General features: G+C 40.8%; 2 protein-coding genes and 1 long non-coding RNA gene across 3 annotated transcripts; all 3 read left to right on the forward strand.

Moving 5' to 3' along the window:
* Window positions 1-29,713: 29,713 nt before the first annotated feature.
* Window positions 29,714-33,924, forward strand: LOC129526088 (uncharacterized). The gene is made up of 2 exons (XR_008670697.2): window positions 29,714-30,975; window positions 31,281-33,924. It is a non-coding gene; the product is annotated as an uncharacterized lncRNA (long non-coding RNA).
* A 6,865-nt stretch (window positions 33,925-40,789) lies between these two features.
* LOC101142994 (protein fem-1 homolog A) lies at window positions 40,790-46,089 on the forward strand. Its single transcript, XM_031007316.3, is given in 4 exon segments — window positions 40,790-40,850; window positions 41,763-42,131; window positions 42,134-42,664; window positions 42,667-46,089. Coding segments are annotated over 4 exon segments (2,157 nt in total). The 3' UTR covers window positions 43,863-46,089.
* Window positions 46,090-51,788: 5,699 nt separating this feature from the next.
* LOC129526087 (telomeric repeat-binding factor 1-like) lies at window positions 51,789-56,540 on the forward strand. Its single transcript, XM_055359455.2, has one exon. It carries the CDS (start codon window positions 55,556-55,558, stop codon window positions 56,483-56,485), a length of 930 nt encoding a protein of 309 aa, XP_055215430.2. The 5' UTR covers window positions 51,789-55,555; the 3' UTR covers window positions 56,486-56,540.
* Window positions 56,541-72,089: the final 15,549 nt, after the last annotated feature.

Raw genomic sequence — 72,089 nt, forward strand, 5'->3', positions numbered from 1 at the left:
CAGAAGAGGCAGATAGTAGCCAGCTAGTCCCTGTCAAAGGCCCACTGCCCTTTTCTGGGTCAGCCTGGTCCACCCAGCCTGAGGTGCTCTCTGAGACAGCCTAGCCACCACGCCACATGCCCTTCAGCCTAATCAGAGCATCAGGATGCTGTGCACGGCCATTAGCTGGGGTGACTCAGAATTATCTGCTGTAGAACAGGGCTCCGAGTGAAGGATGTGGTCACTCAGACCACGTAGATGTTTCAAGCTCTTACTCCTCTGTCAGCTCAGTGCCTTCACAGTGGAAAGGAAGTGCATCTATTGATTTCTTGGCCAAAAGAACAAGTTAATACATTTTTAAAAATTTTGACATTTTGTCTTAAAGCAACTGTGGGCCTTGTTTAACTAAAATCTCATTTCTCCAGCCTAATTTTGCTGGAAAGGCCCCAAACCAAGGCAAGCCGCTGGAGGAGAGAGAGCAGCTAGGATGCTGGCACCAGATGGCTTTGTTCCCCAGCCTTCAATATACTCAGTTACAAAATAACCACATCAGAGGTTTGATAAGATTATCCCCCAGGCCATTTTTCAGGTCTAAATGTTACCGTATTTTATACGAGAATACAGTATTTGAATCAATTCTCAGGGGACCCAGCCTTCAGGAGACACTGAAGGAATATAGACATTTTTTCTAGCCTCAAAAGCATGGTTTGCAAACTGGCTTGTTCTTTGCCGGAGAAAACCACACATGTGGCCATTGACGCCCTTGGTTGGCAGAGTTGATGGGATTTTCTCTGGCTCCCACCTTGAGGGCATCATCAGCATCCTGAAGTCACTTGCAGGCCTCTGTGCAGATGTCCTTTCGAGGGGCTTCAGGCTGTGGAAGTGACCAGTGAACACAGGACCTGCCTGGACTCCCAGCCTCACAGCACAGCACCACAGCCTGGACTGCCATCTGCCTGATATTTGGTTTGGAATTTTACTCCATCAAAGCCTCCAAATAAAAATATGTAGACTCCCCACCCTATCCCATCTGCTATAGGGTTCTAATTCCCCCACAGACATCCCATCACAGTGCTTTCCCCCATGACGGGGGACCCCTGCGCTGGACTCCATCCCTCCCCTACCGGAAAAGCACAGGTGCTGTGGCATGAGTTCAACTGACTGAAATTCCCTGATCTTCACAGTAATAATTCTAAAATAGGGCAACAATACCCCTGTCAGTGTTCTTGGAAGAACCTCTCATTACTTGAGGCCCCAGAAATGCAAACACCCTCCTGTTTTCCAGTGTGCTGTCAACCCTGGCTTCAGAGCTGTTCCTGCCATGGACACTGGTAATTGACTTACTGGAGAAAGTCAAGCTTTTAAGTCCCAGGAATGAAGGGTTCCTATTTCTTTAAGCTGTGTTTATTTTTACACTATCGCTGGTAGAGTCAATGTGTACCGAGTGAAGACGAGGGAAAAGTGTCAAAGAGTGATTTCCAATAAGGTGAAAAGTGATCTGCAGTTTCTACTTCCTTAACCAGCAGGAAACATCTCTCCTGTAGCATCGGACAGTGGAGGCAGTGGCGCTCAGTGTGGGGCCTCCTGGCTGAAGGAGGGGACAACACAGTGTCCCATCTCCCGAGATGCTGTATGCACCTCACCTGGCTGGTGATTTACTTGACAGAAACCCATGTGTGGAGTAGGGAGTGCTGCCTTTGGCATCTACCCATGTCCTGCTCTGGACTCTGCCTCTTAGCAAGGGTGACTTGTGGGCCCAACTCACCTGGTGGCTGTGAGCCACTGCACTCCAGCCTGGGCAACAGAGTGAGGCCTTGTGTGAAAATAAAATAAAATAAAATATAAAAATAAAAATGAGCCAGGAATGGTGGCTCACAGCTGTAATCCCAGCACTTTGGGAAGCTGAGACGGGCGGATCACATGTGGTTGGGAGTTGGAGACTAGCCTGACCAACATGGAGAAACGCTGTCTCTACTAAAAATACAAAAAATTAACTGGGTGTTGTGGCTCATGCCTGTAATCCCAGCTACTCAGGAGGCTGAGGCAGGAGAGTCGCTTGAACCCAGGAGGTGGAGGTTGTGGTGAGCCAAGTTCCCGCCATTACACTCCAGCCTGGGCAACAAAAGCCAAACTCTGTCTCAAAAATAAAATAAAATAAAAGACTTTAAGTCATTCATCAATTTTATGTATGTACTATTTCTTCTCCCATTCCATAAAGCCTACAGTCATATAACAGAAAGGGAAAATCAGGACAGCCACATATAAATAAAGGTGCAAAGTTGAGGCAGGAGTGGACCTTAAGGGCCAAGCAGAGGTCATTGCTGAGCCCTGGTCATTTAGCCCTGGGCTTTCTGGAAGCCAGAGTGAAAAGAGAGACACAATCAGCTGCATAAGAGTTATCAAAAAGCAGGAAGAGCTCTGGTTTTCCTGGTAGTAAAGCAAGGGCTTTCCAAGAATTTACCTCTAAAGTAATTTCTTTTGTTCTTTCTTTTTTCTCGCTCTGACACCCAGTTGGAGTGCAGTGGCACAATCAGGGCTCACTACAACGTCTGCCTCCCAGGCTCAAGCCATCCTCCCACCTCAGCCTCTCAAATAGCTGGGACTACAGGCATGCACCACCATGCCTGGCCAGTTTTTTTGGTATTTTTTGTAGAGGTGGGATTTCGCCATGTTGCATAGGCTGGTCTGGAACTCCTGAGCTCAAGCAGTCCACCTGCCTTGGCCTCCTAAAGTGCTGGGATTTCAGGCATGAGACACTGTGCCCGGCCTAAAGTAATTTCTTACTTGAGATTTTATTTCAGGCTACTGTGTCATGCACTGGGCAGTACAGCCTGGTGGGTGAAAGCACAGTGGGTTTTTGTTTTGTTTTGTTTTGTTTTGTTTGTCTGCTGGGTTTGGGTTTGAATTTTAATACGTGCAATTTATTCTGTGCTTCACTTTCTTCATCTGTAACATGGAGATAAGGGTGTCTACCTATTAAAGTTGTGAAGATTCAATTAGATGAGTTGTATGAATAAGTGTTAGCTGTTATTTTATTTTATTTATTTTTTTGAGACAGAGTCTCGCTCTGTCGCCCAGGCTGGAGTGCAATGACGCACTCTTGGCTCATGGCAACCTCCGCCTTCCAGGTTCAAGCTATTCTCCTGCCTCAGCCTCCCAATTAGCTGGGACTACAGGCGCCTGCCATCATGCCTGGCTAATTTTTGCATTTTTAGTAGATCCGGGTTTTCACCACATTGGCCAGGCTGGTCTCGAACACCTGACCTCAGGTGATCCACCCACCTCAGCCTCTCAAAGTGCTGAGATTACAGCCATGAGCCACTGCGCCCAGCCAGCTATCAAGAAATTTGACTGCCTACTACTTAGCCTGCACAGTTTCAGGTGCTGGGGAAATAGTGATGAACAAGACAAACAAGATCCTTATCTTCAAGTAGCTTTTACATTCTAAGTGGAGTGAAAAAACAATAAACATTGAAAATAAATTTCAGAAAGTGCTGTGGAAAAACTTTACAACAGATGCAGGAATAGATTTCATTTGACTAGTTCTCCCAGACAGTTTCCAGAAAAGTCAAGGGTAGAATGTTAAAAGCCAACTCAGAGGAGGTGAATCTGTTAGGGCCTACGGTAATGCAATCCTGGTTTGTGGAATTCCGCAGGCTAGTGTGGGTAGGTTACAATTTTGGGGGGAGGGCTTTATTTTGTTTGAAAATTGACTTCTTCCCACTAAGTTTTTGATTAGGAGCTGAAGTTGAATCAGTTTGAAATTGTATTCTGGATCGAGTGCGGTGGTTCATGCCTGTAATCCCAGTGCTTTGGGAGGCCGAGGTGGGTGGATTGCTTGAGCCCAGGAGTTCGAGACTAGCCTGGACAAAATGGCAGAAACTCCATGTCTACAAAAAATACAAAAATTAGCCGGGCATGATGTTCTGCGCCTGTAGTCCCAGCTACTCAGGAGGCTGAGGTGGGAGGATCGCTTGAGCCCGGGAGGCGTAGTTTGCAGTGAGCTGAGATGTCACTGCATTCCAGCCTGGGAGACAGAGCCAGACTCTGTCTCAAAAGAAAAAAAGAAAAAAAAAAGAAAAGAAAAAAAGAAATTGTATTCTGAATACATCTTCTAAAACACTACATTTACTTGCACTATATTAAACTGGTTTTATCCTGACCACAATTGCAGGTGAAAGATACCACTGTTGTTCTATTTTTCTGGTAAGTAGAGTGAGCCATGTCTTGCCCAGGGAAAGACGCCTCCTAAAAATTTGTAGGACCACCTTTGGTTTTCTTCCAGATTTTTTTTGTCATCGCTTTTCCTGCGCCCAATTCCCATCTGTCTAGCCCTTCTGCCTCCGCTGGGCTTTTTCGCGAGCCTCTCCCCAGCCACAGGTATTCGTCTGGGCTGCAGCCCCGCCCCCGTCCAACCCGCGGAGACACGCACCCTTTCCCGGACACCGGGTTCAGCGCCCGAACGTGCGCGCGCGTCCCCGCTCGTCGCCCGGCTCGGCGTCGGGAGCGCGCTCCGTGTGGCCGCTGCTGCAGTGTTGTTGTGACTGTGAGAAGGCGGCGGCGGCGGCGGCGGCGGCGGCGGCGGAGTAGCAGCGGGACCAGACTCCCTAGTAGCTCAGGCGCTGCCCTGCGCCGGCCCTGGCAGGGAGCCTGGTGAGATGGTGGAGGAAGCTGTGCCGTGGCGGGCCTTGCCACGTCCTGCTGCCTGGTAAGAACCCCATCCCCGTCCCCCGTCTCCTCCGGGGGTGAGGAGGAGCTGGAAGAGGGGCCGGCCTCTGTCCGGCCCGGCCAGGCGGCAGTCACCCTCTGAGGAGGCAGCGCCTGGGGAGGGGCGTCCCAGGCGGCCGCCGCCGCCAGGGGGAGGCGCTGGGAGTGGGAGTGGGAACGGGACCTCAGCTGCCAAGCTCGGCCCGGACCCTAGGTGCAGGGGAGGCGGGGTCCCGGGCTCCGGCTGCCTGCCCGGACCTGGCGGGGATGGGCCCGTGCGGCTCCGGGTGTGGGACGTACCCTCAGAGCGCCCGGGGTTATTCCCACTGACTCCCGGGAGGTGGGTGTGCGCCCTTCGCTCCCTGCCGGGTCTGTGGGGGTCCATCGTTGCCGGAGACTGGAGGTCCGGGGCCATGGGAGCCCGGGGGCGAACGGTGCGGACATGGGCCTTGTGGAAAGGAGGAGTGACCGCCTGAGCATGCAGCAGGACATCCTCCTGACCTGGTAATAATTAGGTGAGAAGGATGGTTGGGGGCGGTCGGCGTAACTCAGGGAACACTGGTCAGACTGCTCCCCAAACGGTCACAGTAAATCCCTGCCCGTCTGGGATTACAGGAGTAATAGCAACACAGTGTGTGTTTATAGATAGCAGCAATAATACATTTATTATATGTAATATAATAAATATTTATTTATTATATATATTACATATAATACATTTATTATATGTAATATAATAAATATACATATATTATATGTAAATATATATACATATATATTTACATATTTTTACATATTTACGTTATAAATATGTAAATATTTACATATTTATATATTTACATATAATATATAAATATATATTATTATATATTATATGTAAATACATATACATATATTATATGTAATATAATAAATGCATTATATATTTTATATATACAAATATATATATAATTACATATATTTATTGAATATATAATACAATTTTATTATATATAAATTTTAATTTATATATAATATTACATATATAGTAATATGTATTGAAATACATATTACTATAAATGTATTATGTATTTCATTTGTGTATATGTCAATATACACAAATGGAAGCAATGACTACGTAATAAGTGCTAAGACTTTTTTGTTCTTGTTGTTTTGAGATGAAGTCTTGCTCGTTTCCCAGGCTGGAGTGCAATGGCGCAATCTCGGCTACTGCAACCACTGCTGCCCGGGTTCAATCGATTCTCCCGCCTCAGCCTCCCAAGTAGCTGGGATTACAGGTGTGTACCACCACACCCGGCTAATTTTTGTATTTTTAGTAATTTTCCCCAGTGTGTGGCTTGGCTTTTCACTCTCTAAATGGTGTTTTTTGATGAACAGAAATTGTTAATTGTATGAAAGTTTATTTTATCAATTATGGTTAGTTATGATTATGTACAATTTGGAAAATCATTGCCTATCCCAACATTATAAAAATAATGTCCTACATTCTTTTTTAAGAGGTTACATTATTTTACATGTCTCAGCAGGGTCTCAGATCTAGTTGATGTGATTTTTTTCAAATCACAAACTCACTTTTGTATAGGGTTTGAGGAGGGGTCAAAATAAATTTTTCCTCATAGATATCCAGTTGATCCAGCATCTTTTATTGAAAAGGCCATTCCTCACACTAAATTGTAGTAGTGCTTTTGTCAAAAATCAGGTGACTGTATATAGAAAGGTCTGTTTCTGATCTGTTTTCTTATTCTAGGCGTCCATGCTTGTTCTAATACCTTACTATTTGATTTACTTTAGCTTTATACCAAGTTTTGATATTTAATCATGTAAATCCTCAACCTTTGTTCTTTTTCAAAGTTATCTTGGCTATTAAATTCTTGGTATTTCTAAATATAGTTTTAAAACAGTGTCAGACAATGCTTTTTTATTATTTAAAGATGAGATACTCAGTGCCTGAACACAATGACAAATTCTATGATCTTCTGAAACTAACCTCTGGGTGTGGGAATTTGAAGGTTAGTGGATAGAAGATGGCCAAATAGGAACAGCTCCGATCTGCAGCTCCCAGTGAGACCAACACAGAAAACAGGTGATTTCTGCATTTCCAAATGAGGTACCTGGTTCATCATCATTGGCACTGGTTGGACAGTGGGTGCAGCCCACAGAGGGCGAGTTGAAGCAGGGCAGTGTGTCACCTCATCCAGAAAATACAATGGGTCAGGAGATTTCCTTTACCTATCCAAGGGAAGCTGTTACAGACTGTACCTGGAAAAATGGTACACTTCTGCCCAAATACTGTGCTTTTCCCATGGTCTTAGCAACCAGCCAACCAGGAGATTCCCTCCCATGTCTGGCTCAGTGGATCCCACGCCCATGGAGCCTTGCTCACTGCTAGTACAGCAATCTGAGATTGACCTGAGAGGCTGCAGCCTGGTAGAGGGAGGGGGGTCTGCTATTGCTGAGGCTTTAGTGGGTAAAGAAAGCAGCCAGAAAGCTTGAACTGGGTGGAGCCCACCACACCTCAACAATGCCTACTGCCTCTATAGGCTCCACCTCTTTGGACACGGCATAGCTGAACAAAAGGCAGCAGACAACTTCTGCAGACTTAAACATCCCTGTCTGACAGCTCTGAAGAGAGAAGTGGTTCTCCCAGCATGGTGTTGGAACTCTGAGAATGGACAGACTGCCTCCTTAAGGGGGCCCCGAACCCCGTGTATCCTGACTGGGAGACATCTCCCAGTAGGGGCCTACAGACACCTCATAGAGGTGGGTGCCCCTCTGTGATGAAGCTTCCAGAGGAAGGATCAGGCAGCAATACTTGCTGTTCTGCAGCCTCTGTTGGTGATACCCAGGCAAACAGGGTCTGGAGTGGACCTCCAGCAAACTCCAACAGACATGCAGCTGAGAGGCCTGTTAGAAGGAAAACTAACAAACAGAAAGGAATAGCATCAACATCAACAAAAAGACATCCACATCAAAACCCCATCTGTAGGTCGCCAACATCAAAGACCAAAGGTAGATAAAATCACAAAGATGGGGAGAAACCAGAGCAGAAAAGATGAAAATTCCAAAAACCTAAGCACTTCTTCTTGTCCAAAGGATCGCAGCTCCTCACCAGCAACAGAACAAAACTGGACAGAGAATGACTTTGATGAGTTGACAGAAGTAGGCTTCAGAAGGTCAGTAATAACAAACTTCTCTGAGCTAAAGGAGCATGTTCTAACCCAGTGGAAGGAAGCTAAAACTCTTGAAAACAGGTTAGATGAATGGCTAACTAGAATAAATAGTGTAAAGAAGACCTTAAATGACCTGATGGAGATGAAAACCACAGCATGAGAACTTTATGATGCATGCACAAGCTTCAATAGCTGATTCAATCAAGTGGAAGAAAGGATATCAGTGATTGAAGATCAAATTAATGAAATAAAGTGAGAAGACAAGATTAGAGAAAAAAGAGTAAAAAGAAATGAACAAAGCCTCCAAAAAATATGGGGCTATGTGAATAGACCAAATCTACATTTGATTGGTGTACCTGAAAGTGACAGGGAGAATGGAACCAAGTTAGAAAACATTCTTCAGGATGTTATCCAGGAGAATTTCCCCAACCTGGCAAGGCAGGCCAACATCCAAATTCAGGAAATACAGAGAATACAACAAAGATACTCCACGAGAAGAGCAACTCCAAGACATGTAATTGTCAGATTCACCAAGGTTGAAATGAAGGAAAAAATGTTAAGGGCAGCCAGAGAGAAAGGTCGGGTTACCCACAAAGAGAAAACCATCAGACTAACAGCAGATCTCTCAGCAGAAACCCTACAGGCCAGAAAAGAGTGGGGGCCAATATTCAACATTCTTAAAGAAAAGAATTTCCAACCCAGAATTTCATATCCAGCCAAACTACGCATCATAAGTGAAGGAGAAATAAAATCCTTTACATACAAGCAAATGCTGAGAGATGTTGTCACCATCAGGCCTGCCTTACAAGAGCTCCTGAAGGAAGCAATAAACATGGAAATGAACAACCGGTACCAGCCACTGCAAAAACATGCCAAATTGCAAAGGCCATCGACACTATGAAGAAATTACATCAACTAAGGGGCAAAGTAACCAGCAAACATAATAATGACAGGATCAAATTCACACATAACACTATTAAATGTAAATGGGCAAAATGCCCCAATTAAAAGACATAGACTTGCAAATTGGATGAACAGTCAAAACCATCAGTGTGCTGTATTCAGGAGGCCCATCTCCCAGGCAGAGACACACATAGGCTCAAAATAAAGGGATGGAGGAAGATCTACCAAGCAAATGGAAAGCAAAAAAAGCAGGGGTTGCCATCCTAATCTCTGATAAAACAGACTTTAAACCAACAAAGATCAAAAGAGACAAAGAAGGTCATTACATAATGGTAAAGGGATCAATTGAACGAGAAGAGCTAACTATTCTAAATATATATGCACCTAATACAGGAGAACCCAGATTCATAAAGCAAGTCCTTAGAGACCTACAAAGAGACTTAGACTCCAATGCAATAATAGTGGGAGACTTCAACACCCCACTCTCAATAGTAGATCAATGAGACAGAAGCTTAGCAAGGATATCCAGGACGTGAACTCAGCTCTGCACCACATGGACCTAAATAGATATCTACAGAATTCTCCACCCCAACTCAGTAGAATATATATTCTTCTCAGCACCACGTCACACTTATTCTAAAATTGACCACATAATTGGAGGTGAAACATTCATCAGCAAATGTAAAAGTACAGAATTCACAACAAACTGTCTCTCAGACCACAGTGCCATCAAATTAGAACGCAGGATTAAGGAACTCACTCAAAACTGCACAATGACATGGAAACTGAAGAACCTGTTCCTTAGTGACTACTGGATAAAAAATGAAATGAAGGCAGAAATAAAGATGTTCTTTGAAACAACATACCAGAATCTCTGGGACACATGTAAAGCACTGTGTAGAGGGAAATTTATAGTAGTAAATGCCCACAAGAGAAAGCAGGAAAGATCTAAAATCAACAGCCTAACATCAAAATTAAAAGAACTGGAGAAGCCAGAGTAAACAAATTCAAAAGTTAGCAGAAGGCAAGAAATAACTAAGATCAGAGCAGAACTGAAGGAGATGGAGACACAAAAAACCATTCCAAAAATCAATGAATCCAGGAGGTGATTTTATGAAAAGATCAACAAAATAGATAGACTGCTAGCAAGACTAATAAAGAAGAAAAGAGAGAAGAATCAAATATGCTCAATAAAAATGATAAAGGGGATATCACCACCAATCTCACAGAAATATAAACTACCATCAGAGAATACTATAAACACCTCTATGCAAATAAACTAGAAAATCTAGAAGAAATGGATACATTCCTGGACATACACACCCTCCCAAGACAGAACTAGGAAGAAGTTGAATCTCTGAATGGACCAATAACAGGTTCTGAAATTGAGGCAATAATTAATAGCATACAAACCAAAAAAAGTCCGGGACCAGATGGATTCACAGCCGAATTCTACCAGAGGTACAAAGAGGAGCTGGTACCATGCCTTCTGAAACTATTCCAATCAACAGAAAAAGAGGGAATCCTCCCTAACTCATTTTATGAGGCCAGCATCATCCTGATACCAAAGCCTGGCAGAGACACAACAAAAAAGAGAAATTTAGACCAATATCCCTGATGAACATCAATGCAAAAATCCTCAATAAAATACCGGCAAACCAAATCCAGCAGCACATCAAAAAGCTTATCCACCATGATCAAGTGGGCTTCATCCCTGGGATGCAAGGCTGGTTCAACATACACAAATTAATAAATGTAATCCATCACTTAAACAGAACCAATGACAAAAACCACATGATTATCTCAATAGATGCAGAAAAGGCCTTCGACAAAATTCAACAGCGCTTCATGCTAAAAACTCTCAGTGAACCAGGTACTGATGGAATGTATCTCAAAATAATAAGAGATATTTAAAACAAACCCACAGCCAACACCATATCGAATGGGCAAAAACTGGAAGCATTCCCTTTGAAAACCACCACAAGACAGGGATGCCCTCTCTCACCACTCCTGTTCAACATAGTGTTGGAAGTTCTGGCCAGGGCAATCAGGCAAGAGAAAGAAATAAAGGGTATTCAATTAGGAAATGAGGAAGTCCAATTGTCCCTATTTGCAGATGACATGATTGTATATTTAGAAAACCCCATTGTCTCAGTCCAAAATCTCCTTAAGCTGATAAGCAACTTCAGCAAAGTCTCAGGATACAAAATCAATGTGCTAAAATCATAAGCATTCCTATAATGTTGCCAGAAGTCAGGGACTCCAAACAGAGGGACCAGCTGGAGCCGCAGCAGAGGAACATAAATTGTGAAGATTTCATGGACATTTATCAGTTCCCAAAATTAATACTTTTATAATTTCTAACACCTGTCTATACTGCAATCTCTGAACATAAATTGTGATAATTTCAGGGACATTTATCAGTTCCCATATATACTCTTTGAATTTCTTATGCCTGTCTTTACTTTAATCTCTTAATCCTGTTATCTTCCTAAGCTGAAAATGTACGTCACCTCAGGACCACTGTTGTACAAATTGATTGTAGAACATGTGTGTTTGAACAATATGAAATCTGACTGTAAAACTTGGGTGTTTGAACAACATGAAATCAGTGCACCTTGAAAACGAACAGAATAACAGCAATTTTAGGGAACAAGGGAAGACAACCAAAGGTCTGACTGCCTGCGGGGTCAGGAAGAATAGAGCCATATTTTTCTTCTTGCAGAGAGCCTATAAACAGATGTGTGAGTAGGAGAGAGATCGCTGAATTCTTTTCCCAGCAAGGAATATTAATAATTGATACCCTGGGGAAGGAATGGATTCCTGGGGGGAGGTATATGAACAGCCGCTCTGGGAGTGTCTGTCTTATGCGGTTGAGATAAGGACTGAAATACGCCCTGGTCTCCTGCAATACCCTCAGGCTTATTAGGGTGGGGAAAAGATCCCGCCCTGGTAAGTTTGAGGTCAGACCGGTTTTCTGCTCTCAAACCCTGTTTTCTGTTGTTTAAGATGTTTATCAAGACAATATGTGCACAGCTGAACATAGACCCTCATCAGTTACTCTAATTTTGCCCTTTGCCTTGTGATCTTTATTGCCCTTTAAAGCATGTGATCTTTGTGACATACTCCCTGTTCATACACACCCTCCCCTTTTAAAGTCCTTAATAAAAACCTGCTGGTTTTGTGGCTCAGGGGGACATCATGGACCTATTGTTATGTGATGTCACCCCCAGAGGCCCAGCTGTAAAATTCCTCTCTTTGTACTCTTTTTCTTTATTTCTCAGGCCAGCCGACACTTAGGGAAAATAGAACCTACATTGAAATATTGGGGGCTGGTTCCCCTGATACTATAAACCAGTAACAGACAAACAGCCAAATCATGAGTGAACTCCCATTCACAATTGTTACAAAGAGAATAAAACACCTAGGAATCCAACTTACAAGGGATGTGAAGGACCTCTTCAAGGAGAACTACAAACCACTGCTCAATGAAATAAAAGAGGACAAAAGCAAATGGAAGAACATTCCATGCTCATGGATAGGAAGAATCAATATCATGAAAATGGCCATACTGCCCAAGGTAATTTACAGATTCAATGCCATCCCCATCAAGCTACCAATGTCTTTTTTCACAGCATTGGAAAAACTACTTTAAAGTTCATATGGAACCAAAAAAGAGCCCACCTAGCCAAGACAATCCTAAGCAAACAGAACAAAGCTGGAGGCCTCACGCTACCTGACTTCAAACTATACTACAAGGCTACCGTAACCAAAACAGCATGGTACTGGTAACAAAGCAGGTATATAGACCAATGGAACAGAAAAGAGGCCTCATAAGTAACACCACACATCTACAACCATCTGATCATGGCAAACCTGACAAAAACAAGCAACAGGGAAAAGATTCCCTATTTAATAAATGGTGTTAGGAAAACTGGCTAGCCATATATAGAAAGCTGAAACTGGGTCCCTTTCTTACACCTTATACAAAAATTAACTCAAGATGGATTAAAAACTTAAATGTTAGACCTAAAAACCATAAAAACCCTAGAAGAAAACCTAGACAATACCATTCAGGACATAGGCAAGGGCAAAGACTTCATGACTAAAACACCAAAAGCAATGGCAACAAAAGCCAAAATAGACAAATGGGATCTAATTAAACTAAAGAGCTTCTACACAGCAAAAGAAACTATCATCAGAGTGAACAGGCAACCTACAGATTGGGTGAAAATTTTGCAATCTACCTGTCTGACAAAGGGCTAACATCCAGAATCTACAAAGAACTCAAACAAATTTACAAGAAAAAAACAAACCCATCAAAAAGTGGGCAAAGGATATGAACAGACACTTCTTAAAAGAAGACATTTATGCAGCCAACAGACACATGAAAAAATGCTCATCATTACTGGTCATCAGAGAAATGCAAATCAAAACCACAATGAGATACCATCTCATGCCAGTTAGAATGGCGACCATTAAAAAGTTAGGAAACAACAGATGCTGGAGAGGATGTGGAGAAATAGGAACCCTTTTACACTGTTGGTGGGAGTGTAAATGAGTTTAACCATTGGGGAAGACAGTGTGGTGATTCCTCAAGGATCCAGAACTAGAAATACCATTTGACCCAGCAATCCCATTACTGGGTATATACCCAAAGGATTATAAATCATGCTACTGTAAAGACACATACACATGTATGTTTATTGCGGCACTCTTCACAATAGCAAAGACTTGGAACCAACCCAAATGTCCATCAGTGGTAGACTGGATTAAGAAAGTGTGGCACATATACACCATGGAATACTATGTAGTCATAAAAAAGGATGAGTTCATGTTCTTTGTAGGGACATGGATGAAGCTGGAAACCATCATTCTCAGCAAACTATCACAAGGACAGAAAACCAAACACTGCATGTTCTCACTCATAGGTGGTAATTGAACAATGAGAACACATGGACATAGGGTGGGGAACATCACACACCGGGGCCTGTTGGGGGGTGGGCAGCTGGGGGAGGGATAGCATTAGGAGAAATACCTAATGTAAATGGTGAGTTGATGGGTGCAGCAAACCAACGTGGCACATGTATACCTATTTAACAAACCTGCACATTGTGCAAATGTACCCTAGAACTTAAAGTCTAATAATAAAAAAAAGAAATTTAGTGGACAAAGTGAGTAGCTATTTTTTCTGCTTTCATCTCACTAAATCTAGTTTAATAATCAGATTGCAATAACATAATAAATTTTATAGTAAGATTGTATATAATTACCTATATATTGGAAGACAAGGGAAAAGTTATAACTGTGAGTGCTGATGAAGCTAACATTTTACCTGCATTTTGAAGTGTGAATGAACATTCAACAGGAAAAAAGGGCAGAAAAAAATGCACTTATTTCATGGAATAAGATGTAAGATATATGAAAGAAAAATGTGAGTAATGTAATAAGTAATGCTTTAAAAAAAAAGTAGGGAAGCCATTAATGTACTGTGACTGTTACATTATGTTCAAAGTGAGAACTAAAGCCATATTCAACAGAAGCCTCCCTCACTTTTATCATACTCTTCTTATATCTGTACTTTTTTTTTTTTTGAGACAGAGTCTCTCTCTGTCACCAAGGCTGGAGTGCGATGGCATGATCTCAGCTCACTGCAACCTCCGCCTCCTGGGGTCAAGCGATTCTCCTGCCTCAGCCTCTCGAGTAGCTGGGATTACACGCATGTGCCACCATGCCCAGCTAATTTTTTGTATTTTTAGTAGAGATGGGGTTTCACCGTGCTGGCCAGGCTGGTCTCAAATTCCTGACCTCATGACCCACCTGCCTCAGCCTCCCAAAGTGCTGGGATTACAGGCATGAGCCACCATGCCTGGTCTTAGATCTGTACTTTCTAACAGAGCAACACAACTAGCATTTCTAACAAATGCTGCAAATCTTAAAGACGATGGTGTTCAGCATAATCTAAGAATACAGAGCATAAAAACCTATTTTAGAAAAAATATTAAAAGCATAATGGTAAAATTCAACACTTATTTTTAGAACCTACTGTGTGCCAGGCACTTTAAAAAATGTTTTTAATACAAGGATGAGCAAAATTGGTGAAATCTCTGCCCCTGTGGAGTGTCCAGTCTAATGAAAAAACAGTAAGCAAGTTAAGCAAATGCATAATATAGTGTTAGGTTGTGATAAGGGCTATGTGGAAAAAATAAAGGGTGGTTGAATATAGAATGACACAATGTGTGTGTGTAGAGAGTATTGTTGGGGAGAAGGCTCAGAAGTGAAAGAAATGATGAAAGAACCACACCAATATCTGATGCAAGAGGGAATAGCCAATCAGAAGCCTTAAGGCTGCAAGAGCTGGGAGGTTTAATAAACAGCAAGAAAAATAGTGCCAAAGTGATATAGAGTGGCAGAGGGAAAAGTAGTAAGTAAGAGATACAAAAGATAAGCAGGGCCTAGATTCCCTGTGGCCTGGGAGATAATGGTGAAGACTTATGGATTTGTTTCATGTGATGAAAATCTGTTGTAGAATTTGAGCAGGAAATGATGTGATCTGATCTACATTTTTGAAAGAATCATTCTGGCTCCTGTTTGGAAAATAGCTGGGATTGGGTTGGAAAAAAAAAAAAAGTAATGGAAGTAGAGGGAACAGTCAGAAGTGACTGCAGTAATTTAGAAGAGAGATAACGGAACCATGGCCTCGGGTAGTATCTACAAAAAAGGTGAGAACTCGATTTAGGATGTGTTGTGAAGGTAAAGTTGACAGGCTTTGCCAATGGAATGGATGTGGAGTGTGTAAAACATAGGGAATCCAGGATGATTTTTAAGTTGAGGGCCAGAGCCACTGGATAGTTAAAGATGATATTTCCACTAAGACTGGAAGTGAGGCGGAGCATCATATTTGGGGCAGGGTGGAATCAAAGTTTCTGTTTTGAGTGGTTAAATTCAGAATGCTTCTCAGATATCCCAGAGGAGGTGTTAATTTGGCAGTCAGGTATCTGAATCTGGACACAGAGGGGGAGGTCAAGGCTGGATGTGTTAGTTTAGAAATAACCAGCATTTGGGTAAGATTAAAACCTATGATATAGGATAAAATTATCTAAAGAGAGCATTTACTCAGAGAACTCTCAATATTCAGGAACACAAGCCTATCCAGACTGGCTCAGGATAAATAAAGTTTTATGTAGAAGACAAATATTTGCCCATGTAGAACCAAAGAAAAGGCACAAATAAATACAAGCCCATCATCTCTCTTGGTTACGCAGAATACATGAGGCAGTAAAGGATAAGGATTAAACTTTCAAGATGTGAATGTCTTGAATTCAGATGTCAAACAGAACTGAATTTGAATCTGTTTCTCACCAGCCAAATGAGTGTTTGGTGAAGGTGACCATGATGATGATAATGACTTACATTTCTTAATGCTTCCCCTATGTGTGTAGGACTTTTAAGCTTGTTCCAGTACAGGTAGGGAAAGGAAATTCACATTAGTTTATTCACACACATAGAGAGAGAGTTGGGGTCTCTGTGTGCTGCCCAGGCTGGTCTCAAATTCCTGGGCTCAAATAATCCTCCTGCCTAGGTCTCCCAAAGTGCTGGGATTACAGGCATGATCCACTGTGCCCTGCCCTAAATATATTTTATATATAGCAGGTAATAAAACAAGAACATGAGGATTACAATTTTTAATCACAGAGGGAAAGATTTTGTGAGAATAACATAATTTCATATTCAAACAGCAAGTCTTTAACTAATTCTTTGATTAAAGTATTGACAAAACCATTTTGAAAAATGTTTCTGTGGCACTTTTACCCGTGAAGTTTTGAAAGATCTACACTTGGTAAATTTAGCATCTTTTAATTTTTCTTTCCCCTACAGTAATTACAAAATTCTGGAGGGGGAAAAAATGTAATATTCTCCAGGAATGAGAACGGAAGATAATACTTTGAGCTATACTAGACATAATCATTTTTGTACATGCACTTTCAGAAGAGGTCCCATGCTGTGGACTGAACTTCAAATGAAATACAGTAATTGTCTCTGGCATTCAATACCCATAGGCATATTTTTACAAGAACATACATTAGTATACGCCTGCTAGATACATAACAACGTGTGAGTATATTTTAAGAGAATCTTAATGTGACTAACAAATAGCAATCAAATTGTTCGCAATTTCAGGCTCAAAATTGAAAAGAAGAGGAATTTTTTTTACTAAAAAATTATATACACAGAAAGAGTGATGCAGAGTTGAGCATTAATGCAAATTAGGATGAAATACAAGAAGTAATCCTTGCCAACCATCTGCCAACTTCTCCCCACATCTACCCTTCCCTAGCAGGGGTGAGCTATTTTACCTCCTGGGGAGATGGGAAATGACAGAGAGTGAGAGGCTAATCAGAAGTTTCAAGCACCCCCTTCTCTAAAAGCAGGAGGCTGTTGGTGAGTACTGGAATTTTGTTTTTCTAATTTGGTCTTGAGGTCTCTCTGTAAAATGGCTATGAATTCTAACCCTGCACTGAAAGGGCTCCAGTATTTGGGTCATGGATGTCTACAGTGACTTCTTTATCCTGGTGGATGGCCTAATGCCTAAGTGTTGCCTAGTGCCTAAGCGTCCAACCCATGACCAGGTGTCCCACTCACGGGAAACATGCTTATACCAGCAGGCACTCTCATGTCTCTTGTCTGACCTATGTCCAGTTTATTTCTACCAAGATATCCATTGTCTAGGAGAGCTTTCCCTTGGAAAGAAGCTAGGTTCAGGTATGTCAGTCAGGTGAGATGCAGAGGAGGCGATGCAACAAAAACCACACAATAATAGGAGGAGTTTATTACTTACAGATTAGAGAAAAGGGCAGCACTCCTTGCAGAGCTGATGGGAAAGCGGAGCCATTCGAGACATACATGCTCTACCAGAACCACAAAGTGCAGAGCAAAAGAGAGAGTGAGGGACCTGTGTGCTAAAGCTTTTATTGGAGTCCAGGGTATTATTAGGTGGGTTTCCATGGGAGTTCTAATTTGCAAGTTTAAAGCAAGCTGTTGCAAGTCCTATGTGGCCATGCTGTTACTGAGAGGTTGTTGCTGCAGCATATCTGTACAGTCTATGGGGGATGGAGGAGTCAGTGGGGTAAGCCAATAGGTGGTACCTAACTGTCCCTCAGGGAAGGTGGTCAACAGCAGACAACTGTATAAGGGAGATATCTGGATTGACCATATTAAGGAACTGGGATGAAATAGAGAACTGGAAATTGTGCCAAGGGTGACTAAACCATGTTTCTTGTATGAGAAAGTCCAACTTATATTCAAAATGAATGCCAAGGCGATATAAAATTACAGGAATTCACTACCATGCACCCCCATGCTCCTGAATTTTCAAGTCCAGACTCCCTATATGTAGCTGATAATATGGGTGCCAAGTAATCTGGAAATTCCTGGAATTTCTGCAGCTAATTGGAAATCCCAGCCCATTTCATTCAAGGTAATCTGTCTTTGGGTCCAAAGTCAGCATTTTATGACACTTAGGTGCTCTTATCAAAGATGTGTGTATGAAATGGCTTAAGGAGAAAATAGACACACAACAGTTTGCCTTTGCCCTGTAGAGCTCTCAGGTAGGTCCAGCCCATCCTGGGACTTGGAGTGATTTCAGATACTCTGAATGCCTCTGGTTCCCAAACTGCCATGGGCTTGCTGGTGGAACAAAAACAGACCTTGATACCCTTACTATGAATTATATGTATGATTGGCTAACTGAAAGCAAAACCATAATGGAACATGACTGCAGACACGTATATATTCTCCAGGGGGTCCATGTTTTGTTGGGGCAAACATATCTCACCAGGTGAATGGCCTCAATGGCTGAAGGCAGCATGAACCCTAAACTCTTAGATACTTGGATAATTCATTGGGAACAACAACAGACAGAGTTGAAGCTAGTCTTTAAGAATATTCCCTACAAGCCAGCACAGACAAAAATCTTTCAGGTATAAAATTCTCTTCTTTCTTACTGTAGTGTATCTTTGGCAACATGGGTACACAGACTATGGAAAGCTTTAGAATGTAAGTTACATTTTAGTAGCTCTGTTGGTGGAATATATATGTGTCCAAAGAGCTTTCTTAATTGGATGTGGGCTTACCCTGTTCTACTTTAGTCCACATTCCTTGTTATTAAACTTTTTATTGCTGCAGCATATTCTCTAAATATAATTTACTCCTGATAATAATTAACATTACAGAAGAAAGCTATAAATATAAGGTGTAATATATGTCATATATTACATAGTAAATAAAATACATGTTAAATCAAAATAAAATAAAATAGTATTATAGGCTAAAATATATATGTACACATAAACATTTAGTGTAAATGTGCATATAAAAGGAGAAAAAAGGAAATACATTAAGGTGATAATACTGTAGGTAGGTAGGGAGATTGTGGTAGTTTACTTTTTCACATATTCCAAAATATTTAATTACTATTTTATAACTTACATAAATTGTAGAATAACTTCTCTTGTTTAGTAACAGCATAGAGAGGGGTAAAACTGGCAGAAATGGATATGTTTGATCAATGTTGATCCTTCAAACTACAGTGATCCACTTCTGAGAACAGGGACTCACATTTAATGAGGGAGTAAGCCACGTTCTTACAGAGCATGAGATTCAGCTTCTCCTGTCATGAGATGGGGTCAGGCTCTGGGCCAGGAGAGCAATGGCCAGCTTTGGAAGCTATATCTCAGGTCACATTCAAAAGCACACATTTCCAATTCTTTTCCCAACGCTGCTTTTGTCACATTAGAATGAAATTTGCCCTCTGTGTTGAAATATTCTATAAAAAACACAGTCTTGCCTAAGTTAAAATTTAAAGTTAGCTTGTCTGACAGCTGGGATGTAAAGAGACAGTGAAAGGATTCTGACTTTTGGCATTGTCAGCAGTTTCCCTTGAGAATGGAGCCATGTCTTTCTGCAACCTGCAGCTCTCGCTTTCCTGCTGTGACTGAGCCAGTGGGATCGTCGGCCAGGAGAGGGCGCCTCACTCAGTGAGACATAAATCCAACAGCACCCTATGAGGGCACTAGGAAGGTGAAACTCAATCCTCACCTACACTTGCTCTGCTCTCTGCCGTTTCAGCATTCCACCTTAGGGCGTCAGGCTTAACTTTGCAGGTGTTAAATCTCCGTGTGTCCATGAAACACTTGAAGTACTATTTCAGCAGCTTGGAGAAATCCCAAACACAAGTCAGGAAGTTATCTCCGTCAGAGGCTTGCCGCCTCACCCCTGCATGGCTCTCAGAGAAAGCTTCCATTCTGTGAGACACATTCCAATCATCGCACTGTGGCTAAAAGGCTAAATATAGGAGAGACATTTGCCCAGATATAGCAAAGCCGATGTTGGTTTGCCTAGGCAATTTGATAAATGATGATTGTGTGCAAGTGTTGGCTAAATAGACCATAGACTACATATTAAGATAACTTATGTGGTCTGCTGGAGAGAATGGGAAAGTGGGTGTGTGTGGATGTTTGGCACTGGCTGGGGCTATGGCTATAAGAACCTGAGTCTAGGATTTGCCATAGAATATTCTGTGAGCAAAAAAGACACCTACTTCTCAGTTATAATCCTCATAAGAATTTTTATATTTTTTAAGCTGTGCAATCCACAGCTGTGTAACTGAGAAAAATCACTTAACCTGTCTGAACCTAGGTTTCCTCAAATATATTCAGTCTGCACTCCCAGGACCTCACTTTAAGAGAAACCTGAATCTCTTGAGCACGAGCATTTGGATGGGTGTTATTCCCTTCCTGCACACCTTCTGTGCTTCAAAGAGAGAACTTATGTAACCTTTTTCCTCATGTATCCCTGCTTTGAAACCTGTAAATTTCTATCTTTCTCTGCCCCTTTCTGACTTCTTTTATTATTATTTTCAACCTCATCGATTTCTTCAAACTACTTTCCATCCACTAAATATTTCTAATGAGCCCTGTACATTTTTCTGTACCACTGTGGAAAAAAAGTAAAATAATTTCTGTCTTAACAAAGGATTGCTGCACCCATCTAGCATTAAAAGGAAGAAGAAAAAGCGGGACACATTGAAAACAATAAGCATTGATTTCTCTGGCTCTACCTACAGACCTGTTACTGTGAGGCTTTTAATCCATCTTCACCGCTGCTTTCTTCCCTTGCTTTGTCTTTTAAAGTTTCAGGGGACTGTCACAAACAGGGTCTTACTGAGGGCCTCCTGCTGCTGCTCTGTGGCCTTGTTGAGCCCGTGGGGCTGGTTCCTGTGGCTCCTCCTGGCCAGTTGTCCACTGCAGGTGCCATGGATCCAAGAATTACCTCTGCTGGGCACCTCCCTCCCACACAATGACACCCTGCTTCCAGGACATGCTGAGTCCTATCTCAAGGCATTCTTGGTCTTCCCTCAATGTTCCAGAGTAATATTATTTTATCTAGAACATTCCTGTGTTGAAGCTCAGTAAATGTAAGCACAAGTAGGCAAAAGTGTATTGCTTTGGGTGGTAAACTTTCTCCATGCTCTCCCTGGACCCCTTCTTATCCACTTTACCAGCCATGTGAATGCATCCTATAGCTTCTCTGTGCTTTGTTCCAAACGGCCTGCCCCTGTGACCTTCTTCAGAGGCTGACCATGGGCCAGTCCATCCCTCCCAGAGAGAGCCTGGAATGCCTGGTAGTGTAGTTCTAGGGAAGCCTATAGCCAATGACTGTGCAAGATTCTGAAAGCCTGACTCCCTTTCCTCAAAATGGGGCAAATTCTGACATAATTTATGGTCTAGAGCTCCCCAAAGATCTGGCTAAGGCCAAGGAGTTGGCTAAAATTGTGCCTTTCTCTGTTCTTCATTTCCTTTTCTCTTGCATTCTTCTCCTGGCCCTTAATAAATACCTTGTTCATGATCTGTGTCTCAGAGTCGGCTTCTGGAGGTCCAGCCTTAGGTATTTGGTTAGGAGTGCAAGGATGATTTTTGGAGGCAGATTCTGAGGGTGGGATTCTAGAGTTAAGTCACCAGCTAAGTGGCAATAAATACCCCATCACAGGGGGTATGTGGAACCCAGAGGGGCCCTGACACACTAGAGCATTGCAGTTGCTAAAACTTTTACCTGGAGCGAATTAAGATGATGTTATGGGTTGAATTATGTAACCTCAAAAGATGTTGAATTTCACCCCCAGTACCTGGGAATGTGATATTACTGGGAAATAAGATATTTGCAGATAATCCAACTAGAATGAGATCATTAGGGTGGGCCCTAATTCAATATCACTGTTGACCTCACAAAAAAAGTGAAATTTGAACATGGAGACATACATGCTTAGAGGAAATATGGTGTGAAGACACAGGGCATCCATAAGAACAATTTGAGGCCAACAGGGAGGTCATGGAACAGATTCTTCCCTACGGTTCTCAGAACCAACCTTGCCGACACCTTGATTTTGGACTTCTAGTCTCCAGAACTGTGAGACAATAAATTCCTCATGTTCTATGCCACCCAATTTATTGTATTTTGTTATAGAAGCCCTAGGAAACTAATACAGAAGGGATTCTGACAGAACAGTTATGCTAGATTGTGCAATTTTCTTTGGCTTTTGATGGTACAAGGTAAATGGTCATTACAAAGGCTGTGGATGGGTTCTGTGATAAATAGACTCCAGTTGGTCAGCATAAGGCAAAGTGGGAAAGTCAGAAAGTCCCTTGGCAGCTCTTAAACAAACCCCCTTTTTCTATAGCCAAGGGAGACCATGCTGAAGACCAGGCCAGGACCAACTATAAGAACAGTGGACCTTTGGTGGCTCATGCCTGTAATCCCGGCACTTTGGGAGGCCGAGGCAGATGGATCACCTGAGGTCGGGAGTTCGAGACCAGCCTGAGCAACATGGAGAAACCCCATCTCTACTAAAAATACAAAATTAGCCAGGCATGGTGGCATGTGCCTGTAATCCCAGTTACTCAGGAGGCTGAGGCAGGAGAATCACTTGAACCCGGGAGGCAGAGGTTGCAGAGAGCTGAGATCATGCCATTGCACTCCAGCCTGGGCAACAAGAGCAAGACTCCATCTCAAAACAAACAAACAAAATGAAACAAAACAAAAACAAAACAGTGGACCTTCAGGGACGCCCAGTTTACATCCTCAGCAATCCCATGCAACAGCCAGAACCTTGGTAAGGAAGAAATGGCTTCTTAAGACTTGGAATCAGAAAATGTGAATAGATGTCATTGATAAATGTGAAACTGCAGCTGTCCCTGAATCCTCTGGGCCTGCAGAATGGGCCCACATCTTCTTTCTAGAGGGCAGAACTCTCTTGCTTGAAGATTGGAAGCAAGTGTACAAATGTAAGCAGAGAAGCCTAACAAGAGATTAATTTTATGGCTTATATCTTTATTAGAACTTAAATCCAATATGTTTATTAGACCTTACAGTTCTGTCTGAGAGAAAAGAGGGATATGTTAAAGTCCTCACTCCACAAGATTTGTAACCATAGGCATAAAACCTTTAAAGGATATACTTTATGGCAGTGCATTCCAAATTTACACATAAAACAGATTTCTGCTATTGCATTCCAAGTTCAGACATAAAACAGATTTCCAACTTCTTTCACCTGTTGGGCTGGTCCCATGTCATATACTCAATGTGCAGTACTCACTTCTTTGAGCCTCAGTAACATGTGAGTAGAAATGGGATCATCATAATAAATCTACTTGCATCAATATATGTTCCTTGTCTCATAACAGCCATTTCTCCCCAACCTTAATTAAATATTTCTGAGGGGTAACTAAAGAATACTGGATTGCTGTTGGTTTCAGATGAAATCTGTGCAGAGTCTGTGCCATGAAGGGCTCTGCCTATATTTTGGTTACAAAAGTTATCTTATTTTGGCAGGGTGCGATGGCTCATACTTATAATCCCAGCATTTTGGGAGGCAGAGGTAGGAGAACTGCTTGAGCCCAAGAGTTTGAGACCAGCCTAGGTAACATAGCGAGATCCCATTTCTACAAAAAAAAATTAATTAAAAAAATTTTATAAATTTGTAAAGCTCTTTGTGCATATATTGTCTGATGTCATATTCTCCTCAAGCAGCCCCTGAGATGAGGAGTCATGTGGGAGTAATTTATTAAGAAGGTGATCTCAAAGGAAGATAGGGAAGGAGAAGGGAAAGAAGGATATGGAAAAGAGAACCCAAGAAAGTGTGTGATTTTGTCAAAGTCCAGCTTCAGCCTCATCCAGCTTGAGGCCAGGGAGTCAGATTGTCAGACACTTGGACCAGTCAGTCAGTCATTGCCTAAGAACTGCACAGAGGGTTAAAACTCCCCATTCTCCCAGCTCCATGCAGAGATCCTTAAAGACAGTCCCAGTTGCAGCAGGGTGTGGTGGCTCATGCCTGTTATCCCAGCACTTTGGAAGGCTGAGGCAGGCGGATCAAGAGGTCAGGAGTTTGAGACCAGCCTGGCCAATATAGTGAAACCTCATCTCTACTAAAAATACAAAAATTAGCCAGGTTTGGTGGCAGGTGCCTGTAATCCCAGCTACTCAGGAGGCTGAAGCAGGAGGATTGCTTGAACCCAGGAGGCAGAGGTTGCAGTAAGCTGAGATCATGCCACTGCATTCCAGCTTGGGTGACAGAGGAAGACTCAGTCTCAAAAAAAAAAAAAGCCTCAGTTGCAGGCCTTCGGAAGCAAAGCACAAAGCAGCTGGAATAGGCTTACAGAAAGAGCACAAGAATGCGGGGTATCTGTGTGTGCTGTCAACAGTGCTCACTATTACTGTGAATGAATATCTGTGTCCCCCCAAAATTCATATATTGAAGCCTAACCCCCAAGTTGATGATATTTGGAGGTGGGGCCTTGGGGAGGTGATTAGGTCATGAGTGTGAAGCCCTCATAGGTGTGATTCCTGCCCTTATAAGAAAAGATGATCTCTCTCTCCACCATCTAAGGATACAAGAAGACAGCATCTGCAAACCAGGAAGGCGGTCTTCACCAGTCACAGAGTCTGCTGACACCCTGACCCTGGACTATCCTAGGCTCCAGAACTCCAGAAATCAATCTCTGTTGTTTAAATCACTCAGTCTTTGGTATCTTGTTATAGCAGCCCAAACTGACTAAGACAATTATACATGTCAAAATCCTTTCTAATCTGTGGATCTGGGCTTTGCAATTTTGCATGTCTCACAGCCAGCAGAGGATTCTATTATTAATGGTAATCCATGTCAAATTTAATACTATAAGAATTTTTCATAAAATCAATTTGTTTTTAACCTTTTGGCTATCAAACTAGTTGTGATTTGAAATCCAAGACAATTAAATCTTTGTAAAATGTGGGTCTTTTTGTAAGATGACTTTAGCCACAGAGAAAATGTAAAATTTTAGGAAGCGTAAGACATGTAGTTAGCACCGAGATTACTATGTGAGGCCTAATGTCATCTATGTGTAAGGCAATCATCAGTGTTACATTTCATTAGAAAGATGGCTTTTAAAAAACAACTAGCACCAAGGTGGGCAGATCACCTGAGGTCAGGAGTTCGAGACCAGCTTGCCCAACATGGTGAAACCCCATCTCTATTAAAAATATAAAAAATTAGCCAGGTGTGGTGGCAGATGCCTGTAATCCCAGCTACTTGGGAGGCTGAGGCAGGAGACTCGCTTGAACCCAGAAGGCAGAGGTTGCAGTGAGCCGAGATTGCTCAACTGTACTCCAGCCTGGGTGACAAGAGTGAAACTCCGTTAAAAAAAAGAAAAAAGAAAAAAGAAAACTAGCCAGCTTCACAATGGAGGCAGTTCCATAATTTGTTGGGATTTTGGAATGGCAGTGAGCTACATATCTTTTCTTTCATGTTCTAACATATAGAAAACAAACTAAGTCTTTGTATATTAGCTAACTCAGCAGAACAGTCTGTGGGAGATTATATTGATCTTGAATACACAGTGCACACGTATTGGATATTGATGCATAATTTGGGTCTAATTTCATCTCGTATCTAAATACCTGTAAACATTTAGAATGGTTTAAATGTACAGGCTCAGAATGACTTTAATAGGGCCTTTAAAATTTATATTTATATATTTAAATAAGTGCTGATGGCACTGTTGTTTATAATATTAGGTTTCTTGCTGACCTCTCAGAATTTTCCTTAGAGCCTGAGACAGGCTGACTGGTTGGTTCCCTATCTTAAGATTGTCTGAAGGAAAAGGATAAAAGCCCCTCAACTCAAGCTTTAGCTTGTCTAACTCTCAGCCAATCAGCAATAAAAGACCAAGGAAGCTATTAATTGCAAATTTCTATTTCAGGGGGCTAGGGGCTTTCCCAGAGTCCCATACATGGAGTCAGATTTAAACTCCAACCTAAAGTTATCTTTTCCTCATTTTAACACTAAAGTTCATGCCCAGGGGTGGAGACTTAAAATGCTAATGCTACATGAAATGTATGAAGAAACATGTTGAGCCATTGTGCAGGTGCTAGCAAAACTCCCCCTATACATTCCCTGAGGGAACCCTTCCCTATGGAAAGACCCTATACCTAACCAAACCACACAGTATCTTCAGGGAACAGCCCACCCCTTTTTGCTCTCTCATGGCTGGCTCCCTGAGAGGTAATAAACCCTCTTCATTGCTGCCTCTGGTGAACTCTCTTGATTTCTATCCTGGGAAATCACAAGATCCCAGGGCACTGGTAAGAAGCTTATCACAGATTCTTTGAATTTCTTCAATGGTTCTGAAACAGGAGTGTTCCCTTGACCCCTTTGCGGGACTTGTGACATGAGCGACTTGTTTACTTGTTTACCGTGCTTGAATCCCTTATGGAAGGAAGCACATGAGTGGATGGGTGTGGGAACCAGAGCAAATGAATGTGGAACTGGCCTGTGGCTCCTCTCCGGTGGGAGCAAGCTTTGTGTGGGTTCTGCAGCAGTGTCAAAGTGTGTTACAATGGTCTTTTAGCTCTGCGGTCTGGGAGGGGCTGTCTGTGACCCCCAGAGCCCCAGAGGGCATGTGTTACAATCAGTGCTCCTTTAACATTTGCTGTCTGTGGATGGCTAAGTGTTAACCAGCTCAGTGGATGGTCAGGGTGACAGCCTTTTACACTTTGCTGTCTTGGTACCTGAGTTCTGATCCAGCGTCCAGGAAGAATCAGGTCACATGAACAAATTGAAGGTGGTGAATGTGGAGGACTTTATTGAGTGGTAAAAGTGGGCCTCAGTGGGAAAGGGAGCTGGAAAGGGGATGGAGCGGGAAGATAAGCTTCCCCTGGAGCCTGGGTGTCTCCAGCTGAACTCCTCTCTGACCATAGTCCCTGACCTCCAGCTGCTTCTTCTCATCTCAATATCCAGACACTTCTCTCTTCTGTGTGTGTGTCCACTGAGTCTGGGGCTTGGGGTTCTTATGGGCACAGGATAGGGGGTGGTGTGGGGTGGGCCAAAAGGCAACAATCAGGTGGGAAACAGGGATAGTTCTCACTTTGGGCTGCGGGTCCAGGCATGTGGGTGGAGCCCTTGCCAAAGATCCTGCCCTCTTCTACCAGTATTTGCCTGCCTTCTGTCCATTTCAGTTCGAGACAGTTTGTGCAATTTGGAAACAGCCAGATCTAAACAGTGTAAAATCTGGATAGTCAGGCAGAATAAGGCTGGAAAAAATATATAATTATATAGAATAAAGCTGAAAAAATTCACTGAGTAATACTCTGTGTGTGTACCTACATGCACATGTAACAAAGTGATAATTTCTATTTCCTTAGATGTTTCAAAATGTATCTTGAACATATGACGAATATTTAATGTTTTCTGGGTGACTACATTGAAGCCCACCACTCACTTGGGACAGAAAAGTCATTTTTTGGTGTGTGATTATACTTGCTATCTTATGGTCACAACTTTTAATACTACATAGAAGCATTAATATTTTTTATTTTTCCTTTAGATCCTTCACTGAATTCAACCCAGTCTGCTCAACAGTTCACCAAGGGTCTTGCTATCTCCAATTTCAGGATATGCTTTCCATCACCAATACCCAGGTTAATGGACACTCCTCAACCCTTTGTCAGTCCCTGCCCAGCATTGCCTTTGAGACTGAATTCTGGACGGCCTTTCCATGTTCTCTTTTCTGTAAAAAGGAGACTTTTTATTTCTGGCAGCACTTGCCTAGGAGATAGCAAAGTTAAATGTTGTGTTTCATCACAATCAGTCTCAACTAACTAAAACTAATTAAACACTAGGGATTTTGAGTAACCCACCTACCCTCACTAGACCCTTTCTGGATCTAACTGAAGATGTTCATGATCAAGAAGCAAGAGGCTGTTTCAGCTCTCATGTACAGATCTCAGCCTTGTATGAAAGGTAGTTCTCAGTGCTTAATTAGCACCAGCAGCATGGCCCTACACTTCATAGCATTTAAAACCTTCAGTTTTGCCCTTAGGTCCACCTATGCAGTTGTCCCCTAATAAGCTCAGCTCAGCTCCAGGCCACCCCTGGCTCTGTGGCCCATGGTTTTTGTATTATTCTTTGTCATCTCTAATTAGCCTCTTCTGCCTCACCACTACTTAATTATTTATCCTTTTCAGAACTTCTGGCATGTATTGCACTATATTTTACTTTTAAAATATGTTGCCAGTGTTCTCAGTTTGTCATTTATATGACATGTTCCATGACAAAGTACATCCCTAATACAAAGCCTTAAGCAATCTCATTAAGGAGAGATTGCTGATATCTAATTTCTTTTCCCATTCGTAGAGGCAGTGGTCTTCAAAGTGTGGCCTCCAGACAGCAATATCAATATCACCTGGGAATTTGCTAGAAATGTAAATTCTCAAGTCCCAGCTCAAACTCAATGAATCAGAAACTGTGGGTGTGGGGCCCAGCAGTCCTTCAGGTGTTTCTAACCACATATTCAAATTTGACAATTGTTTACTCAGGGTCTCACCCCTGGTAGTGTCTTAGTAAATGCCTGTTAGGTTGACTCTGATAAGTCTTTCTCTCAAGCCATCTTAAAAAGCATGGAATCCAAAAATTCCAGAAAGAAATGAGGAAAAATGTTACAAAGAATGAAGTAGGGATTTTAGGTTTACGAGCAATTAGAGGGAACCGAGTCTTCACAAAGAAACACAATATCCTGATTTCCTATCTCATGCTTGATTTTCCTACATTGTCTCACCTCAGCTGCATGATTCCATGTATCTCACTAACCCTTCTATTTGCCTTCTGTAAGGTTACATGTGGATTCTGAGAAAAATCTTTTTCAACATTCTATCTCTTATTCCCATTTCAGTCTATGTCTTCACAGAAAATTATCACTGCAAAGCTGAGCGGTTTCTGGAGAATCTTGGCTCATTCACTGAATTCTTTGGGAAGGGCTGGTTCCCTTTGCGCATCTTCACTAAACTTGGACCTTTTTGATGACTCTCATTTTCTATCACCACCATAGTCTTTAGATGTCCAGTGGAGCAGGGAAACTGCTGGTTTCCTGCACAGGTTGCTCGGGGCAAAGATGGAAGTTGGAAGTAAGGAAAAGCATGAAGTTGGAATTGGATGCTGAATGCTGAAGCAAAAGAGTACTCAATGTCTCTATGGTTTTGCTTTGTGCTGGGCCTTCCTAAACCTTGTGAACACCTGATAAATGTTCATTTGATTATGTCAAGCTCTTTGGAGCAGTGGCTTTCAATCCTGATTAGGATATCAGAATCCTTTGGAAGAATTTTTTAAAAATCTATGGGCATGGAACCCATCCATCAGTATTTTTAAAAATTTCCCAGGTGGTTTCCATGAGTAGCTAAGGTTGAGAACCATGGTTTTGGATTTCCCACTTGATGATTTTAAACCATAACATCACTTTGCCTGTTTTTCTAAATATTCCTCTTTCTACAGTCAGCTTTCAAAAGTCAGACTACAACTGGATCAAAGAATTACACAAGAAAAGGGAAACTGAGCCACCCTTCAGCAACTCCAGGAACAAATCAAGGTACATATAATGATGGGGTAGTAAATGCTAATACCAGCTATCTCCTTCCCTTGTATTTATCCCTGTTTTTGTTCCCCTCTGTCCACTCTGGCTTCCTATTCTCCCTTTGTGGCAAAATATCCACTATTCTTGAAGAAAGCGAACCAGCAAACCTGCTAATATTAAAGCTTCAGTGACCCAATAGGTAGCTACACTTTGAGGAACATTTGCATTTCCAAAGAAATTATCTGAAGACAAAAATGTCTAATTCAATGGGCTGAAATGCAAATTGTTATAATTCAGGCTAGAAAGATATCTATCCCAAGGAACTTCCTTATCATGCTCTGGGAGACAGTAGGCTGCCTCATGGAAGGCCGTTATAGATGTCCAACTAAACATTTCAAAAAACAGGTATAGAAGCATTGGCTTGGGACTGAGAAATGATATTCATTTGGTGCAAAAGTAATTGCGATTTTTGCCCTTGAAAATGATGGTTAAAACTGCAATGACTTTTGCATCAACCTATGGATTAGTAATTGATACACAAAGACATGACACATGAGAATACCAAGTGCACTGCTTGGCACATAGTAGACATTCAACAAATGCTTCTCGCTGACAACTTTTGCTTTCCTCCTCAATCACCCACTTTTTAGAATCCTTGAAAAAATTTTACAAATTTTTCAAATATTCAGGAAACTTAAATAACATCAGATTTAGAGAAGAATTATTGACTGTAGCCAATTTTTGGACCTATACATTTTTTAAACTATGTGATGGGAATCTCTTCATTTTTTAGAGCAACATGGATGCATATCAATTACAAACCTTGCTAAATCATCCTTTCTATCTGTGAGGCAATAAAATTCATTATCCTGGTTAGTTTGAGGATATACTTAACCCATAAACACCAACAGCAAGTATAGATTCAGACATTTGTATCTATAATTTAGACAGTTTAAAATGCAATATTAAGTAATTCAAAAATTGTTCAAAGCTCAGTACCTTTTCACACATTAATACTTTGATTATCAACTTCCTTTTAAAGAGTAAGTGAGTAGAAAAGGGTAAGTAGAAAAGAGTAGAAGAGGCCTTTCTTTCACAATTTGCCAAGACATGCATCACTTATTTACAATCAAACAAAATGCTGTTTGAAAAACAAGAAGGATGGCAAGAATGAAGCTCCTTCAAGCAAGATACCTCTGACTACCCTCTAAAGACAGATACTATGGCATGGTCATAGAATTACTGCAGGAAAAATTTGTCCACTGAGGCTGCTTCCTCCAGAGGTAAGGTTTAACTTATGGTAACTTGCTATGGATCAACAGCTCAAGATGAAGTGTGTGGCTGGCAATTTAAGTGTAAAATTAGATTTCCAGTATAATCAGTCATCTGATAGCCCATCTAAATGTATTCTGCATTTGCACATTTAATTAATTATGTCTTAATTGAAAACATTTTGCTCATAATGATTGGTTCTAATTTTATTCCAAATTAAATTAGTAGGGGAGAAATTTAGTTTGGGAATTTATTGATTTTTATATATATTAAAGAAAAAGTAAAAATAATGGATTTTCTCTTTTCTTCTTAAAAGGAAATATCTTTCTGCTCATTTAGAGGTGCAAAGGAAAACATTTAGAACTTCCCAGATGAATAAATTGCATTTCATCTGAATGAACATCTAACTTTGGAGATGGAGAGAACATTCTTTTGTATTGTTGTAGATATGCCTAGTATAATATTGGTATAATTAATTTTTCAGCTACAATGCAGATTCCTGGGTCAGTGCAAAAGACCTTGTTTATTTAGAAGTGATTATCTGAGAAAGTGGCTCATTAGTCTTAGATTCGTGGAATGCACAGTCTGGTCTGCAAATTAAAATAGCTATTTAAATTCCCTTTATGAAAATTGTGCCTGATAGGGCACTTCCATGTGCAGTGAGGTTTGTATTTGCACATCTAGAGCATCCAGGAAATCAGCGAAGTTGCGTTTTGTGTCTTTAGATATGCTACAGTTGATAAACCCTAAGATTCAGATATTAACTATTGGATAAGCTCTTGCATTTCCCATAACTTTAGCTTTGAAGCCATTCATTACCTTAATACTAAGGAAAGAATGTCAGAAAATCCAAAGAGAGAGAATTCTCAGTTATGATTTTTGGACATATAATTGGAAAGAAGTCAGATTTGGCTTTTACAATTAGTGCCATATAATGTCACACAAAGTATTTCCTGCAGTGTGCTCAAAGAGGTCAATTTGTGATTTATTTGCAAGTCATAGTTCTGAAATTACTGACTTGTGTGTGTAACAATTTAGCTTTAACTTGGGCACTTAATTTAGCATTAAATATAGCTCCTCTTCAATATTGATCCTTGCCCTGAACAAGATATCATTTCATAAACCCAATTAAACATGGTGCCTACTGTGGTTTAAATACCAAGACAGATTAAATGTATTGTCCAGTTTCACAGATCAGCAATGCTTCTCTTCCTGTATCACTAGCTCATGATAATAACATAAGGGACCAGTCTGTGCCAGTGGATGGGCCAGAATTAAAAGAGGATAAATATTGATGTCCTGCCTGAAAGAAAACTGGGCACCCAAGGTGTCAGAGAGTTGTCTGATATACTGTGACATGAATGTCCCATATATATAAATTGCAGCCTTTTTAAAATAAGGTAGAATTGTTTGTGGAAGATTAAAAACTCTTTCTAAATTGTTGAATTAAAATATTTAGTTAATAAATAAATCACTGCTATTTTCATCAATATAGGAGTTGTTTCTTCAAGTTTGTGTGTTTTCTCAATTAGAAAAAAAGTCTAATTTGTTTAAATAGTGAGAAGTCAACATTGAACTGTTGTCTACTCAATAGCCACAATTCCTTATTTCTTGTTTACAATGACCATAGATTGTTTATGTTTGTATTGTTGCAACAAGTTCATAGACAATGGATTCCTCTCCCAATCTGGGAGGATGAGCCATGGTTGGTCTAGGCCATGAATATTGTGGTAGATTGTATTGTGTGTTCACAATTCTTTGTTCTCTGGCCAGGTGCAGTGTCTCACGCCTGTAATCCTAGCACTTCGGGAAACTGAGGCGGGCAGATTGCCAGAGCTCAGGAGTTCGAGACCGGCCTGGGCAACATGGCAAAACCCCTCTCTACTAAAAATACAAAAAATTAGCTGGGTATGCTGGTGCGCACCTGTAATCCCAGCTACTTGGGAGCCTGAGGTGTGAGAATCACTTGAACCCGGAAGGCGAAGAATGCAGTGAGCCAAGATTGTGCCACTGCACTCCAGCCTGGATGACAGAGCGAGACTCTGTCTCAGAAAAAAATAATTAAAAAAGATGATTCTTGTTCCCTCCCCATCCTTACCTTTTTTTAATGAGGAAAGAGAATATTTCCCTGTATCACTGACTTTGGGCTTGGCTATGTGACTGCTCTACCCAATAGAATTTGGGTAGGTTAATAGTAATAGAAGTAACTAAGCAGAACTTTAAAGAAGCTTCTCCTCTTCAACTCTTGCTTATAAAGCATTATAAAAATCAATATATATAAAGCATTATAAAAATCAAATGCCCTAAGTAGTCTGTGTCCTTCAACATGGGTCCAGGAATGAGAGACACCTGGAGCACACCTGACTCTCATCTGTAGTCTAAGGTAGAACTGCTGCAACCAATTCGCAAAATTCATGAGCAAGGAGTAAATGCTTGCTGTTATCGGTCAGTAACTTCTTGTCATGTTTCTTAAGCATTATTGGAGCAAAAGCAAACTAATACAAATGTTAATGTAATTCCTTTGCTTGTGATTGATTTAGAGATGAATATTTGTCCTGTTTCCAGCTAATACAATGTATTTAGGAAGAATGCCAAAGGAGGGAGCTTATTAGTAGGATTTTGACCTCTAATGAAAATGATGGCCAAATATATGAAATTTTTTCTTTCTTTGGTTTTTATTGTTCAAAGACATAATTATTTAAGTTGTGTTAGTTGTGTGTGATCTTATAACTGTGAGGAATTACATAGAATGAAAATGGAATGTGCTGTGGTGGCAGAACAGAAAGAAGTTGGGTGATTGACACCGTTGAGCTGCTGCAGGAAATCTGTTAGTCTCCATTTCCAGGGGTCTTGCTATGTAGAAAAATTGGATGACTTTATTGCTTAAGTCACTATAAGAATGTTTTCTGTTACCTGCAACCCAATGCACCCAACTAATAAAGTATGTTTCTAGAAATACACTTGCCTGCACTCATTTTTAAGACACACAGACCACATACACACAGAGAGATATTTTTAAAGGTCTTGTACTACATAAATTGTACTATTTTTTAATTTAAAAATATGGGCCAGGTGCAGTGGCTCACACCTGTAATCCCAGCACTTTGGGAGGCCAAGGCAGGTGGATCACAAGGTCAGGAGATCAAGACCACCCTGGCCAACATGGTGAAACCCCATCTCTACTAAAATACAAAAAACTAGCCGGGCATGGTGGTGTGTGCCTGTAGTCCCAGCTACTTGGGAGGCTGAGGCAGGGGAATCGCTTGAAACCTGGAGGCAGAGGTTGAAGTGAGCTGAGATCGCACCGCTGCACTCCAGCCTGGTGACAAGAGCGAGGCTCTGTCTCAAAAAATAAAAAATAAAAAAAAGATAATCTGATTTTTTTACATTATAGCACATGTACAAGACTGAAATCTGTCTCATTTTTTAAAGTAACTGCCTAGTACTTTATGCATGAACATCCTTTGCCTTCAAGTTGAATTTGAGGATCAACCTCAGCTATTTTCATAAAATAAATTTAAAAATGTATAAAAAGATGAAAAATATGAGGGAAACATTAAGTGAAATGGAATTTGAATTCATAAGTTGTGATATCCATCTAAATGAGTCACCAAGAGATAAAAGATGAAAAATGAAAACAAATACTCACAGAAATAATAGAAGAAAACTTTAAAAGGTAGAGAATAAAGAAACACATGCTGTAATGTCACTACCCACTCAGTGTTAATTTAAATGGATTTGTTGAGAAGACTCCAAAAGCAGGTATAAATGTCGAGTATGTGTGTGCACATGTGTGTGTGTATGTGTGCAACCCTATATAAAATATTTTAAAATCACTTTTATTGAAATATTGCATATGCACATCTAAGAACAAATTTTAAGCTTGATGAATTTTTACATTGTTGACACAGCCATTTAACTATCAGCTAAGAGAGGAAATAAAACATAACCAGCAACTCTCACCTTGTTTTATATTCACTATCAATCCTTACTCTTTTTTAAATTTGAGACAGAGTCTCATTCTGTTGCTCAGGCTGGAGTGCAGTGGCGTGATCTCAGCTCACTGAAACTTTTACACCCTGGGTTCAAGCAATTCTCATGCCTCAGCCTCCCAAGTAGCTAGGATTACAGGCACTCACCACCATGCCCAGCTAATTTTTGTAATTTTAGTAGAGACAGGGTTTTGCCATGTTGGCCAGACTGGCCTTGAACTCCTGGCCTCAAACAGTTTGCCCACCTCAGCCTCCTAAAGTGCTGGGATTACAGGCATGAGTTACTGTGCCTGGCCCATTCCTCTTTTCTAATACCCCAAAGGCAACCGATATCCTAATTTCTCACACAAGAGATTGGTTTTGCCTGGGTGTTGAACTTTATATAAAGGGACTATCAGTACATTATTTGCCATATTGATCTATGTTATTTTATGTAACAATAATGCATATTTATTCATTGTTCCATAGTATTCCATGTAGATATAGATCACAATTTATTTGCTATTTCTTCTCTTAATAGATATATTTGGGTTGGCTTCTGTTATTGTTATTATGAATACGATGCTTTAAATATTCTTTTTTTAGTAAAAATATGTGCAGATTTATAGCTGAACAGAAAAAGCTTTGTCTTTTAACCTGGATATCTGGATTTTTTTACTCTTGGTGAAGATAACTGCAATGACATTTATCACGTATGATTTAAAGTCAGGAAATGCCTCCTGGCAACCTACAGGGTCAGTTTTTCACTGATGGGTTACAACTGGCCTAATTGGTTTGACAAACCTAGCTTGATTACATGGACAAGGAGACATAAAAGGCTTGCGGAGAATTTCTCCTTGAAGCCCTCCTGAAAGCATGATTCCTAGCACAGAATCTTGGTGGTTGACACTGGAGACAGAATGCACACTCTGTGTCTGTGAATACTTGGAGCCCTGGGTAGCTTTCAACATGGGATGTCTTTCAGACTCCCAGTCCATGCCCTCACTCTCTTTCACTTGCTGCACCATATCCTTTGCCTTTAAATAAAAGCCCCATGTAAATATGTTCTATGGAATGTAGTGGTTCCTTTCAAACATCCAAACAGGAAGTTTTTCAGTATGTATACATTTCTATTGAGAATACACCTAAGAATGAATTTGCTATTTGCCAGTTCATAAAAGTATATATATTCATATATTGAGCTTTAGACAAAATTTGCAAGTAAAATACAAAAAGAAATTTCTTGAACCATTAGAGAATAAGTTACTGACCTGATTCCCAATTACCACCAAATATTTTGGGGTTTATTCCTTACAAACAGGTTTCTCCTACATGTTAACAACACAACTATCAGCATTGGTTGTATTCCCACTAACACCCTGTTACTCTCTAATCCTCAGACCCCATTCAAGACCCTGGCACTCTACATTAAGCTACCCCTGTGTGTAGTTACCTTCTTCACTCTACTCTGACTCCAACACCTCATGCTTGGCCACCGTCATTCTTGGATGCCATCCCTGGGCTCTGATCTACTCCCTAGATTATCATCCATTTCACATAGACACTCTTCTCATCCTTCCTGGGTTAAACCGACATGGGTGCTCACCCCACTCTGCTCAGTCAGGCTCTGACACTCCAACCTTGCTACATCACTGCGGTGATGCCCTTTTCATCTTGCTTGGGTTCTGCCACCACTTCTGTGTGGACTCCTTCTCCTGTTCTTTGGCTTTGATACCTGGCACCTTGGAGCCCTCCTATACAGATGCCCCTTTCAGTCTATTTACACCAGACAATCCCACAGTGACCTGACTCTTCTACATGCAAATCCTTTTTATCCCATTCTGTGCCACTGCCTTACATGGGTGTTATCTTCCCACTAGCCTGAGGGGTTTAGACACCAGGTGATGGATAATACTTCTGTCTGGATGCTCCCTCACCTTTTTTTGATTCTGACACCCCACGTGGGTCACCTACATGCATTGAAGCCCTTACTCAGCTGTGGCTTCAATCCAAATGAGGCAGCCTTCCTCTGTAGATGGAGGAATTAACCATTTTTCCCTATTCTAAAAATTAATCATTTCCCCAAAGAGCACAGGTTTCTTTCATGGAGAAATAGTGTTTGGATACAAAGGTCTAGAGGCTAGGTGTTCTACTAGGGTGTCATTGCTTCTAGATTCTTTCACTTCACAAAGCTAAGAAATACATATGCATATACCAAGCAAAGCACACCATAAGGGTAAAATGATGACTTTTTTGAGGTTGGAGGTTACTATCTCTCCATCCTGTCTTCCTTAGAGTATTTCCTTGAAATCTTAATAGGTCCAAATAACAGATTTATGCTTTTGATTTTGCAGTGGAAGAATGGGGACTTTCTGACCCTTGGAATTGTAAACAAATGCCTCCAAAACTTACTTGGGAGTTTTTCACAAGAGGACTATCTTAGGATGTAGCCCTTTGTCTCTTGAGGAGATGAGAAGTTATTCTTACTTCTGCTTTGCTAAATAAATTATGTGAAAGTCTGCCTAGACATTTTAGTCACTTTTGTAGTACCTACGTGCATAGAAATCTGACCATGTTCATGTAGTAATAAACTGTGTTCTCTTTTCTATGTTGGTTCAGAGAGGTCTTTGTTAGTGTTATTTTATTTCCAACAAACACAAGGTCTATATTTCTGTATTGTTACTTTCTAGAGATGGATGACTTTGGATGGTCAAATATTGATAGAAAGGCACTAGTGAAACATAATTCAGAAAAAACACATTTACAGATTTGGTGACAAGAAATGAAGAAATTTTTCATGTTAAGCTCCAATTATCTCCGAAAGGTAGAAGGAAAGTCATTAGTTGAGAGTATACATGGCATTGGAGTTGGAAGTTTTGAGAAAAGTGGAGGCTTATAAAATTAAAATAGTTGTTTCCAATAAGATGAAATAGAACTGATTAAAGAACAAAGGAGACATGATTGCCGAGGAGTCTCTCAGATTAGTTCACGTTGATCACTGTAGTCTATTGTTTCACATTAACTCATTCCAAAGCAAGCTGCATATTCGATTCACCTGGGATCTTTTAAGATATACCGATTCCTGGGTGCCACCTGCAGAGATTCTGTTGTAATCACTCAGGAGTCTGACATCAGCATCCAGATTTCAAAAGTTCCCCAAGTGATTCTAAAGCGTCCTGAAGATCAAGAACCATTGACCCAGATAGAATGTTCATCACCTTTATTGTTTTCCACAAAAACCTACCCATGTAAAGCATTTGTGAGGATAGAAAAGTTTACTGAAAATTAGAAATTGAGAGTTGAATTGGCAAACAAATTTAGTCAAATTAAATTCTGAGTTTTAATGCTTTCCTATGGCCAACCCAAGAGTGTGGAACTTTCCTTGGGCCTTCACCCCATTGTCTGCAAACTCAAATCATTTCACTAAGTCTTCTCCACCTTCCCAGTCTCTGCTTTCTGAATGCCACTTCCTAGTCTACCTGACTCTGGGAACTATCGGTTGGAGCAAAAGTAATTGCACTTTTTGCCATTAAAATTGATGTCAAAAATCACAAATTACTTTTGCACCAGCCTAATAAAACTTCTCACTCCATAACTCAGAGTGATTCAGCTCTCACTAACAACCTGGTGTTCTCCATTTTCCTTTAGCATGGACTATAGCTATTCATCACTTTTGAGAATTTTTAAGAGGCAACATTCTTGCATGTGATCTGGTTTATAGAACCAGGATAAAAGGTCAATGTTGACTCCAAAGTTTCCCAGGCCCAGGATCTCCTCAGAAATATGTGGCAGAGACAGACCTGCAGGATAAAGACAAGATATGCAGTCTTTTCTCATTCCCTCCATTGATAGCTAGTAACAGCCGACCATATCTCAGTTCAATGAAGGAAAAAAGATAGACAAATAGATACAGTAGAGTGTAGACTATATAATGGTTTAGTATACATAGGAAGTACACAAGTACAGTAACATCTGGACAAACTAGAGGATGGGAGAAGAAGGGAATTGAGAGAGCATTGCAAGAAGTGAAGAACCCAGGGTTTGAGCTAGCCTCCTGAATCCACATGTATAGAGTTGTAGAATTGGAGTACTACAAAGAATGTCAGAAATCGTCTAATCTAGTGACCCTTTGTTACAGACTAGAAAATAGAAATCTCATAGCCTAGGAGTTGAACTGAATTGCAGAAAGTCCCATAAAAAGTCAGGGGCAGCGCCAGGATTAAATTGGAATCGGGGTTCATTGATGACTGGCCCAGCGATACTCCCTCAACAGGTAACAAATTTCTAAGGTTCTATGAGCACAGCTACGGGAGGGATTAGGCCAGCAATAGGGTCGCTGGTGGCAGTAGAGGCCTAAACCTGCATGGCTTACACCTCTGTCTGCAAAGTGACTGACTCATTCTAGCCCTATCTGTGCACTCTGCAGTACCTCTGCTCAGAAGGTGCCAATGGGGGAAAATGCTAGATAGATAATTTGGCTTGAGCATAGAGTGTGAGGGAAGGACACATACTAAAAATAGGAAGGAGAATGAGAAACCTGAATCAAGAACCAGCCTAACAAATATTAGGCCTTTGAATTATAAAGCAGGCATATGGCATGGCTTTAGAAAATTACAAGATCATAAAGATGAGCAAATAAGACTGGAAAATTATGACTTTGGGACCTTGTGTCTGAAGTAAATGGAGAGGCACTTTGGGGAGTGGCAGGCAATGAAAACACATCTACCACCTGAGGAGATGACTCACAGAAATTCAAAACAGCCTCTTTTTTTAAAGTCCAATGCAAATATAGTCAAGTGAGGGAGGGTACATCATTCATTCTCAACTCACTGTGTTTAGTTTCTTAAAAGATGGCTGAATTGTAAAAAAAGTTTTTGAATGGGGCAGTTCTAGTGTCAGTTGTTCTCTCTTTTCCTTTTTTACTTACCCACTACTATAAACTACCATAGATACATTCTTTACATTCAGTTAGTTAGTTTTACGTTTCCCAATTTCCACATTTGTAATTATAGCCTAGGAAGCTTCTTTGCTTGGAGAAAGATGTTCTTATATTAAAACATAAAACTCTTCCCAAGCATCCACTAGTTCATCCAGTAAGCAATTTCATCATTACACACCAGAGGTCAGTATTGGATTATTAATTTACATGAGTGATTAATTTTTACTTTCCCAGTAATAAAGATGAGAAACAAAATACCAAAGATTATTACTATATTAGAGCTTTGGTGTTAGTTCCTTAAGCAAGTATCATCTGTGCAGGCATGCACAGATCATGAATGGCTTAACAAAAATACAAAAGAAAAAGAAAAAAGCCATCACAATGAAGGTGGCCTTTGTTCTTTAGGAAGACATTCATAACTCATTCCAGGCATATTAATTATGCAACTTTTACACAAAAGTTACTTTATATTGAGAAATGTTCACAACTAGCAGTATTAACAGACATGCTGGCAGTGAATTAAAAAGATAACAATAGTTTTTAGAGCCTCATTCAAATCTGCATATCTACAATAGTGTATCAATTTGGGATGGCCAAAGTTATAGATAATTTGGATAAATAAAATAAGGGCTCAGCAGTAAAATAATGACTATCTCCAGAAGCTTTAAGATTAAATGAAAAGAAGAAAAGACTAAAAGCAGATCAAGCTATCATGCTGACTACAGACATAGTAAAGGCTTTCCACAGAAAGAGAAAATAGATTAGTCTTGTTTTACTCTGGTCAACAAAGGGTAGAATTATAGAAATGGAGATTGCAGCTGCATATAGATAGAATTGCTAAGACTCATAGCTATTCCAACATCTTTGCTTAGGGGGCCATACGGAGTGCGAACATCGAGTATCAGAACAAACTAGATGAATGCCAAAATCTCTTATATTCTAAGGTTATATGAGAAGGTGATTTTGATGCCAAAGAGTAAATATTCCACAAATTCCAAACCTCCTTCCAGGCATATATATTCGGGTGGCACCTGCTTTAAGAAGTCTCCCTTAATCTGCCAGAACACAGTTTGCTTGTGCTCCTAATACTTTGACCATATATTGTCTTTTGTCATCTTTTGACTATATTGTACATTTACGTATTATTTAGCTTTGTGTTGTTATGTCTTATCTAAAACCAAGATTCTTCTTTTAGGAATACATGTCATTTTATCCTCTATGACACCTAGCACAATACAATGAAGTTAGTAGATACTCAGATAATATCTGTAGTCTGAACTTATTTCCTTATCTAAAAAGTAAGGAATAAAAACACCCACTTAACCTGCCTCACTGAGCTGTTTTGAAGATCAGATGAAATAATGTGCGTGAAAGCACTTTGAAAAGTATAAAATGTTATACAAATGTAAGGCATTCTAATTTCAGAGGGAGGTTTTTCTCAGTTATAACCTCCATGTCAGCTTGAATAAAGGAACATTTTTTAAAACTTAATCTGAAAAGAAACTTGTCCCTTCTGGGCACAAATTATAAAACTCCCCCAAAAATGTTTGTATATATTTTTGTTTGTTTGTTCCTAAATAGTATAATGAGCTATGGTCTTTCAGGGAAAATGTTGCTCTGATACTAGTTCACAATGTAGAAAATTGCCCTTATGTACTTTCAGGAAAGAATTGCAAACAAATGAGCTATTTTCTCTTCTCGAGTAAAGGGACTTCCCAAGCATGGGTGGCAGCTGTTCAAGTCCATCTGGTCAAGAATTCACTAAGATCATAATGTGAAAGTTGCTCAAGTGCAGATTTGCATGACAGCCTGCAAATGTTCCTTTGGAGACGAAATGGTTTCTCAGGTCAACAATCTGCATATTTAAAAGTCTCTAGGACACCCTAAGATGGCGGCGAGGGAGACGGTGAAGGTTGGCTCCCGCCTGTCTGGGCTCTGATCCTCTGTCTCCCCCTCCCCCTGCGGCCGGCTCATGGCCTGGCAGAGGCCCGAACCAAAGACCTCCGCACCGCCGTGTGCAATGCCGCCCGTGACGGCAAGCTGCAGCTGCTCCAGAAGCTGCTCAGCGGCCGGAGCCGGGAGGAACTGGACGAGCTGACTGGCTAGGTGGCCGGCGGGGGGACGCCGCTGCTCATCGCCGCCTGCTACGGCCACCTGGACGTGGTGGAGTACCTGGTGGACCGGTGCGGCGCGAGCGTGGAGGCCGGTGGCTCGGTGCACTTCGATGGCGAAACCATGGAGGGTGCGCCGCCGCTGTGGGCGCTGGCCACCTGGACGTGGTGCGGAGCCTGCTGCGCCGCGGGGCCTCGGTGAACCGCACCACGCGCACCAACTCCACGCCTCTCCGCGCCGCCTGCTTCGAGGGTCTCCTGGAGGTGGTGCGCTACCTGGTCGGCGAGCACCAGGCCAACCTGGAGGTGGCCAACAGGCACGGCCACACGTGCCTCATGATCTCGTGCTACAAGGGCCACCGTGAGATCGCCCGCTACCTGCTGGAGCAGGGCGCCCAGGTGAACTGGCGCAGCGCCAATGGCAACTTGGCCCTGCACAACTGTGCCGAGACCAGCAGCCTGGAGATCCTGCAGCTGCTGCTGGGGTGCAAGGCCAACATGGAACGTGATAGCTACGGCATGACCCCGTTGCTCCCGGCCAGCGTGACGGGCCACACCAACATCGTGGAGTACCTCATCCAGGAGCAGCCCGGCCAGGAGCAGGTCACAGGGGTAGAGGCTCAGCCTGGGCTGCCCCAAGAAGGCTCCTCCACCAGCCAGGGGTGTAGGCAGCCTCAGGGGCTCCGTGCTGCATCTTCTCCCCTGAGGTACTGAACGGGGAATCTTACCAAAGCTGCTGTCCCACCAGCCGGGAAGCTGCCGTGGAAGCCTTGGAATTGCTGGGATCTACGTATGTGGATAAGAAACGAGATCTGCTTGGGGCCCTTAAACACTGGAGGCGGGCCATGGAGCTGCGTCACCAGGGGGGTGAGTACCTGCCCAAACTGGAGCCCCCACAGCTGGTCCTGGCCTATGACTATTCCAGGGAGGTCAACACCACCGAGGAGCTGGAGGCGCTGATCAACGACCCCAATGAGATGCGTATGCAGGCCCTGTTGATCCGGGAGCGCATCCTCAGTCCCTCGCACCCCGACAGTTCCTATTGTATCCGTTACAGGGGCGCCGTGTACGCCGACTCGGGCAATATCGAGTGCTACATCCGCTTGTGGAAGTACGCTCTGGACATGCAACAGAGCAACCTGGAGCCTCCGAGCCCCATGACCACCAGCAGCTTCCTCTCCTTCGCCGAACTCTTCTCCTACGTGCTGCAGGACCGGGCTGCCAAAGGCAGCCTGGGCACCCAGATCGGCTTTGCAGACTTCATGGGGGTCCTCACCAAAGGGGTCCGGGAAGTGGAATGGGCCCTGCAGCTTCTCAGGGAGCCTAGAGACTCGGCCCAGTTCAACAAGGCGCTGGCCATCATCCTCCACCTGTTCTACCTGCTGGAGAAAGTGGAGTGCACCCCCAGCCAGGAGCACCTGAAGCACCAGACCATCTACCGCCTGCTCAAGTGCGCACCCAGGGGCAAGAACGGCTTCACCCCTCTGCACGTGGCTGTGGACAAGGACACCACAAACGTGGGCCGCTACTCCGTGGGCAGATTCCCCTCCTTGCACGTGGTCAAAGTGCTGTTCGACTGCGGGGCCGACCGGGACAGCAGGGATTTTGACAACACCCCGCTACACATAGCAGCCCAGAACAACTGCCCGGCCATCGTGAATGCCCTGATTGAAGCAGGGGCCCACATGGACGCCACCAACGCCTTCAAGAAGACGGCCTACGAGCTGCTGGAAGAGAAGCTGCTGGCCAGGGGTACCATGCAGCCCTTCAACTATGTGACCCTGCAGTGCCTTGCAGCCCAGGCCCTGGATAAGAACAAGATCCCTTACAAGGGCTTCATCCCGGAAGATCTGAAGGCATTCATCGAACTGCACTGACCTGCCCAGAACATCTGCACCCTCACCTCTCCCCTCTCCTGCTGAGACGGGGGAAATCAGGCTGGGGTATAGCAGATACTCGTTCTTGCCTCCTTCAGGCACCAATCAGGAGAAGGTTTCTGCCTCCCATCCCCTTTACCTGAAGACAGGGTCTGAGGTGTTAGCGAGCCTTTGGTGCTAGAAGCCTTCAGGGTCACATGCTAAGAGGACAGTCTTTCTCTGGGAGCCCACTGACTCAGAAATTCTGAGTTAGGAAAAGACACAAGACCTTCCCCACATCCTGTCTGCCTGGGTTACGGAGGCCTTTGCCTTGTTACCTAGAGGTGGAGGGACTGAAGCCATTGCGTTCCTTCCCTGCTAGAAACACAGGAAGAAGTTGAGGATGGTCTGCCTTCCCTTGTCCTTTTACATGGCCAGGTAACTCCCCCTGCTGAATACAGTGTTAGGACTGGGGGCTCCCGAGATGAGAGTTTGAAAGTCAGGGAATGAAACCACCTCTCATTTCTTCCAGCATGATCACGACCTGCTCCTGTGCCACCGTAGTCCCTGGCAGACAGGCAGGGCTCTGCTCAGGGCAGCCTGCCACTTGCATAGCTTTTGGTTAGTTTGGTGTTCTGTTTATTTAATAAGTGGGCAGGTTGCAAGCATTGCACAGAAATTGTGAGATTTTACTGCCTTTTTTTTTTTTTTAAAGAAAGTTGTTTGTTGGACTCCATAAGTGAATTTCAAACAGTGAGGATTTTGTAGTGCCTGAGATGGCTGAGGCCACAGGGAGTGAGCTGTATGTGTGAGGAAGTTGGTGAGCGAGATAAAAGTCCATGGTGTCAACCCCTAAAACATGGGTGACTGTACATGTTTATACATCTCCACTCTACGGCCTTTTACAGGCTTTCCAATTGTACAGGCCTTTCCAATTTTCCATTCTCATTGGAAAGAGAACTGTGCTTCCAAACAGAAATCAGGAGTGACCACAAAGCCTGACAACACTTTGCCACCCAGCAAGAACTGGCACAATTGGTTTGGGTCTGCATTGCCATAGTGCCCGAGTTAAAACTACAGGCCACTCCACCTTGCAAACCTCACGTGGCCTCTGATTTCATTGTGGGTGCATCCACAGGTGGCGCTAGCTCTTTTTTCAGCTGCTCCGAGGATTGGGACCCAAGTCATCATGAAAAAGGCCCAGGTACAGTCTTAATGTGAAAAATCCACTAGCTAAGTCGTTGAGTGCCAAGACCAGCCTTCCAGCCAAGGTTTGGACAAAGTCTCAAGTTCCCATGACTCAGGGTAAGGTGCTGGGGCTGCCAGAGGACCTGTCCCAGCAAGATTTTTCTCAAGAGTGAGACTCCATCAGCCCGGGCAGACGGGAGCAGGTTCTTGGCCTGTGTAGACAGCAGCAAACAGCAGAAGGGAAGCCATTCTCACTACATCCTCCCTGCAGCAGCCACAGCCAGGCCCTTAGGAGGAGCAGCAACCGGGGGTGTCCAGAAACATCCTGTCCCTGGATGGAAACTAGGTCTTGTTTGGATTTTTTTTTTTTTGCCGTGTTAGTTAGGAAATTATTTATTAATTTACAAGACAGGTTTTATCTCAGCCAAGGAGGGAAATGGCATCCCTGTCCCTCCCAAAGCACAGAGCAGAGAAATGAGGCTGTTTACATTGTGAGTCTCCATGCTGGTGTTTAAGTCATTAAAAAGATATTCGAAAAAAAAGTCTCTAAATACAGGTTTATGGAATAATTCATAACAGCTTTAAGGAACTATCATGGTACACTGGGAAAGTCACTGATATTGCAGGATAGATTTCTTCTGTTGGCTGGTGAGCATTTGTTTATAGTCGGCCTTGACTCTACCACAATTTTAGAAGTAGTTCTTTTATTTCTTTAAAAGCAACATTTTGGGACAAAATATTGTGAACAAATAAGGAATACGACTGTATTTGTGAAACCCCTTGTTAATTTCCAAGTGATATTTTAAATCTTGAATAAGACATGTACGCTCATAAATAAAGAGGAAAAAGAAATAATTAAATCAATGTTCCTAAGAGCTTCTCAGAAAATAAGAAAGAGATAAGTGATAGAACTATAATCTACAATCTACCCTAACAGTATATTTGCATCACTTCTTAAACTTTGTTTAGTATTTTAACACGCTGTTTCTTATTATATGTGAAGAACGCTGTGAGGTAGCATGTCAATGTTTTGCAGATTAATAAACTGATGTTAAAAGAGGTTAAGTGACTGATTTTGTACTTTCATTATCTCAAAAGTGCAACTAAAACTGCACTTAGGATTGCCACTCCTGTCGGGAGCCATGGCTTTGGTCCTATTTTCTGCAAGTCTCTGGATGACATCTGTCCACCCACTGTCTCTGAGTGCTCTCCTCACCTCAGCCTTCCTCCCTTATTTTAGTCCAACAACTGTCACCACTCTTCAGAATCCTCATGAAACTTCAGGAAAATCGACTGGGTAGGGCTTGTTTCAGAATTATCATCCAGCATTCTAGGGCTGATTTAGAATTCAGAGAAAGAAGCAAAAGCACTTATCAAAGTGTCTGTTCTAGAGGTAAGCTCAGAGGCACCATGGCAATCCCCACATTTCCCCAGGGTGTCTTCAGGAATACCTGATACTGTAATCTCAGGCCCAGATATCATCCACCAGCTGAAGGCCGTGGGCAACATTCACATCTCAGAGTAAAGAGTGTTTTAGAAGTCCATGGGCAATCACCAGTCACGCAGGGAGTTCCAGGGGCCAGCCAGTTGTTCCTTTCATGAGTTAGGAGGCAGTAAGGACATCACGGTGATCATTTCCACTGAAAACACAAATTTAAGTCCACTCTGCTACTCAGCAGTTAATGCTGACTTCTGAAAATTATGAAGCATTTATCACTATGGTCTCCTTCTAGGTTTATCAGTGCAGTCAGCTCAGAAAACTTTCATTCCTTCGGTATATCCAGCTCCAGCTAATCAGGTAGGGAACAGTGAAAACAGGCTGACATTTGATTCAGAGGTTCTGGAAAGAAAGTGGACCTGGCAACAAAGTGACTGCACTTACAACCCCCCAACCTAATGTCATCAGGATCCAGGGTAGACCATCTGGGGCCACCAGGGAGAGAAGACAGTTTCAGAGGCTGTCTATTATAAGCAGCTCTGATTAACATCTTAGGACCACAAGACAAATTATCATTGGTATTTGAAGGCAAAAGGTCATGGATGATCTGGCCCTGGGTGAGTACCTGGGTCTAACTCACAATTCTCAGAAAGGCCCTCTGGGTCCATTCCCGATATATTAACAAAATGCCTGAAACACAGTGGGGTTTGAGCAAATGATAGAATGAATGTTTATGGAAGGACGATTGTCTGACCTCTTCTACTATACACTTTTGAGAAAGGTTCTCAGAATGTATGGTTAAAGTATTGTATAGGTTGAGCATTCCTAATCCAGAAATCTGAAATTCACATTTTTTGAATGCTGACACAATGTTCAAAGGTCATACTCAAAAGGAAATGCTCATTAAAGCTTTTTAGATTTCAGATTTTTGAATTTGGGGTGTCAACCAGTAAGTTTAATGCAAATGTTGAAAAATTTTTTAAAAATCCAAAACGCATCTTGTCCCAAGAATTTTGGATAAGGAATACTCAACCTGTATTTCAATTGTTTGCTTGTTTGCTCTGTCTTCAAAAATGAGCCAGGTGTGGTGGCTCATGCCTGTACTCCCAGCACTTTGGGAGGCTGAGGTGGGCAGATCACTCGAGGAGTTGGAGACCTGCCTGGCCAATATGGCAAAACTCTGTCTCTACTAAAAGTTAAAAAAACACTTAGTCTGGCATGGTGGCAGGCTAATTTTGTAATCCCAGCTACTCAGGAGGCTGAGGCAGGAAAATAGCTTGAGCCCAGGAGACAGAGGTTCCCGTGAGCCAAGATTATGTCACTACACTCCAGCCTGGGTGAGAGAGTGAAACTCTGTCTCAAAAAAAAAAAAAAAGAATGAGTTTCTTCAAGAGAGAAATTGTACCTTGTTCATGTCCATCACTCCCATGCATAACACGGTTCCATAAGAACTCAGTCCTTATGAAACTCCACGCAGTAAGGACTCAGTTTTTTCTGAATGAACAGACCAAGTAAGAGCAATTACTTATTGTCATGTAGCTCAGATGAGAAAGGGCTGGGATTTGAGAAAAGGCTTTATTACTGAATAGGATCTGGATGGATGGATTCCATCACAGATGTAAAGCAAGACTACAGTAGTGTGTCCAACAAGATCGAGTGATAGCAGGTTGTAGTGCAGGTAAGTAGATATCCACGAAGGGTTGCAAATGAAGTGTTGACCTGTCCAAACAGACGGATGCAGTACAAGACAATTTATCCTTACAAGAAATATAGCAAATTGGAATTAGGAATATTTGTCATTTCAGAGGAGGGTCCAAGACAATGGTCCAGGATCCAGGATTGGGGAACCCCTTCCTGAGGACGATGACAGGTAACAAAAAAGCATCAAGCTGAAGCTCAGAAATCAGACTTGGGTGCCGGGAGAGGAGACTAAGGAACAGACTGAGATCCACTTACCAGACCCAGGGTATTGTCTCTGCATAAGCTCAGAGACAAAGAAAAATGATGAAACCACAGCTGGCAGACACGTAGTCATGTAAATCTCCTTAGCATCATTGCAGGATTTGTGCTGAAAGTCAAGGCAATGGTGAAGCTGCAGGAGGGCTGTAGGTGCTCATAGCTCAGGAAGGAAGGGTCTTTCAGAGACTAGAAACTAAGTCTGACTAAAACATTTGCAATCTTGGATTTCTTTGGGGATGTTCATTCTACTAACAAACCAACACCAATTTAATTTCCTGATGTTTATTTTGGGAGGTTTACAAGAATTAATTTCCTTGGAACTGATTTTTTTAAACATCCATTATAGAAAATTCTTTGTCTCACTTGTGAACACCTCTGAAAAAGAAGTATTATGTATAAAAGTTGGTACCTGTTGAACTATTAGAGTTGTGGGGAAAAGCCTTTACAGGGTTCACAAGAAAAAGCCTTCTCCAACTATGACTTACAGATGTACTCTTAAAATAATGACTTGACATATTTATATGTATATCGTTAGTTTAATATCTTACCTAATTGTCCAACAAACTAATTCAATGTTGTTTGCAATGCATTAAATGGACAAAAGATAAACTGGGTAATAGAGAATCCAGAGAGCCTAGTGGCCCATGAAATCACTGGATTTGCAAATTTATTTTCTCTTCAGCGCTGTGCACTATCTCAGAACAAAATCTGTTGGCAAAGCACTTTATTGGCAACCAATGGGTTAGAATATAGAGACATTAGGAATGCCACATGCGCTCCAACCAATGCTCCATCCAGGCCAGCCTAGTGCCAAAGCAACACGAGAGGATTTTGGAGAGCAAGGTTGCCCGATGTGGTATCAGTTTGTACTGTTGGAATTATTTCAAATATCTTCCCAAAATCATTTTGTGAACTAACATGTAACTCTAACCTATCATTTCAGACAAATCTCTTGATTTTTTCCCACAGCTCTCCCTCTTTGTGTTAGAGTTCCATAAATGGAATGCCCAATATGTGAAGAGAAAATTAACATTCCCCTTTTTCTACTTGCAGACTTCCAAACATTTCCTGAAACCTTAAACCCTTACTGATTCTTTAAACTGTCCCCATTCCACTTTTCTCTGCAGCAAGTAGCTCTCAATGAACTACTAGAAATGCACATTCTCAGGCCTCACCCAAGATCTGCTGAATCAGAAGCTCTGGGTTGGAACCCAACAACCTGCATTTTAACAAGCCTTCCAGATGACTCTGAAGCATGGTGCATACTGACAACTAATACAATGCATTATGGTAAATTTGCCCACTCACCCTCTGGCAAAAATGACATCTAATTGCATTTACTTTTTAGTTTGATGAGTACTTATCTCGGTATCTTTTAATTCACCTGATGTTTCTGTTGGTAACAAAATCAACAAAAATGTTGTAAATTTGGTACACTGAAATGCAAAATAAGAGTAAAGGAGAGGACACTGGTAGCGAAATCAACAACTATAAAGCAGTTTGGGGCAATTCAGTTTAGGGACAGGCATTATATCTCAAAAATCCAGTGAGCATCACATTATAAAAGCACAGCTCCAAAGGTGATGATTTCATGTGAGGACCCTTCAGTCACAAAGAGAGGATTAGCTCACGTTCATTATTTCCAAATTTCCCTCACCAAAGCACACATTATTAAGGCATTTTTGAGACATTTTTATCAAAATGAAAATGTGTTTGACAATGGAGCAAACTGAGATATATGAAATATTTACTTGTTTGAATATCTGAAGATACTAGAAATGCATCCTTAATTTACTCTGTCTTATATGAAATGTAAACCAATGCTATCCATTAGCTTCTAAACATGTTCCAACTGATGCATGTTGCAACTGTTCCAGCCCTGTTGCATAGGACAAGACTCAGTTTTTTCAGAATGAGCAAACCAAGTAAGACCAATTACTTATTGTCATTGAAGTTTGTGGTTTTTATTCAAATTTTATAAGGGTACAATATAATGTGTTTAATCATCATGGTGGCCACTTTTTATACATAGCTTTTTAAAAACTTAAATGCAAACTTCACAACCTTTGCCTCATACTGAATGAGGCCTCATAACAAGCCCTCCAGATGAGTCAGTACCAGTAGAAGTCTGATTTCACATTCCATGAGTGTTTGCTGAAGGAGAATGTATGTGCCTGTGTTCTGCTGGGCATTTCTGAAGGATATTGACAAGCACAGCATATAAATCCTAGGCTAGCTGTGTCACAGATTGGCACAATGGCAGAAAGAATATCTCTGAGAATTTACATCCCGGCAGAGGCAAATCAATCAGTTAACTATGGAGTAAAACATTGTTAAATTCAATTGGAAGAAAAAGTTGAAATTTTCTCATATTCTTTGTCATCTAATATCTGTGTTTTTCTCCATTCAGTTACTCTTCTCTGGATTTCAAATAGAATTTCTAATAATAAACGTGTACCAATTCTATCATCAAGCTGTTTATGTTCTTTACATTTCTGTTCTTGATAATTATATGCTAGTCTTTGAATATGAAGATAATGCTTCTGACCCAATATTCATAATGCATGTGCCTCGAGTTTTTATTTTTTGCAAGAGAAATAAGTTTATTTTGATCTGATGCACTTTCTTTCCCAGTCTTCATGTGACCAACAGCACCAACTGCAAGACTGTCTGTCACCTGAGTGTGGCTTGCAACCAAGCACATGTGGGAATTCAGTGAAGGCCCCTGCCTTGACCTCATTATCAACAGGAACCAGCCAAAGACAGTGGTCACTCTTTATCCATGTAAATAGACACCGTAATTTATTTTCAAAAAAATCCAAAGGAAAAAATTTAAGGCCATTGTAATACCAGAAATCTGCACTGTGAGTACTTGGAAGATGACAGTTGATAAAGCTGGGAGGTTTACAATGACTAGATTGTCAGAAGGGGTTAAATGTATGTTCTAATAATAAGAGAACAAGAAAAAAGAATGCCCTGGTGATGTGTAAATTTAAAATACAGTGGTACATTTTAGGAAAACCAAAAATCAATCCGTGAACTTTGAAATGAAGGGAGATAGTTCTGAGAGAACTAGAGGAACTGGACTTGAGATCCAAGATTACAATTTACTCAATTTTTTTATAGATACTTTAAGTATGGAAAATGTAATTTTATTCTTATAGATAGTAAGGTATAATACAGAATATAAAGTCCATTAAATTCAGGTGATTATAAATCCTGGTTTTCTTGACACTCCTATATCATGCTGATGGTTCCTGTGTGAATATTAACATTACCCCCTTCAATTCACAAGTGTCTTGCGCTGCGTGTGTGTGCGTGCATGCGTGCATGTGTAGCTTTTGGTTTTATTCTTGTTTGTTTGTTTTGCAAAAATGAAATAATAGCAAACATGTGATCCTGAAACTTTCTTCACTGAATACGTATCTTAGAATCTTTATTTTTCTTATTATTCAAAATAATTCGTTTTTAACCTACTACTTACTCATCATTAAATATAGTTATTTAATCCTCTTTTAAAACCATTTGAATTGTTTTAAATTTTGTCCTACTGCAAATAATTTCATCATATTCTTTTAACCTATAACTGCACATATGTTTTAGTATTTCTGTAGGTTAAATTTTTGGAAATGGTATCAGATCAAAAAAGTTAACATTAAAGTCATAATCAATATTCCCAAATGTAGACACATTTTTGAATCTTCAATTTAATCACTTTCATAAAATTTCAACTTTCCTTAATAATACTTCCAATTTAAACTAAGGAGCTTTCATTGTTTAGGAACACAAAGATTTCTATCAGAGGGAGGACAAAACGTGAAATATTTTGTTTCGTAATTTATTTGTTGCAAAAAACATCACTGCTGTTTGGAAATTGAGAAACTGTCCAAACAAGTACACTAGGGACAACAAATGTGAACTGCCTGTCCGCACTGAGGTTTGAGAGCCACAGGAGACTTGAGACTTCTTCTAAGACAGTTTAAAGAAGTCTCATTTATTTGTCTTTTTATACAATGTAGCAAATCAATATATTAAACAATATAAGAACACCAAGTTTTCTTACATATAAAACTAGAGTAACCTATCAAACAAAGCTGTTCCACGTAACTGAGAACTCATTAACCCTGAGGTCCTAGGACTATATGAAGTCAGTGCAATAGCAGGCGATAGCCTGTCATGTGCAACTAGGGCTGCTGGTGGGGAAAAGTACAACATCCCAGATTCGTCAGCGATGTGGCTGGATTGTTGGGTGTGAGAAATGCACCAGCCCTGACTCAGAGATGCCCTCTCTTGCTCATCTTCCTGTCATTCTGGTGCTGAACACCTGTGCCCACCCATAGTGACCTGTGACCGAGGGCATGGGCACAAACACCTTCCCTATCTCCCTGTCTTTTTTCTTTCCCTCTTTTCCCTTTATTCATTCCACTATCCTTCTTCCTCCCCCTCACAACCCCAACTCTTTTCATATCATCAACAAATGACAAGTACAGGCCCTGAGGAAGACACAGATGACTAAGACGGAGCTTCTGCCCTTGAAAAGCCCCTGATCTAGTCTGGGAGACTGACATATAATCAGAGGATCAGATAGCCTGATGAATACCATGATCATGTGCCTGACACCTTAGAGTAAAGAAAATATGGCAACTCATGTTGCTAGGAGGAATCAGGACAGCTTTGCAGAGCACCAGGCATTTATGATGTGTCTGCAAGTTCATTGTCTTTGAGTGTAGGAAACCACCGTTGGAGCATATAGGCTGGACCTAGGAACCCTGGGCTCTGCACCAAACACAGGTTCCTGAATGGAAGATAGGTGACATTGTCACTGTCCTCAGTCCCTGCCCTGGCTTGCCTAGAAGGCAATAAATTAAGTTGTTATAGGTGGTGTGTACTTGTACCTAAAGATGTCACTGCTAGCTGAGGGGAAATAAGCCCCTGAAGATTGTTAGGGCAGTGAAATTATTCTTTAAGATACTGTTATGGGAAATATATGACATAATGCATTTAGCAAAGCCCATAGAACCGTACAACACAGGGACTAAATCCTAATACAAACTGTCGATGTTAGTTAATCATAATGCATGAATATTGGTTCATCAGTTGTAACAGATGTGCCACACCAACACAAAATGTTAATAATAGGAAAAACCAGAGGCTGGTGGGGAAAGAGAGTATACAGGAACCCCATATATTTTGCTCACATTTTCTGAAAAACTAAAACTGGTCTAAAAATCAAAGTCTATTAATTTTTTTAAACATGAAACAGTATGTCTGTCTTATATTAGTTCCCTGCCTTTGTGAAAATAAGAGCAGACTTTTGGTTTTTCTTCTTTAGGACAAGAATTATATTTTTATAATAACTCCTCCATTACTTTTGATATATCTAATTATTTCTTTAATAACTGGATCAAACACTTTAATATTAATGAAGGTAGAGCCGATAGGATATCCTGGTAGACTGGAAGAGACAGTGAGAGAAACAGAGGCATAAAGGATGATGCTGAAGTTTTTGGCTTGAGCAAGAAGAAGCAGGGCTGGTACTAGGGTGAGATGTTGAGGGCATAAACTTTAAGGAGGCCCTTGCATAGCCATGCAAAAGCAAGGTCAGCACTTCCTTGATGCTCTGAATGCCTTAAAGATTGTGCCTAAGTGGTTAGCTTACTTCACTCTTGTCCTAGTCCTGACTGGATCAATGGTATCACCATCCACTGAGTTGGGGCAGGCTGAGCAGAAGCAAATTTGGGGAGGCTGGATTGAATATAGAAGCTTGGTTCCGGACATGTTGACTTTGAGATGGCCATTGAACATTCAAGTGGAGACATCCGGTCGTCAGCTGGATCTCTGAGTCTGTATCTTAGGAAAAAGACTGAGACTAAAGTTATGTATTTAGAAGTTATCACAAGACTAGATGAACTCATGAAGAAAGTGAATGTGAATGGATAGTTAGATAGATAAGGGAAGAGTTTCAAGGCCTGAGCCATGAAATACTTCTATTTGTCAGAAAGAAAAAGAGGAGCCAGCAAGGAACCTTGAAAAAGAGCAGGCAATAAGAGAAGGAACACTGGCAGTGTATATTCCTGGAAGATAAGACAATGCTTCAAGGAGTAGAGAGTAATAAATTGTGTTTCATGCTGCTAGAGTTGAGTTAGACAAAGCTTGAAACTAGAACTTTGGTGTTAGCAGCATTGAGGTCATCGACGATGTTGACTAAAACAGTTTTGGTGGAGGGATGATAACAGAAGCCTGAACAGAGTGCACTGAAGAGAGAAGAAGAGAGGAGAGAAATTTGATTCTGCATATACATAAAACTCTTTCAAGGTCTTCTTTTAGAAAGAGGAAGGAAGATAGAGAGAAAGACAGACAGACAGAGTGAGAGAGATGAGAGAGAAGCCAGAGGGGGAAGAGAGGTCCAGAATTTAATACTTTCCCAGTTTTTCCAACTTGCATCTCAACCCCTTATGTCTGGGTTTTAGCAGTGGATGCTTTGAGATTCTAATATTTATCTCCTCAGAAGGCGAGATGCAGAAGAGGAGATAGGAAATTGAGATAATAACTACTTTCTTCTGATGGGTGGGAAAAATTCTATATGAGAATTTTTCTACCAAGACACATGTGAAAGGAAGTGGCAACATGTGGCAATTCATCTAAGATCAGCAACTTTTTTCTCTGTTTGAATTTGTTCATTTGGAAGGTATTTGTCTAGCTCTGCAACAGAATCATTACTTGCTCTACCAACTTTTCTAAAGTCTCACATGCTGATGCCAGTTAAGAAAGAATACATTTTAGTCTGTCAACTTTTGCTTACAAAAGAGGATCTAAAAGTGTGTTCCAAGGTAATTTGAACAGACTCTTTCAAGATGGTGCATATTTTAGTAGGTCCACAGAACAGTAAATATAACTTGATAATCACCCCAAACATTTCTTGAATTGGAAAATCGAATTGGCAGGTTTGCATAATAAAGGGCTAAAATTATGAACCACACAAGATTTGCCTGAAACTTGATTGTTCAGGCTCACAATTCTCTACTGAATACTCTTGTGCTTGCTTTTGTATTTATCCATTTTCATGTAACTGCTTAGAGCAGACATTTCTTTTTTAAATCTTTTTTCATAAAAATAAATTTTAATAAATATGCCGGCGGATGGTAGTGATGCCGACCCTACCGAGGAGCAGATGGCAGAAACAGAGAGAAACGATGAGGAGCAGTTCGAATGCCAGGAACGGCTCAAGTGCCAGGTGCAGGTGGGGGCCCCCGAGGAGGAAGAGGAGGACGCGGGCCTGGTGGCCGAGGCCGAGGCCGTGGCTGCCGGCTGGATGCTCGATTTCCTCTGCCTCTCTCTTTGCCGAGCTTTTCGCGACGGCCGATCCAAGGACTTCTGCAGGACCCGCAACAGCGCAGAGGCTATTATTCACGGACTATCCAGTCCAACAGCTTACCAGTTGAGAATGATATACGTATGTCAGCTTTTGACAAGAATTGCAGCAGGAAAAACCCTTGATGCACAGTTTGAAAATGATGAACGAATTCCACCCTTGGAATCAGCCCTGATGATTTGGGGTTCAATTGAAAAGGAACATGACAAACTTCAAGAAGAAATACAGAATTTAATTAAAATTCAGGCTATAGCTGTTTGTATGGAAAATGGCAACTTTAAAGAAGCAGAAGAAGTCTTTGAAAGAATATTTGGTGATCCAAATTCTTATATGCCTCTCAAAAGCAAATTGCTTGTGATAATCTCTCAGAAAGATACATTTCATTCCTTTTTTCAACACTTCAGCTACAACCACATGATGGAGAAAATTAAGAGTTATGTGAATTATGTGCTAAGTGAAAAATCATCAACCTTTCTAATGAAGGCAGCAGCAAAAGTAGTAGAAAGTAAAAGAACAAGAACAATAACTTCTCAAGATAAACCTAATGGTAATTATTTTGAAATGGAAACTGAAGCTAATCTGGATACAAGAAAAATGTCTCACAAGAATCTTTTCTTATCTAAGTTGCAACATGGAACCCAGCAACAAGACCTTAATAAGAAAGAAAGAAGAGTAGGAACTCCTTAAAGTACAAAAAAGAAAAAAGAAAGCAGAAGAGCCACTGAAAGCAGAATACCTGTTTCAAAGGGGCAACCAGTAACTCCTGAAAAACATCGAGCTAGAAAAAGACAGTCATGGCTTTGGGAAGAAGACAGGAATTTGAGATCTGGCATGAGGAAATATGGAGAGGGAAACTGGTCTAAAATACTACTGCATTATAAATTCAACAACCGGACAAGTGTCATGTTAAAAGACAGATGGAGGACCGTGAAGAAACTAAAACTGATTTGCTCAGATAGCGAAGACTGATTGTGTTTGTAAAAGCTTTATGAAAGGACAGTTAAGTATTTTGATCACTGCATTTTGTTTGAAACTTGTCATTGATGTATTTTAAAACTCCTGTTTAAAGCATTACAGTATTTTTCTGTGACCATCAATTAATATGAGGGTTTGTGCTATAAGAGTTAAAGCATATGCTATCATTGTATTAAGAACTTTATTTTGATAAAATGTAAATTTGTTGAACCCTGCCACATTTAGTATCCCCACCCCCAAAACCTGTTCCAATGAAAAAATTAAAACCTGTTACGAAAAAAAAAATTCAGTTAACCTATTTTGCGTCTGTAGGCTGACCTCAACCCTGTAACATAACCCATTAAAATGAATTTTCTTTTTTTTTTTAAAACAGAGTTTCTCTCTGTCACCCAAGCTGGAATGCAATGGCACTATTTCAGCTCACTGCAACCTCTGCCTCCCGGGTTCAAGCGATTCTCCTGCCTCAGCCTCCTGAGTAGCTGGGATTATAGGCACACACCACCATGCCCAGCTAATTTTTGTATTTTTAGTAGAGGCGGGGTTTCACCATACTGGTCAGGATGGTCTCGAACTCCTGACTTCATGATCCACCCACCTCGGCCTCCCAAAGTGCTGAGATGACAGACGTAAGCCACTGTGTCCTGCCTAAAATGAATTTTCTAGACGATCGAATAACAGTAGTCCTTTGATAGGAGATAATGACTTGGTTTATGGCCTTAATATACTACTTAATTACTTAAGATGTTTATTAATAGAATGATAAATGTACAGAGTAACCTATAAGTGTGACATACTTTTGCTTTCAGTAGTTTCATGTAAAGAAAAAAACGAAAATAGTAATACCTGAGGACCCATGGGAATGATAGACACTAGGGAGGTAGGGAGGGGAGCGGGAGCAAGAGCTGAAAAACTACCTACTGGGGACTCTGCTCGCTACCTGGGTGACAGGATCATCCGTACCCCAAACCTCAACATCACACAGTACACCCAGCTAACAAACCTGCCCATGTGTTCCCTGAATCTAAAAAAGAATCAAAATAATTGTTTTAAAAAAGAAAAAGACAATAGAATTACCCACGGGACAAAATTTGTACTATTAGCAAGAATCATTTGTGTCTCATTTAGAAACAATTTGACTTTTGTTCCAGTGTTTAAACTTTGACAAAAATGGTTTTGAATAGCTCTTTATAACCTGATGCCATAAATACAAGATTCTCTGATACCTTCATTTAATGTATCAATATTGGGCCTAAAAGAGTATTCTATAAAGCTTAAATTGGTATTAACTATGACCATCTTGATGTCTATGATAGATAATAAACAAGGTCATACATACCTAACTAAACAACTTTGGTTTTTCACCAACATTTTATTTAAAAGATTTAGACTAATTGAATTATTTAGCATTTCGAGTCATGTGCTTTATTTAGCAAGTGAGTAAAAATATTGGAATATTGAAGTATTTGCATAAAAAATCAAATGGTAGTGTTTTGTGATCTCTATTGTATTTCCTATTAAGGTTTCATATATTACTTTCCCATTGTTCCTGAATTTGAAACATGGATGAGTACCATAAAAAATAAATAAATAAATATGCCAAACTAACTCCAATAGCATCCATCATATCATATGTATTATATAAATACATATTTTACCATTATAATTGACAAACCAGCAATTATGAGCTTGATTTTTGTGGATGCATTAGGATCAGTGTTTCTTCATAGGATATAATATTTTGTAATTTCTTATTCTTTACTGCTTGCTACGCTGTAAAACGTTTATAAAATGAGTTGCTTTTGGGGTGTGAAATGAGCAATCATCAGAGGAAAAGCATTAAGGACAAGAAAGTGGAGTGAGGATCATGAAGCACGTGCATTTCTTTCTCAAGGTCGTGGGTAAATTTCAGCTCCATGGAAAATCTTGAGAAAGAATCCAGCAAGAATGAGATCATGAAATGTTAGCTTTCCCCAAGTAGAAATTCCATAATAGAACTATAAAATTGCTGCTTACAAATTTTTTCTTCTAAATTCTACTTGAAATTAGGGAATTGAAAGGGCCAGGAGGGACCTTGGAATTCATCTAGTCTGAACTCATTATACATAGGAAAAGCTAAGCTGAGCCATTCTGCAAGTCACACTAATGTGATATAGAAAATACTAGAACCTAAGGTTCTGAATTACTGTTTCAGGTGTTCATCTGCTACAACAAACATTTATCAAACACCTAGTAGGTATAAGAGATCATTTAAACCCACCCCAAAGGATACAAAGTTGAGAAAAGCACTCATTGCCTTTGCAGAAATCACAATCTATTATCAAAGCATATGATAGAAATTTCAATATCTAAAACACAAGATCTACTGTGTTAAGTGCCATGAGAATGATATAAGAGTTTCAGAAGGGAGAGATACAACAAAGTTTGGGCAAGCCAGTATGTTTCTTGAAGGAATAGTACTTAATTTGTGATGTGAAGATAAAATCTCAGTAAAGAAAAATGGGGAAGAAGATGGTAAGCCTGGCAGAAGGAATATTATTAGCAAGTGCAGGAAAATATACTCTAATCAAAAAGAGCAAGTAGCCTAATGTGACTGGATTTCAATTTCCCTTTACATTTTTCTATCATGTTATTTCATGCCCATAAATTATGGCAATAGTCTAAATGAACATGAATATCAGACCAAATTGCCTTGTCTTATGTAGTAACCCACTCAAGTTTCTAAGCAGAAAATAACCTGACCCCCATTCTCTGAGATTTGAGAAAAAAATTGGGTATCCTTCACTAAAGTTTGGAATGCATTTTGGAAGGAAAGAGGAAAACAGAATGAATATGTCCTGACCATGTGTATTACTCATTTGCTCTGAAAGCCATACCCTGCCCCTTTTTCTGCTCAGCTCTGAATGTTAGTCTCACAATTAGATTTAGCTAAGTGAAGGCAGAGGAGCGGGCATCCAAAGGGTGGGAGGGAAGGAGAAGCCAGACTATTTCTTCTCACTCTCTGTACTTGAGGTAGCATCTCTTCCCTGGTTTCGGTTCCTGTTGTGCAGTCTTTGCCATGCTTCCAGCCTGGAAGCCTTGGCATTTCCTAAGCAGTTCCTTCTCCACGATTCCAGGTCCTACTGAGGCCCCAACTCAGAGAATCCCGTAGCGCCACCACCTCCCTTTGAGCTCCATTTCTGATATCACAGAGACTTTCTGTTGTTGCTAACCTCTGGGTGCTTCACATTTCCTTATTAACCTTTCCACTCTTCCAAAATAGGATATTAAAGAGCATATTACAGAAATGTTAAAAAGCATAACTGCCTTTAGATACCATTAAACAAAGGGCCTCAAACAAAGTCACCATGGACCTGCCTCTTTCTCCCTATTCCTGGACTCTTCTGTGCTCTTTTTGCATTGTCTTTGCTGTCAGGCTAGTTCTTTCTGTATAATTGGAAAGATGACTGTTGCTTGGCCCAAGTCTACATCCAAATGAAAAAGAGATTATCTATTTTCCAGAAACCCTGTATTAAATCTCAAATTTGAATTTGATTGATTAGCTAGAGGGTAGGGTGATGAAGTTCTCTGGTCCTGGTCATCGGAGAGGGGTAAATATTATTTCAGCCTCATTCAAGTTTTATGGAGCTAGGCATAGCATTTACTCAAAAGAAGGGATACTGGGCAAACAACAGTCATCTAATACAGAGAGATGCTGAAAATTATCTATTTATTCCTCCATATCCACTCTTCATCCTTTTCTAACCTGATTTTGTGCAAAGGAAGCTCACCTCCTTGGCCACTCTCTTCCTTTGTCCTCTGACTTTATGTCAAGTGCAGCCAATGGAGCACATTGCCATGGGATTGAAAAGCAAGAGGAAAGAGCCTTAGTGGGGTTTATTCCACCCCCACCTGGCCAGGCAGTGATGTGTCAGTGGCAGTGGCAGTGGCAGCATCCCTCAATGAAGCAGCTCTTGCTGGGTAGTATCTCCCATGTGCAGGTTCCCCAGTGCTCTGATAAGAGCTCCCACCTCCCCCATCCCTACAGGACTGATGGTAGGAATGGCCTTCACCACCTCTAGTCCCTGGGTGCCTCACTGCTTCTAGTGGGTTCCTTAGCTTTGTCCATACCCTGAATGAACTCTTGATTAAACCCTCTTCAGTTATCCTTTTTTTAGCATGCCAACTGATCCAGCCAGGACCTGGTACTTACGGGTTAAATAATTATTGCCACTTTCTAGCTGACAAAGCCAAGCTTAAACATTTTCAGAAACTTACTAAAGACCACACAATGAGGAGGAGGCGGGTTTGGGACTGAAATTTTGGTTTATTTGCCTTCAAAATCTGGATCTTAAAAGAACAATTTCTCCCCCTTTGACAGACATAAACCCAAGAGCATCTGTGCCATTGTCATGTGCCTTGTCTGTCTACCTTCTACATACATCCGAGTATGATGGGCCAGGCAGACAGGGATTTTGGCTTCCTTAGTAAAATTGGCTCTTAAGTTAAAAAGAAAAACAAAATAAGATGGAGAATCCCCTCTCTTACATTCACAACTTCATGGCTGATTCCAGTTTGCTTTTTGATAATATACACATTCCATTTCTTATAGTCTGTGAGTAAATGGGCCTTTCATAAGCCCATCCAAAGGGTAGCTTATAATTTTCTTGCTGTCCCCTCTCCTTGCACTTTTCTTAAAGTGAATTGCTAGTTAATGCCTGAGAGAGTAAAATTCCTGATCCAATTTTTTCACAAAATGTATAGTTTTATGTGGAAGAAAATAGGAGTCTGGAAGATACTCAGTCTCAATGAACTTTACTCCTCTGAGGAAGGTTAGCAATGGGGATAGGAGTCAGTAGAGGCACCCTCATTAGTCACCAGCTCTGATTGTAAACAGTGGGATCATTGCTTTTAATTCTTTACCAAAGAACTTTCTCTGGCACCAGATTCATGTAAGTAGAATTCAGAAATGTAAGTGGATAAAGCTCATTGTCCAAGGCTCCCAAGGACCAAAAAAGAAGGTGCAAAAAATGCTTAAAATTAGCCAAGTAACTCTGACCTGGAGTGCTGAAGTTCATTCCCTTTCTACATCATTTCCATAATATCTCCATATCCAAATGGTATCCCAGAATACATGAAGGAATTAGGAAGTCTAAGAAGTTAAATGGAAAATAATAGCATGGGTAAAGTGCAATTAATGCCATAGGCAGGAAAGGCAAATACACTGATTTAGCTGAGATTTAACACAACTTTGGAATTCAGCTTGGCAAAGCAAGAGGGGACATTGGAAAAGCCATACCTTGCTAAGAGAGAAAGTAGCTTTCTATTCTGAAGCAGCTATATATGTGCAGTCATAGAAGGCCCAAACCACGAGAGAAATGAGCAGTCTGGTTTATCGGAAGAATCCAAGGCAAGAAGGCTTTTACATGTAGCTAAATCACTGATCTTGAGAGGTCAAGGATGATAGAAACCTTATTTAATGACAAGGTAACAAAAACAGAAATAATACTTTTTAAATTATTTTTAAAATCTTACTTGTGATGCATACTAATGTCCTAGAGTTGTGTGAGCTTTTCTCCAGAAGTACAGATTCACAAAGCATTATTTATTTATTTATTTATTTATTTATTATACTTTAAGTTCTGGGATACATGTGCAGAATGTGCAGGTTTGTTACATAGGTATACACATGCCATGGTGGTTTGCTGCACCCGTCAACACATCATCTATGTTAGGTATTTCTCCTAATGCCATCACTCTCCTAGCCCCTCACCCCATAATAGGCCCCATTGTGTGATGTTCCCCTCCTTGTGTCCATGTGATCTCATTGTTCAGTTCCCACTTGTGAGTGAGAATATGTGATACTTAGTTTTTTGTTCCTGTGTTAGTTTGCTTAGAATGATGGTTTCCAGCTTCATCCATGATTATTTTGAGAAAAGTTTAGAGTAAAACAAAGGATAGACCAAGGGCCTCTGTGGTCAGAGTTTGTGCTCTGAAAGGGGGTCCCTTTCTCCATGGTGCTAGGCAGTCATGGTGATACACAGACAAAACAGAAATGATCTCCCTATTTTCTTCAACAAAGTTCCAATTACTCCCAGCATCTTCACAATGGGTGAGAATGAACCTCTGTTGAGTGCAACATGCTCCGTGGTTTGTGTTTCTTTACTTTTTTGTTTTGCTGCAAGGTTGCAGGCTCCTTTGTAGTCTACGAACACCTTGAGAGCAGGGATGGCCTTTATTCATCATTGTTCTTATTCCTTAGCTCAAGGCCTGGACACATAGCAGGCATTTAATAAAGTGAGTTCTGTTAACCTTATCTTTAAATGTTGATGTTGTTTTCTTTTCAGGGGAAAAACTTATTTAGGTCACACACATACACACATACCACATGCAGTCACACTCCAGAAAAGTAAATCCAACACATACACACACACAAAGAACAACTGATGTAAAAAATAGTAATGGTAAATTGAAGGCAATAAAACATTTATTTTTATACTAAAATTAAAAAATAAGATATGAAGAAAGCTGAGCATAAAAGATTGACATATACAGAAGCTACAAGAAAACAGACCCACAAAGCATTATTTCATGTCTTCATGTATTGATTTTTTTTCTCTAACATGGGGAATGAGGTAGGATTTCCATTGCCTCCCACTTTCTGTTGGCTGCTGATGGCTACATTTCCTTTTCTGAGAATCTCACATGTTGACCATAGATATTGTTGTCACTAAATAAACCACAGGCACCATTAATCAAATAGGAATTCATGAAAGGGAAAGAGGTATAGTGGGTTGAATAATTTTTCCCTAAATTTATATGCATCTGTGTCTTAGTTCATTTGAGCTGCTATAACAAAAATACCATAGACTAGGTAATTTATAAACAAAAGAAAATTTATTGCTCATAGTTCTGGAGGCTGGGAAGTGCAAGATCAAGATGACTTCCTATTCAGTGTTTGGTGGGGGTTTACTCACTGCTTCATAGATGGTGTCTTCTTGCTGCATCCTCACATGGCAGAAAGGTTGACCAAGGCCCTTAAAGCCTCTTTTATAGGGTATTAATCCAATTCATGAGGAATCTGTGTTCATGGCTTAATCACTCCCCCCCTCCCAAAAAAAGCCACATCTCTTAACACTCTCATATTGGGGATTAAGTTTCAACATATGGGCTGGGCATGGTGGCTCATGCCTGTAATCCCAGCACTTTGGGAGGCTGAAGTGGGTGAATCACCTGAGGTCAGGAGTTCGAGACCAGCCTGGCCAACTTGGTGAAACCCTGTCTCTACGAAAAGTACTGGGCGTGGTGGCACGCACCTGTAATCCCAGCTACTAGGGAGGCTGAGGCAGGAGAACCGCTTGAACCCAGGAAGTGGAGGTTGCAGTGAGCTGAGATGGTGCCACTGCACTAAAGCCCAGGTAACAGAGCAAGACTCTGTCTCAAAAAAAAAAAAGTTTCAACATACGAATTTTGGGGGTACACAAACATTCAGAGCATTCCAACCTGGAACATCAGAATGTGACCTTATTTGAAAAGAGAATCTTTGTAGATATATTTGGGATATAAAAAGGATTCTGGGATAAAACCATCCTGGATTTACAGTGCATACAAAAATCTAGTGTAATGTCTGGCGTCTGTATGAGAAGAGGGAAAAATACAGAGACACAGGGTATAAGGCCATTTGTAACCTCTGGCAGAGATTGGAGTTATCCTGCCACAGACCAAGAAATGCAAAGGCCCAGAAGAAGATGAAAGAGGCAAGGAAGGATTGCAACCTTCCAAGGAAGGGTGTCCCTGCTAACACCTTGATTTTGGACTTCTGACCTTCACAACAGTGAGAGAATACATTCTTGTTGTTTAAGCCACCCAGTTTGTGGTACTTTGTTACAGTGGCCTCACGAAACTAATACAGGAGGTTTTTTGTTTAGCATATTACAGGATATTGACTTGAGTAGGAGCTCAGATTTCACAGAGAGATAGTTGGATGAGGTCTATGTATTAACACCACATTGAATATAAACTCTATAAGTGGGAAGCACTGTTTCCAGGAAGAGCAAATACCACATTCCAACCATATTGATGGTTGTTGAGTCAGGGCCCTCTTATTCTATGAGATTCCTGTCGAAACTACCTTATCAGCAACTGTCTGGCTGAGAGCAAGAATAATCTTTTGCCTCTTTTATACACAGATTTTATGTAGTTAATTAAATAAATGTTAATTTAAATTAATAAAAATCATACTAAAGCAATTTCTAAAAATATATTTATCAGCCACTTTTTTTTAAGTCTTCAATAGAATAATGAAATCCATGAAAAATCCTCAGGTTTTCAGAGTTTCATCTTGATATCTTAGCATTCTGTCAAACTACAGGCTGAGGGAGAAACATTCTGCAGCTTCCCTTGGAAAACCCACTTTGGATCCACCTTTCCACAGAGGCATTTTTCAGGATTTCTGTGTCTAGATTTCTCTCTGGGAAAACCAGGGATAAAACATCAGACACATTACTTGCAGCCCAGGGAATGTTCAGCTGGCATACATGACTAGACCAGTGGTAGAAGGCATGCAGGACTTAGGATTTCACATTTCTTTACATTTGACCTTTACATTTCTAACAAGAAAGGCATTGTTTATTAATGTCTTCATTTTACACAGGAAAAAAAAATGAAGATCGGGATAGTTAAGGCAGTAATTTTCCTATGTTTTTCACTCTTTTGAGGAATGGGCTGGCCCCGGGAGATGGGATGCAGTGAGAAGGAAGAAAAGGCAGCCTAGCTTTTAACTCATCAAAGTCAAAAGTCTTATGGACACACCTTTGCAATACCTCCCCTGGAAGTGACTTAAGTGTTATGTATTTCCATATGCCCTTATTTTAGTAATTTTTCCACGGGAAAACAAACCCATGACTCAGTAAAATTTGACGAAGTAAATCGCCTAAAATTTCACAACAAAACTCCCCCTAAATGTCGGTGGGAAGCCACAGTTAGAAACAAATTTTGGCCTACTATTTTTCAACTAATTTTTAAAATAGTGGTAAAATACACATAACATAAAATTCACCATCTTAACCATTTTTAAGTGTGCAGTTCAATAGTGTTAAGTGAATTACATTGTTGTGTAATCAATGTCCAGAACTTTTCCATCTGTCACAACTGAAACTCTATCCCCATTAAACAACTCCTCATTTTCCCCTCTCCTCAGCTCCTGGCAACCATAATTCTACTTTCCATTTCTATGCATTTTATTACTTTAGACACTTCATGTAAGTGGACTCATAGTATTTGTCTTTTTGTGGCTTGCTTATTTTACTTAGCATGTCTGCAAGATGCATCCACATTGTAGTATTGTGTCAGAGTTTCATTCCCATTTAAGGCTGAATAATATATGTATATTATTATATATATAATATATATATTATATTATATATAATATTATATATATATTATATATTATATTATATATATATTATATTATATATATAATATATATTATTATATATAAAATAATATATATATAATAATATATTATTATATATAAAATAATATATATATAATAATATATATTATTATATATAAAATAATATATATAATAATATATATAATATATATATATATACATACATACAAATTTTGTTTCCATTCATCTGTAGATGAACACTTGTGTAGTTTCTAATCTTGACTATTGTAAGTAATGCTGCTATGAACATAGGTGTACACTCTACCTACTACTTTTAATCACAATTTAAACCCTTCCATTTTGAGAAAAGTTGTAAAATAACAGAATATGTTTTATTTAGAAAATTAATCATTTTTATTCTCAGATATGAGAACAACACAAATAAAGTATTTTTCTTTGAAGTTCATAAAATGCCATTGCATAATTTATTTTTACATAAAAATACTTTCTGGGTTGAGCATGGTGACTCATACCTATAATCCCAACACTTTGGGAGGCTGAGGTGGGAAGATCACTTGAGGCCAAGAGATCAAGACCAACCTGGGCAAGAGAGTGAGACCCTATCTCTACAAAAACTTTAAAAAATTAACCAGGCATGGTGGTGGATGCCTGTAGACCCAGCTACTCAGGAGGCAGAGGTGGGAGGATAGTTTGAGGCCAGGAGTTCAAGGCTGCAATGAGCTATAATCATGCTACCGGGCTCCAGCCTGGGCAATGGAGTGAGAACCTGTCTCAGGAAGAAGGAGAAGAGAAGGAAGGAAGGAAAAAGAGAAAGAAAAAAGAGAAAGAGAAAAGAAAGAAAGGAAGAAAGGAAGGAAGGAAGGAAGAAGGGAGAAAGAAAGAAAGAAAGAAAGAAAGAAAGAAAGAAAAAAGAAAGAGGGAGGGAGGGAGGAAGGAAGGAAGGAAAGAAAGAAAGAAAGAGAGAAAGAAAGAAAGAAAGAAAGAAAGAAAGAAAAAAGAAAGAGGGAGGGAGGAAGGAAGGAAAGAAAGAAAGAAAGAAAGAGAGAAAGAAAAGGAGAAAGAAAGAAAGGAAAGAAAGAGAGAAAGAGAAAGAAGAAAGAAAGAAAGACAAAATTTCAGAGTATGTTGCTGCTTTGAATTGAGTTGTGCATTGGGAAGCATCAGTCTCCCAGGGAGGGACAGAGAGCTGATAAGGTAGCATGCATTCTCCCAAATCTGTCCCACCCAGGGAATAATGTGCTAGATTTTTCTGACATGCTTCTGGAGGGAAAAGTGCCTCGCAGAATCATTTCCCATTACTAAATTCACCTGGTTTATTACATCTCATGAATGAAATTTTTCAATTAAGTCTTCCCCTTGTTTTTGTTGTGTTGTAACTAGTTTAGGATGACTGTTCTACTTAGAGATGGTATCTTAGTCCATTTAGGCTGTTACAGAAATTTTTATTACAAAAATACCATAAACTGGGTAGGTTATAAACAACATAAATTTATTTCTTACAGTACTAGAGGCTTGGAAAGCTGAGATTAAGTCACTATCAGAATCAGTATCTGGTGAGGCCATTTCCTGGTTCACAGACAATGGCTGTCTTCTCACTGTGTCTTCTCCTACAATTGATTTCTCCTGCAGTGGATCTCCTGCATGTCTTTGATAAGAACACTAGTCTCATTCACCAATTCATGAATCACTAATCACTTATGAAAGGCTCCATCTCCTAATGCCATCATATTGGGAATTAGAATTTCAACATAGGAATTTTGGGGGAATATTAGTCTATTGTTGATGGTTTGATGACCTAATTCTCATGGTGGTTTTAACCCATGCTCCCTTTTAATAAACATAAAATGTTGTAAAATTATATACTTTTTCTCATAGACAACTCCCCCCCTTCCTCATACTTTATCCTCTTTAAAATTGCTGATATACTTAGAAGATGGTTTAGTTTCTAGGCATTTCTGCAGACTGATTAGGTAGAGCTTTTATTTTTCTTTGGCCAAATATTATATTTCTTTTCTTTTTTTTTTTTTTTTTGAGACGGAATTTCCCTTTTGTTGCCCAGGCTGGAGTGCAATGGCCCAATTTCAGCTCACTGCAATCCACCTCCCAGGTTCAAGCAATTCTCCTGCCTCAGCCTCCTGAGTAGCTGGGATTACAGGCATGAGCCACGATGACCGGCTAATTTTGTATTTTTAGTAGAGACGGGGTTTCTCCATGTTGGTCAGGCTGGTCTTGAACTCCTGACCTCAGGTGATCCGCCTGCCTCAGCCTCCCAAAGTGCTGGGATTACAGGCATAAGCCACCGCGCCCGGCCCTATATTTACTTTCAAGTATATGCATTCTACTTTGATCCTCCTAATTCTGATCCTCTCTCCATTACCTCTTCCCCAAAAACCTTCTAAGGATCATGTCATTTTAATTAGGAAGTTATTTGGCTACCTTCAAAATATGATTTTTCTTTATAAATATTGGACTAATAACTCCAATTTGTGCACACAACATCTGAAGAATGTTACGAACATGTGTGAACTCTGTAAGGCTCCCAGTCCAACTTTTTTTTTGAAATGGAGTTTTGCTCTTGTCACCCAGGCTGGAGTGCAATGGTGTGATCTTGGCACACTGCAACCTCCGCCTCCTGGGTTCAAGTGATTCTCCTACCTCAGTCTCCTGAGTAGCTGGGATTACAGGCACTTGCCACCATGCCCAGCTAATTTTTGTATTTTTAGTAGAGACGGGGTTTTACCATGTTGGCCAGGGTTGTCTCAATCTCTTAACCTCATGATCTGCCCGCCTTGGCCTCCCAAAGTGCTGGGATTATAGGCGTGTGCCACTGCGCCCAGTCCCGGTCCAACTTTTATTTCATTTTCATCTTTCCTAATCCAGCCTTGTGCTGGAAGCTTCTTCAGACTAAACCAAGAAAACCTTAGGTCTTCATGTTCATATGGGGACTTTAATGTTGATATGGCATTTGTACACTTTAAAATATTTACACATATGTTAACCTTGTGGTGATTCTCTGAGGCATGAGAGATACTATTTTCCTTGTTTTATAGAAGAGAAAACTTGAATTACAGAGAGGTGAAGTGACCGCCCTGAGGGCTTCCCCAGCTAGCAAATTCAGGATAGGCTGAGCTGGATTTCAGGTTCTCTGGCTTCCAGTCTGGTACTCTTCCTGCTATTCCATGCTGTGTTTTCTGATTGAAAAATCATAAGTCTGGTATTTCTCAGCTTGGTCAAATCTGTTTAAAGATCACTTAGCCCACTTTTGTCTGAGTCCATATGAACCAAGTGATCCTTTAATCTGTCTTACTGAGTAAATGCACCCTTCCTGAAGTAAGTGAGTACCCTACGGAGTTAGGTGCTGAGCTGAGCTGCAGTCCTGGGTTATTTATTGCCAATTTGGCATCACCAACTCTCCCTTCTAAGGGTTCCTCTGTCTTTCATAAAAGTTGGGAGCTATATTTGCAGAACGCCCTTCCCATATGGTTATAGGTTGGTTTACCAAGAAGTCCCTTCCCTTGCTGAAGATTTGGAAGGCTGAAACGAATGACAGGCTAAAGGGGGTTAGAGGCAGAAATGTGGACAGCCATGAGATTCTAAGAGGCTCCACCAGAAAGCCACTCCCTTCATCACTGCAGACAGTGATGGTTGAAGAGAAATATCTAGAAGTTCAAGGACAATGGACAATGAACAGGAAACTATTCAGCTGGGAGCTGAGCTGAGGTTGTCCACCGTGGCTTCGTTGACCTCAGCTTCCCCTAGTCTTCCAATGGTTGTATAGGCTTTTTGACATCTGCATTAAACCTTTTTAATTTGGATTATCTAGAGCAATCAGTTTTTCTTGACTAAACCCTGACTGATAGAATCATTCCCATGCTAAGTGCTAACATTTTGATTATGACTTTTATTCTTATTGCTAGAGTATAATTTCAAAAGATATAATTAGGACACTGATGCAAATATAATATGAATATATGGCAAGGATTTTGTTCAACTCATTAGTTAGGTGGGGAAACAATTAGATATTAAGACCAGTTCAAACAATATTTGAGGAGCTAGGTATTTATAGACCATTTAATTTTAAAATGTTAAGATATTTGGGTTATATATAAAACTTGTTAATATCTTACAGAGCAATGCATAATAACATTTGGGGTTATATTTTCCACCAAATCATATGCCTTTCCATGGGACAAAAATCAACATGTTAAAGTAAAACTTCTGGGACCTTCAATAGATATTTTTTAAATTAGCATCATCATCATCATCATTTGCTATACACTTGATAGGTTATAGACACTACAGTAACATGTTCTCAAACATGTAATTGTCCTTTCAACAATTCTGTGAGGTGGATTTTGTCATCTCCATTTTAGAGATTTGGAAACTGAGCCCAGTGAACCCACCTGACCTCCTCAAGGTCATGGACTGAGTTAGAGCTAGGGTTTAAATCCAGATTTGTCTCACACTGAGGCCTGTGATTTCCTCCTAGTTCACTATCACCTAATTAATTCAGATGCTCCTGACTCTCTCTGCGTTAATTAATAAAATCAGCCTGGAGAATAACAAAGTTGAAAACTAAGCAAAGGAACACAACTGAATACAAAATGCTATTACAAAAGATTAACGGCTTTGAAAAGTAAAAGCAGTATGAACTATGCCATGTAAACCTTAGGGGGATAAGGGCCTTAGATTATTCAAAAGATAAATATATTTGGAAATTTTTTAAAATTTTTTATTTTTTTAATTATACTTTAAGTTCTATGGTACATGTGCACAACATGCGGGTTTGTTACGTAGGTATACATGTGCCATGTTGGTTTGCTGCACCCATTAACTTGCCATTTACCTTAGGTATTTCTCCTAATGCTCTCCCTCCCCCCGCCCCCACCCCACAACAGGCCCTATGGTGTGATGTTCCCTGCCCTGTGTCCAAGTGTTCTCATTTGGAAAAATTTTAACAACCGAGATTAAAAATCCAAAGTTGCCATTTCCACCAGATTATTTTTTCACGGTCTGTGATGTGCCAAGTATAAAGAATAGGAGTAACATAAATGCAGGCCCCAACCAAGCAGAGTCTCTCAAACTTGAATAGAGCACGGGACCTACTTAGTAGAGGGAGTGAGGGAGAGAGAGTTCCCAAACTCTGAGCCCATGCCCTCTCATCCAAAAGTTTAGAGAGCACAGCTTGCGAGATTCATGGTCAAAATAGGCCTGATCATTTTTGGTGCTAGAATAAGATAAATTGTGTCTTTCAATTAACATTTTTCTATTTGCAACATTCTTACTTCATCCTCAGCCAGTGTAAAAATCAAAGTTTTATTGTAGATTAAAGAAAATAAATGAAAACATGGACAAAAAAGATAAGTGAATTAATATGAGTTGTGGTTAAGGGCATAGACTCTGGAGTCAGAATGTCTGTGTTCAAATCCTGACTCTACTGTGTCCTGTGAAACTTTGGGTTGGTCACTCAACCTGTCTGTGCCTCAGTGTTGTAAATGTCCAGTGGGTTTACCTTGGCCACTGCCTAGACAGAGCCAATTAATCAAGACGGGAATTGCAATGGAGAAAGAGTGAATTCACACAGAGCCAGCTGTACAGGAGACTGGAGATTCATTATTTCTCAAATCCATCTCCCAGAGCTTTCAGAGATTTTAAGGATAATTTGGTGCATGGAGGAAGGCCAGTGAGTCCAGAGTGCTGATTGGTTAGGTCAGAGATAAAATCATAGGGAATTGAAGTTGTCCTCTTTCACTGAGTCAGTTCCTGGGTGGGGGCCACAAGATCAGATGAGCCAGTTTATCGATCTGAGTGTTTCAATAAACTGGGTGCCAGCTGATCCATCAAGTGCAGGGTCTCAAAATAACTCAAGCACTGATCTTAGGAGCAGTTTAGGGAGGATTAGAATCTTGTAGCCTCCAGCTGCAT

This window comes from Gorilla gorilla, chromosome 14, assembly GCF_029281585.2.
Source record: "Gorilla gorilla gorilla isolate KB3781 chromosome 14, NHGRI_mGorGor1-v2.1_pri, whole genome shotgun sequence".
Taxonomy (NCBI): domain Eukaryota; kingdom Metazoa; phylum Chordata; class Mammalia; order Primates; family Hominidae; genus Gorilla; species Gorilla gorilla.

Coding starts and splice junctions, on each gene's coding strand:
- LOC129526087 (XM_055359455.2), top strand. CDS start 55,556: ATGCCGGCGGATGGTAGTGATGCCGACCCTACCGAGGAGCAGATGGCA.